Source organism: Prionailurus bengalensis, chromosome A2, assembly GCF_016509475.1.
Source record: "Prionailurus bengalensis isolate Pbe53 chromosome A2, Fcat_Pben_1.1_paternal_pri, whole genome shotgun sequence".
Classification (NCBI taxonomy): domain Eukaryota; kingdom Metazoa; phylum Chordata; class Mammalia; order Carnivora; family Felidae; genus Prionailurus; species Prionailurus bengalensis.
In genome coordinates, this window is record NC_057348.1 from 21,792,665 (window position 1) to 21,845,504 (window position 52,840).

The following is a 52,840-nucleotide window of genomic DNA, read 5'->3' on the forward strand; positions in this document are numbered from 1 at the left end:
GAACAGAAGTTACAGCTGAGAGGACTGGGGGCAGGAGACAAAAGGTGGTGAGAAGGAAGGTCTCATCAATGACAGTGCTGCTCAGCCTGAGGCAGCATCTGGTTCTGAAGACTCCTCTTGGCACCCCCTGCCAGCCCGACTGCCCTGCCCACCATCTGGGGCCCCAGGAGAGGTGAGAATCACCCCAGGAGGAAGCCAGGAGAAGCAGAGAGGGCCAGGAGCTCGCTGGTGCCTCACCTCCGGCCTCATGGTGAGGGGGCTTCACAGCCCCCCTTCCCGAGTTCCCGGGGCCTGTTGTCAGCAACCAGGGGCCCTCAACTCCTCAGGAACCTGACACAGCAACAAAACAGCATGCCAACTGGCCAACTACGGCTCTTGTGCATCTGTGCACCCTTTATGTTCAGTGGGGGGCACAGGGTACTGTACTAGGTCTCACAAGCCGTGGGGAGGGTCTCCAGAGGGTGCTGGGGCCTGCAGAGGCTAGCATGGAGTTCTGGGTGCACGGACTCTGGTGAGGACTTAACTCATGAGGGGAAAGACCCAACTCCCTGCATCACACTTCCAAGCTCCTTCCACCTATGCTGCATTGCCCAGGAGTGATGGAGAAGTTCCTGGGCAAGGAATTGACTGCACTTTGGGACAGGGGCACCCAGCCACTTCTGTTCATTAAGAAGAATTTATAAGACCTTTTTAATTAGGCCCCTGAAGGAGGCTGAATGACACTAAGAGCCCAATTTTCCAATTTTACTATGTTGTACCCAGATGACTCTGGTTAAAAAGCAATGACATTGACTAACAGGACTGATCGTGCCATGGTAAGTGGGGTCAGATGATGATGCAAATCAGTACGCATCTTCCTTTCCCTCCAATTCTTCAAATAAAGCACCTTTTTTCTTCTTTCTTTGAAAGTTAACTAGCAAATGAAATATTTACATTAAGGGCTACTTCACCCAGGTACAGCAAGTAAGAGCAAAATAAAACAAGAGCATCTGATGGGCTCAAAAGTCAAATTTCCAAATTAAATACATACATGGTCAAGCACCTGATGGAGGAAGATGTGAAGGTGAGAGGGTACCCAGGACTCCCCCAAGTCACGGTCTAAAATCACACACTTGCCCTACCTGCCTGACAGGAGTCCTGATCCGTCAAAGGATGGCTGCTTAATTTTTAAAAAATGACCAAGACAAGGACCAGGCCAGACAGAGAAGACAGGAGACAGAAAAGCCCAGCAAATGATGGGAAACGGTGCTTGGGGCAGGAAGGGGAGAAGAGGAGCGTGCTGCTAGGCCTCTCTGTCCCAGACACAGAAGATCCCCCTGCAGAGGCTGGGAAACTGCCCCTCTTTCAGAGTTAGGGCCCACAGGCCAGTCACAGCATCACTGCAGGAGAAAAAGTTCCCAGGAGGAATAAAGGTGGTTCACATACTCCAGCTATCTGCCCACCGTCCTTCTGAATTTTTTTCTTCTGTGGAAGGAAAAGATGTGAATAAAAGAATGGATTTGTTTTAAAATCAGGGGACTGACAGGAAACTAGCAACACAATTGAATTCCACAGGAAACAGGCGGGAGGGTGTGCCCCCTGCTGGATGCAGGCTGGCACGTGGCCACACGGCACTTCCAGAGCCAGGAGTGAGCGTTAAGTAGCGTGGCAGCAGCATCCCCTCACCAAGGGACCCAAATGGCCGAATCTGAAGTCACCGACACATGCACACGGCCAGAGCAGCACAGAAGGAATACTGTTATTCTCACCATCAAAGGCTTCTTCGTTTCATAAAAGGACGTGCTTGTTGCGGCAGCACATATACTAAAAGGATGTGCTTTAGAGACTGGTTTCCATGGAGAAGCAGCCTCACTGTATTTTGAGTGGTACTTAAAGCCAAATGTGTGGTTCCCCCCAGAAACTCTGCTCAGGTACAGTGAGGGAGCTTGGCACACATGTCCACAAACATGTGTGGCGTTAGGGCACTGGCAAGGGAAAGCCCTCGAGCCAGCGCTCGGGCCCAACTACATTTCCAGGAGGTGGCCAGTGGGTGGAGGCAGAGGTCAGCAGAGTCTAGAGGGCCTGCTGCCAACGTGCTGACAGCCCAGGAGGCAGGTGCTCATAGTGAGAACACACCCGCTTGCCCAAAACTCAGCCGTGGGACTACTTTTCCTATAAACAGGGAGGTAGGACATGGGAAGGAGCCCTGGACCGCTGGCCTAGCTGGCCATCTTTCAAGAGGAGCTGGCCCTGGGGCACCAGGATGGATGGCTCAGTAGGGTAAGCGACCGACTCTTGGTTTCAGCTCAGGTCGTGATCTCACGGTTTTGTGAGTTCGAGCACTGCATCAGGTTCTGCGTGGACAGTTTGGAGCCTGCTTGGGATTCTCTGTCTCCCTCTCTCTCTGCTCCTCCCCAGCTTGCGCTTTCTCTGTCTTCCCTCAGAATAAATAAACTAAAAATAAAAAAATAAAGAACAACAACAGAGGAGCTGGCCCTGACCGCAGCGGCCCTGTGCTGACAGCAGTTCCAGGTGGACCGTGCAGGGTGAGGGATGAGAGACCAGAGCACCAGTTGTCAGGCATAGCCTCCACACCGGGGAGCACAGCAGAAACCTGGCTGGGCCCATTCCTGAGAGCTGGGGAGTTGGCAATATTGTTAGGCAATAGCAGCTCCTCCTGGAGCAGAGAATGAACATTGTGAACGTGTGCACAACTGGTCCCAAACCCTGATGCGGGTGAGGACGATGGGGTGTGCTAACCTTAGTTTGCCAAAAAGGCTGCTCCCAGTGCCCTGCCCCCAGACATGATGGTTCCAAAGGTCTGGAGTGGGTCCTGGGAAGCTGTATTTCTAACTTGCAACCAGGCAATTCTGAGGCAGGTAGTTTAAGGGCCACTTTTGGAGTCTGGGGTCAAATGGGCATGCAGTGGGTAACAGGGTTCCAGGGGAGAGGGTGGTGGCCAAGGGCAGCAGAGGAGGAACTTGTGAGCCCTAAAGGTCGATTTCTGTACACTCAAGAGGTAAATAAAAGTACACGGAGGGAGGGAGGGCTGCTTCAGTGCGTGCTGCCCACCCCACCCCATAGGACAATCAGTTCTAAGCTAGCCTGACCATGCCTTACAAGAGCATAATCAAGGCCACGCTTTGGGAGGGTCTCTGACGGGGCAATGATACCTTGCATTTAGCTACTTTTCCAATTAGCACAAAGCATTCTCCCTTTGAACAGATAAAAAGTCCAAGTGGCTTGGCGCTAGTCTCCACGTGCTGTGGGTCTTGGTCCTTGGCCCCTGGGTGTGTATTAAAGGGGTGCATTTTAGCCAAACCACCACCTGACACAAGTTGCCCTGTTTCTGGGTATAAATGGAAAGTGTGGGACATCAGGACCACTATGACCACCACCATTATCACTATTACCATCCAGGATACGGTTTGTGTCAATGATACCCAAAAGGAATTAATATATTAGTGAAAGAAGAAGAATGCTTTGCCACCTGAGAACGATGCCTGATGATGTTGCCTGCTGGCTGCAGGGTGCGGGATGCAGGGCTCAGACCATCATCTGGAGGACCAGATCCCCAGGCCTGCCACTCTTGTCCGGAAGCTGGCATTCAGGGTTACTGAGAAGTGCTGGAAGCAATGGGCCGGAGGGAGGGGCTTGCCACACAGAAAGCACCCCATTTTATTCTGAAGGAAAAAAATACCCCACTTCTGCTTCAGCTGCCATCTGTGCAATCTCCGCGAGAGCAGCGCTCCCTTCAGGGGCCAAGGAAGCTCACACCAGGTCACCGCTCCCTCAGAGCCTTCTTGCAGGTGGCCAAGCCGGGGGTCTTGAGCCAGCCTGCACTGAATCTGGAAAGGCACGTGGTCTGGGGTGCACAGCAGCCAAGATGAGGTGTGTGACTCCTCCTAGCTAACTCCGGGAAATGTGACCCAAAAGACTCTGCGTTTTCATTTCTTGGGTTTCTCATTGAGGAACGTTGTTCCCTCTCTAAAAACCCAGACCACAGTGCTGACATGGGGAAAGCCACAACTCCAGGGCCATCTCTGTTCTAATTTGGTGCATAACATCAGGTCTCCTTCCTTCTCTTACGGAGTAAGTTCCATGTTCCTGTGAAGGGTCAAGTGGCCACATCTGTTTCCAGGCCAGGATGTTAACTATAACGTCCAGGAGATAGTTTGCTGGTGTGTGTGGCACCTTAGGTCAATCACAGCAGAAAGGAATACATTAATCAAAGGGAAAAATACTGATTAGAACAGACTGGTGACAAAAATAACGTATTGATTTTAAAAGAGCTTTTTGGTCTTCCCTTAGAAGCGGAGCTCCTCCTTCCCGTTGGGAGGTTCGAACGGACGGTGTTCAGTCCGGCAGCTCTCCGACGTGTCACCTGCCTGGGTCAGTCCTACTCCACCGCAGACCCCCAGCAGGGCTCTTCTGCACCTGCACAAAACTGCCCTGTGGCTGGTCCAGGTGCCACAGGTGTCCACGCCTCTGCGGTCACAAGGTTTTGTCAGCCAGTCTGGACACACCTAACTGAGTCCTAACAAAGTGGATCAGCCTGGTCTCTGTGAGGAACGCTGTCCCAACAGTCATTCCCAAGCAAAGGGCCCCCACGGCAATGTGCGCCAGCCTGGCTGGCCAGCCCTGCTCACAGCAGAGCAACACCTGTGGGAAGAAAGCATGGTCATCACCCCTCCATCCGTACGGCCTTCCTCTGGGGCAAGCCAGGGAAAGTGGAGGCCCTAATATTCCAGCTTCAGGTCAGAAAGAAGGGGTGACAACCGCACACCGAGGGGCTTCTCTGTTCCCACTGATAACACTGTTTGGCCACGTCTATCGTAAGATGCTGTCCTAGAGGCTTAGGGGAAGGGGTGGCAAATACAGTAGAACCTTGGATTGTGAGTAACTTGTTCTGCAAGTGTTCTGCAAGATGAGTAAACACTTCTAATACATTTTAACTTGATAAACGAGCAATGTCTTGCAAAACGAGTAGTATGTGATGCTGAATGTCACATGATCACAACTGAGTCAATGGTTCCTAAAATTTGCTTTGATATATGAGTGCTTTGGATTACAAGCATGTTTCTGGAATGAATTATGCTCACAAACCAAGGTTTCACGGCACTTGCCCAGCTGATTCAGGAAGAGGAGGAAGGGGGAGCCGAGAGCAAGGGACAGTGGGCAGCTTGCAAAATCATGTAGTGTGAAGGCTGCCGGGAGTCTCACCTCAGAAATACCAGTAATCCCACCACTGAGGGCGAATGCTCCGAGGAGGGCCGGTGATAGGCACAAGCCCACCAGGGGCCTATGAGGGCTCTTTCGGTAGTAGCGGTGGATGAAGCAAAGGCTCTGTGTGATCCGAATGCCCATGTTAAAGCAGTTGGCCAAGATGAAACCCACACTGCCACACCACTGGGTCAGGAGGTAGGATAACACCAGGAATGAAGATGATAGGGCCAGCATTGTGAAATTGTACCTGCAGAGAGGGAGACAAGCAAAGCAGGGCAGTGGGTACGTTCTCCCAAGATAAGATTGCTCCAAAATAAGTGGCTGTGAACATGAGATCACAGAAAGCACCTCTGAGTTGCCATGACCCAGCTAGTTTTCATAACCATGAATGCTATATGGGTAGCACGGAAATGTCATTGTCCTGCCACCCCCCGGCCCCCCACCGAATAGAAGAGTGAGAAAATGAATAATTCAAGGTGTTTATGGTTTTTAAGGATAAGTGATTTGACATTTGTGGTCAAAACACATAAAAATCCTGTTCAGCCCAAGTCTTCAATGTGAGGCACAAAGAATATGACAGGGTAATCATTACATATGAATGCAAACTCTGAGACAGGCACTGTGAGGGGTGCGGGGATACGTTGGTGAGTGACACACGTGGCCCTGCTCTGAGGCTTCGATGCATTTTACAGACAAGGAAACCAGGCACAGAGAGGCTGAATAATCTACTTAAGGAATGACCTGACTCTGGGCCCTAAACTTGGGGAAACGCATACTGCTTCCCTTGGGAAATGCAGAAGCCCTGTAACCTTGGCCAGGAGACTTTACCCGCAACAGGTGACCAGCCTCCAAAGTGACATGCACACAGGGAGCAAGGCCTGAATCACTGCAGTGTCCCCATCCTTCCATCTGCTCTTCATGTCACCAGAGCTCTCTGGATTCCTGACTGGATGGACTATGCTTCCCTTCTACTTCTCTGGCTTCAAGCAGCATGAGCTTAGTTACCTTTAGGTCTCAGCAAGGGCAACTGAGTCTTAGCAAAGAGAAAACAGTTGCTGTAGTCTTCCAAAAGGCTTGTACAGTCATGAACAAAATTCTCCAGCATCTGGTTTCTGCCTAGGGAGCAACAGGCATTCTAGGTACATAGTTTTTGAGGGGACCAAACCATTAGGTCCCCCAGCTATGTCTGCTGGGTTAGGAAACCTCATAGGCCACCCAGGTTCAGCACGCAAGGGATGGTAAGAAAGCCACTATGTCTGCCAAATGCCCAGGTACTAGTCCTCAGGCTGACCAAGCCCAAGGTGCTATGGAGATATACTTTATCAGAGGAGGTGATAAGAATACCACACACACACACACACACACACACACACACACACACACAATCCTCCAACAAGGGAGGTGTACTTTTCACTGACACCTGATCAATGATCAGAATGGCCAACTTCATAACAAGCCACTGAGGGTGGGGACCATCACAGACCAGTTACATGACCTCTTTTACAAAAAGAAGTAGAGCTATATAATCTTTTTTTTTCTCCCCAAGAAAATATCTCAGACAGCTCTACTACACTAATCCTTGGATTTGAGGCAAGAGATTCCAAAACTTTCAAAGTCATTCTCACCCAACTCTAAGTAAAATGTCAATAATGGGTGAAACCAGTAGCTAATTCTTGCTAATTCAAGCAGCAACGAATTCAACAGTGTGGCTTCTTTGGTGTGGCCATTTGGGAAGAGCTGATAATGATAAGGGCCCAGTGTTTTTCACTGTCAGAAGATGGCTCTACAGCTGTTGAAATTTCCAGAACTCACAAATCTATAGCCTTAAAGGCATAACCCACTTCAGGAAAATAAGGGAAATTTAAAGATGCAATTAAAATACCACTTTTTAAATCAATTCAAAATTAGCGACAATAATGACTATTCTATAAGGTTTGGTTACTGTAAACAGTAAATTCTTTATGAATGCTGATTTTTTTCATGGCCCCAAGAAAATACTAGGCTTAAAATCATGCTTATCAAGACATAGATGGTCAAGGATGTGGGCTGTGGCAACAACTGCAGTATCCCCCAGCGGGTGCTGGTTGAGCACATCAAGGCACAGCCATCAATGTGGCCTCCACAGCCATGAAAAGGATGGTGCCAGTCTCTCACGAGCCAACATGAGAAAATGGCACTCGTCCTTCACTCAACAATTATGGAGACCAGCTCCACGCTGGACATTCAAAGGCCAACAAAGCAGTCTTGGGCCTTTGTGTCCCTGTCCCCTGTGCCTGAGAGGCTCTGCCCCATCTTTGTACAGCAGACTCTGCTTGGTCACCCAGCCTCAGCCTGAATGCCACCTCCTCAGAGGGGCCTCCCAATCCAAAAGAGCCTCACTCTTTCTGCATAACCCTGTTGTAGTTATCTGAGCTGCACAGTATTTCCTTATTTATTTACGTGTTTGCTGTCTGCCTCCCCCACCGTCAGCTTCAGGAGAGCAGGGATCTCGTCTGTCTCTTCATTGCTGTATTCCTAGAGCTTAACACGATGCCTATTAGAAAGCAAATGCTCAAAAAGCATTTGTCAAATGAAAAGAAATGGAGAGCTCCTTAACAAAACAGAACAAAAATTCTTCAACAGGGAAGACGAAAAAGCCATCATTCAGAGTCTATATATATTATGAGGTTATTAACAAAAAAACTTGGAATTCAAAGGATTTTCTAATATTCCAGGTCCAACCAAATGCCCTATTTTAATTTAGAAAAACACTGATTAAAGTTTTAAGTAAAAGCCCATGACTTTATTAATACACTATTTTTTTTTTCAATTCAGAATCTAAAATGCCCAATGTAAATCAAACTGCCCAAACCCACTATAAAAATCCTTACTGGAGTTGTATGTCTGGTTAAATTCACAGAGATAAAAAAATGCTGTGGTCTGTGATGAGGCCAGGTGCCATGTGCTCACACGGGGGCTGGGGGCTGGGCCGCAGGCCCAGACAGAACCTGGCTGCTGGGTTTAATACACACAGGGGGAACACATTTCACTCTTTGGGGAAGTGTGTTGCTACAGATGAAAACTGCATTAGAAGGCACTTTGGTTCTGTGTTTTCTCCATGCTGACTACTAATACCGTGGAAATAATTTTCCAGATGTTTATATATCATCAAAATCGCATTACAGCGAACTTAGAAAGTTGTTTCTTCTGGTTCATTGCAATGTAAGAGGAAAGAAAGCAGCCAGCCACTGTCTATATTCCCTCATGATTTGATTGTAAGATACATTTTACCATATTAAGCAGGCTTAGTGCTGACTCTCCCCCTTAACACTAATGCTGAAATTATTACAACTCTAATTTCCAAAGATAGATAGATCTTTGGAGATAGTTGATAGATACAACTCTATCTCCAAAGAGATAGATTCCTTGTCCAGAGCTCTTTGTACTGTGGCCCAGTGCCTCATTTAGTATATTTTACATTATATCTAAAAATTATTTCACGTTTGAAACACCTTTCAAATAAAAACACAGTATTTCAAAATTAAACTTAAATAGACCTTTTCATCCATGGGGAAAAAAAGGGTAGGGAGGATGACTCCGAGTAGTTTTATAGTTACACATTTAACTATCTGAGGTAAAAACCCTATCTGGACCAGTATCTGAGAACTGCAGGTTGTGACTTAAAAGTAGGCTGAGAAATCAGTTTACTGGGTCATGACATGGCAGTTTGAAAAATGCAATCTAACAGAATTAAGAATCATCAGTGTGTCTGCACATAACTGGGGTATTTGCTGCTTCGTGAGGGCTTCACTCAGTCATGTCCACCTAATATGTACAGGGTCACAGTGCTCAATGTAGTTTTTACTGATAAACTGGTCTGGGCCAGTGGTTCCTCAGACCGTAGCTGTCCATCAGACATCTCCTAGAGCTATGTGATGAAAGATTCCTTGGCCGCAGCCCCTTACAGGCTAATTCAGTTGGTCTAGGAGGGGCTGGAACTCCTAGGGGACTCTGGTGGGTCTGGGCTAAGATGCTGCTCTGGGCTCCAGTTCTCGACTGTGCAGTAGCAAAGTCACCAAGCTTCCTTGTGAAATAGCCCCAGGCTGGAAGCATAAAGAGGCTGCTCTGAATGATAGGAAGGTTCTCCAACTCTCAGAGTTACCCTTTCTTGTCCCACCTCCACCACTGGGCCTGAGGGCTATTGATGGCACTCAAGGCCTTAGAAAGGCAGTACAAGACCTCCCACAAGGGATCCAGGCCTCAAGGGACAAGAGGATCACCAGGACCACTTGCCTCATTATCTGCACCCGTCCCTCTACGGTCTTTCCCTTTTCCTCCTCTCCTTTTCCCCTATCAGTTTTACCCCTCTCCTCAACCTCATCCTGTAGTGATGCCTTAAGATACTGCCATGCTACTTCTGGCATTTGGGACGCAAGAGATGAATGATGCTGGGTGAGGGTCAGAAGCTCTAAGCTAGGAGGTGGTGTCAGAATCACTGAGGAGCTTTCAAAAAACACGTATGTCGGGAGGCGGCTGGTTTCGCAAGCGTGCTAGGAGAGTGGTGGAAGAAGGGCCAATAGGAATCTGCACATCGAACAAGCTCCAGGGGGCATTCTGACTGACGGCCAGTGTTAAGAACCAGTCTGAGGCACCAGAGCAGAGGTCCTGATCTGGGGTCAATGGATGGGAAAAAATTGTGGCAAACATATATGCGCACTTGGGCCTTTCTCTGAGGAAAGGTGTCACAGATCCCTGAGTTTCTCCAAGGCCTACAAGTCAGAGTCTCAGGTGGAGGACTCTGCATCTTGCAGAAGCTCCGTGGTAACCCACAGGGGCACTGGGCAAGGCGGTGGAGGAGTGGAGCTGGTCCTGTGCCTGTCTCTGCAAACCTGGACTAACACAGCCCCATGGGGCCTGGATTTCTTCCTCCTCCAAAGGGAGGCGAAGGGGGGTTGCTGCCCCGGCCGTGCGTGGGGAAGACTAACCGGATGGTGCGTGCGCAGCCACCGGAGAGCCCGGGCATGGCGCTAGTGCTGTAGGTGCTGCCTCTGCGAGAGCTTTCCGTGAATCCACGCTCAGGACGAAAAGAGAGAAGACTGGCATCTCGGCGGAAGGCCATGATTAAAGGCGGGTCTTTCAGGTTACCTACCTGTCGACCTCCTCTTTGCTCATGGCAGCAAATGTGAAACACTCGGTCACTCCGTTGATGGCAAGCAGGAGGACGTAGAGACAGTAGGAACGCAGCAAAACAGGACCTATGAGGAAACAACCCACGGAGACTCCAGAGCCCAAACAGAAGGCCCACACGTACCAGAACTGGCTCAGGAGCCCTGCTGGTACCGTCAATGGGCAGACACGTGCTCAAGCCTATGGTCTTAACTATCTGGAAGGCCTCCCAGTATTCCATGGCACCGATTAAAAGAAATGGCTAAAAACAAAAGGGCAATTGAGATTAAGCCTACAAATCTCTCTTAACAACTAAATTCTCATCTGGCCAGGAAGCAAGTCTTCTCACTTTGTAAATCTGCACGAAGAGGTCTGCTGGTTTGAGCACTCAAGGCCACTAGTGGCCCTGCATGTATGAGAACCTCGGCTGAACAGGTCCTGGACAAAAGACACTGGGGAGAAGCCCAGGGCTCAGGAGCGGCAGAAAACTAGAGACAGAACCCCTCCGCAAATCTGCAGGGAGAATCAGAGTAACCATCGTGTTATTTTCTTCTAAAACATAGTGATGTAGTTCTATAGCTAACTAACAAGCTTCACAAAAATCTGCTAACAAAAGACTGGGAGCCTTAAAAATGGAATTGATCCCCTCTTTTAGGAGGGCCATTACCAAGAGGCAGCCAAGCAACTTTTTTTTTTTTTAATAATCCTGTTTATTTTTGAGAGAGCACGCATGAGCAGGGGAGGGGCAGAGAGAAAGAGGGGACACAGAATCGGAAGAGGTTCCAGGCTCTGAGCTGGCAGCACAGAGCAACGTGGGGCTCGAACCCACCAGCCATGAGATTATGACCTGAGCCAAAGTCAGATGCTCAACGGACTGAGCCACCCAGGCGCCCCACAGCCAAGCAATTTCTAGTAAAACCTATGACCCAACAATTCCACCCATAAATACCCATCCAACAAAAATAAATGTATGTGTTCACAAAACCCCTTATACAAAAATGTCCATAGCGGTTTTACTCATAATAGCCCAAACTGATCATCAACAAGAGAAAGAATAAACTGTGGGCCAGCCATATAAAGGAATACTTCTCAGAGAAATGATCAAAGAGAAAAAAAACTACTGATCCGTGTCAAAACATGGATGAATCCCAAAAACTGTATATTGAGGGAAAAAAAACAAACATTAAAGTGTCCATACTTTATGATTTAATTTGCTTTTTAAAAAAACTTATTTATTTTTTAAATGTTTATTTATTTATTTTTGAGGGGGAGAGAGAGTGAGTAGAGGGGGCAGAAAGAGAAGGGGACAGAAGAACCAATGTGGGCTCTGTGCTGACAGCAGAGAGCCCGATGCGGGGCTCAAACTACGAACCAAGAGATCGTGATCTGAGCTGACATTGGACGCTTAACCGACTGAGCCACGCAGGTGCCCCATGTGATTTCATTTATATGAAGTCCCTTTTAAAAGTAACACTGAGGCGCCTGGGTGGCTCAGCTGATTGAGCTTCTGACCGGCTCAGGTCATGATCTCACAGTTCGTAGGTTCAAGCCTCGCACTGGGTTCTGTGCTGACAGCAAGAGCCTGCGTCAGTCAGATTCCATCTCCCTCTCTCTCTGCCCCTCCCCTGCTTTCTCTCTCTCAAAAATAAACATTAAAAAAAAAAAAAAGCAATACTAATCTGTAGTGATAGAAATCAGAACAGTGGTTGCCTCTGAGGTAGAGGGAGGCAGATGACTGGAAAGGGTCCTGAGAGAACTCTCTGGGGTGATGAAAGTGTTGAACCTATCAACTAGGATGTTGGTTACATGGGTGTATATATTTGTCAAAACTCATCAAATTGTACTCTTAAGAGTACAGAATCTTACTTTATGTAAATTAGGCCTCAATAACTTAGTCACTAAAAGAAATCCAGTGTTCATATTTTCTGGCAAAGGAAAGGCATTCAGATCCACAGCACGAGTCCAAAGAGTCAGGAGCAGAGCAAGGAGATGAGGGAAGGAAAACCAGCAGGGGCCAAGGTTGGGGATATACTACCAGAAGCCACCATTGGTGTTAGAGAGAGAGCTGAAAGTTCGGTCAATGTGAGAGGCAGCTACCACGAGGAGAAAAATGCTAGAAGACCCTGCTAGGACAGTGGCACTGATGGAACCCTGGGCCAGGCAAGAAATAACAACAGTCCTGATTCACCAAACAGCACATTTTTTTCAGAGACTGAGAATCCAGACTATTCTTAAGACTCTTCTATTTCTGAAGAGGATACCAAAGGAGTATCTTTTTGAATCTAAAATTGTTATTTTTTTTAATGGTGTTGTATTAGTTTCAGGTGTACAATATAGTGATTCAACAATTCTACACATTATTCAGTGCTCATCATGTTGAATCTAAAATTATTAATGACGGACATAAAACATTAGAAACAGAATTTATTACCTTAGAAATCAACTAACACTGACCCTTGTAACTGATAAATCTATTATCAATGCTGAAAACTGGGACCAGCCTCTTACTTGAGCAAAAGGGCTACACAATCACAGCAGTCTGTTTCTGTACCTTCTATGACTAATTACTCCACCAGGTGAACACTGTATTGATGGGACAGCCTTCTCCTCATGAAAATGTCCTGTGATTTCATTACAATACAAGCTGTTTCTTGGTGATTACCTTTTTTAAGGAGGCCCTGCTACTGTGAAATAGTCAAGTCCCCAATCTCTGCACACTGACTCATACTAATGGCTTCCTAATGAGGCCTCCCTGCCTGTCTGATGGAACCCCAGGGTCTCACAGCACAAGCTGCAGGGAGCTGCAAACCACCTCATTGGGTTCACAGCAGGTGTTTCTCCAAACTTAATGACCTTGGCTCTTGTGTAGAAACTTGGCCCCTCCTCCGTAATACCCTAAGTTTGGGACCATTATAGTGGAGACCAAAACATGCCAGGGAACTTGTAAAATGGATCTGACAAAGCCCTTTACATGGAGATGGGGCAGCAGAAAGAAGACTTCAGGGTTCTTGTCTAGTGCCCTGAGGAACTGAAAACATCTTTACGCAACCCAAGATGAAACACTGCAAGTGGATGGCCAGCCTGTGGCCCAGCACATTTTGAAATTGGTGAAGTCCCCAGGGCCTAGCAAGTGCTGTGAGGTGCTCAGTGGCCTGGGCACCGATGTTTCAAAGTTAGACACGTTCGATAATTTTGTCCTTCAAAGACCAAGAGTCACTGGATTAAATATACCATTTTACTTGCCGAGATCAATTTTATTCTCTGCAAATGGCTCCGAGTTATCCTTCAGAGGCTCTCATGCATCAGGCCGTGAGATTTATGTGGCATTTACTACCTTCAGATGTGTTTAGTATCAAGCGGAGACTCATTAGAGCCTGCTCTCTGCCTTCCTCCCTCATCCAAGAGGGTGCACAGGGAAGTGCCCCGCAAGACACATCTTAAGCTTGGGAGGAGAGCCAAAGATTCATAATGACTTCTCCAAGTGAATTTGGGGGACTGGCTGATGTGGTGCCAAACCCCCCTAATGGTACCCAGATGTTTCTGACCTTGTATGAGGGGAACGGCCTCAGAATCCCAGCCACTGATAATGTCCCCTATACTGACAAGTATCAACCCGTATGCATGCAAGTTTTTGAATTTCATAAGACTTTTCTATTTCTGATTAGAAATTAGAATCAATCTAACAAAACTCTTGCGCGTACCTGATCCAGAGCTAAGCATGACTCCTCCATAGATATCCAAAGCCAGCTGAGAATAGGCAAAGCCAAAAATGGTGATGGTCAGGCCGGCCAGCAGGGCCAGCTTGAGCAGGGACTCCAACACGGTGGCGGCCACAGCCATGTCCTCCTGGGACAGGGGGAGAGGGAAGGAAGTTGGATGAATCATGAGCTAAAGAAAAACTTCACATCTGGCCTTATCTCTCTTTGCTGTCTTACAGATCACTCGTTCACCTGCTGAGAGGTGTCACTGCTTTTCTGCAGCCTATGCTGTTTCCATGTCAATTAGCACGAAGGAAATGAAGGAAAAAAAGACAATCTGTCCTTTTTTTTTTAAATTTTTTTTTTCAACGTTTATTTATTTTTGGGACAGAGAGAGACAGAGCATGAACGGGGGAGGGTCAGAGAGAGAGAGGGAGACACAGAATCGGAAACAGGCTCCAGGCTCTGAGCCATCAGCCCAGAGCCTGACGCGGGGCTCGAACTCCCGGACCGCGAGATCATGACCTGGCTGAAGTCGGACGCTTAACCGACTGCGCCACCCAGGCGCCCCGACAATCTGTGCCTTCTTAGGTAGTTCAGGGGAGGTCTGGTTTTTAACTCATTCAGGATAAGTTATTTCAAAGGTTGCTTAGGAAACATTAGCTTTCTTCTCTGATATTTATTCTTTTTTTTTTTTTAACGTTTATTTATTTTTGAGAGAAAGAGAGGGAGAGACAGAGTGTGAGCTGAGAAGGGGCAGAGAGAGAGGGAGACACAGCATCCAAAGCAGGCTCCAGGCTGTCTGCGCAGAGCCCGATGCGGGGCTCGAACCCACGAACTGTGAGATCATGACCTGAGCCGAAGTCTGGCACTTAACCAACTGAGCCACCCAGGCGCCCCTGGTATTTATTCTTAAATGGACAGCAAGTTTTTACATTGCTAGCCGGCTAGCTTTGTCAGTGTGCTTCTCCTGACAAACGTCTCCAAATTCTGACGTTCCTGTCAAAGTATGCTTAGGAAAATATTCCTAAATCGACTGAGAACCAGTCGACTGTGCATAAACTGTATTTTTCTTTTTTTTTTTTTTTAATTTTTTTTTTTCAATGTTTATTTATTTTTGGGACAGAGAGAGACAGAGCATGAACGGGGGAAGGGCAGAGAGAGAGGGAGACACAGAATCGGAAACAGGCTCCAGGCTCTGAGCCATCAGCCCAGAGCCTGACGCGGGGCTCGAACTCCCGGACCGCGAGATCGTGACCTGGCTGAAGTCGGACGCTTAACCGACTGCGCCACCCAGGCGCCCCTAAACTGTATTTTTCAAAATGTCTTCTAAGACATGTAAGAGGGTGACTTAGCTTCCTTTTAATTCTAAGAGAAGTCAGACATTTTCGATGGTTTTAGAAAAAGGGAAGTTTCGACAACCAAATATGCCTGGATTAAAATCTCTTCTGTTATTTACCAATAGGAGTATATAGAAGAGTGTAGCTCTGGGCACTTCACGGTCTTTAAGAAGCTTATTTTTTTTTTTCAACGTTTTTAATTTATTTTTTTTTTGGGACAGAGCGAGACAGAGCATGAACGGGGGAGGGGCAGAGAGAGAGGGAGACACAGAATCGGAAACAGGCTCCAGGCTCCGAGCCATCAGCCCAGAGCCTGACGCGGGGCTCGAACTCACGGACCGCGAGATCGTGACCTGGCTGAAGTCGGACGCTTAACCGACTGCGCCACCCAGGCACCCCTTTAAGAAGCTTATTAAGCAACTGGTGTGGTGAGTGACACCAAATGACCACATCCTTTTCTCCCCACGCCCTACACGAGACTTGTCCCAGACTCTGCATCCTTCGGCTCGCCTGTGGTTCTTGAGAATGTGAGGATGGAGGAGGCAACCTCGATTCTTCCAGCTACGCCTAGACCAGGGGAGGGGTATGTGCCGCACTGGGGATGGCTGCAGAGAGTTCTGAGAAGGCTGGATCAAGAGTGAGCTTACAAAGAAGGACTAAGAATGAGAAGGGAGGGGCCAGCCAGGGCAAAGGGAGAAGGCTTCAAAAGAAGTGAGCTCAGAGTCCTACCATCATTTGGAAGGCGATGGAAGAATGAAATCTAGAAGGAAATTTCAGATCAAACAGAAGGGAAACTGGCTGCTGCACATTTCAGTCTGTTTACCCTGAAATTGGAGAATTCACCAGAGAGACAGCGACCTAAGAACCAAGACTACCTGCTTTTGAAGTGTGGCATCCTTTCCTCTCTCTAGCACCTTGGCGAAAAATATGTAAAAACTCTCCTCTATTGGCTGGAAAATTAATCTGGCCACAAGGGAGCCAAGATTATTCACTATATCGTATACACCTACAAGAAAAAAAGGAAGAAACAATAATCCTACTAGTTTTCTGATTTGAGTTTTCATGGCACCATTAACATTCTTTCTAATTTAATTAAAAAAATTTTTTTAAATGTTTTATTTATTCTTGAGAGAGAGAGAGACAAAGCATGAGTGAAGGAGGGGCAGAGCCAGAGAGGGACACAGAATCCGAAGCAGACTCCAGGCTCTGATCTGTCAGCACAGAGCCCAACGTGGGGCTTGAACTCACGAGCCCTGAGATCATGACCTGAGCCAAAGTCAGACGCTCAACCGACTGAGCCACCCAGGTGCCCCACGAATTTAATTTTTTTAATGGAACTTTTTTGAGGTAATTATAGATTCACAGGTAGTTTTAAGAAATCACAGATCCATTACCCAGTTTCATGAATAGTAACATTTTGTGAGAGCAGGGCACAGTATTGCAGCTGGGATACTGACACTGACACAGTCAAGACAGAACATTTCCAGCACCAGCACTTTTTTTTTTATAGAAATCATTAATGCCAAGTTGATTTAAAATTTTTTTTCTTTCCACTACTTCAGGATTATAGTCAAAAATAAATACAAAGAAAGTATTGAGACTTATCTAGCCGCACGATCACAGGGCAACTCTGTGACTGTGATGGCAAGCTCCCTTTTCTGTCAGTGCCCCCAAACCCCAGATGGACACCAGAGCTCTGCAGGAACCAGGGGATCTCAACAGAGAACCTGCCACCCGAGTCACAAGAGAGGGGGCGGTCAGTACACTCTATATATTTACAGAGACCAACAATTTTCAATCTTTAGGAATCATTTTTTTCCAATATTCATCTTTTATAATCATCGGGTATATTTTTCATTAAATGTATCAAACCGCAGAGAAAACTATTACTAATCATCTACTAACGGTGTTCACTACAGAATTTCATCTTACCCTGATCGCCAAAATTTAACACGTTCAAAAAGGTCATTATGTATCGCTCGCCTACAAATAGAAAACCAAAATAATTAGCATTTCAAGGGCACATTATTTTCTTGTTTCCTTTTCTCTTATCGACTATCAACTTTCCAGCTGGCAAATACTCTCAAAGGAGAAAAATTATATAGTCAGTTAAAGACATGTTCTTAATATTGATTTCAAACAAGATTCTATCCATAATCTCAAAATAGTAATAACGGCAAATGATGGGGGATTTATTGACAGCAAATCTCCAAACCAGTTAAATTGAAAACAAAAACAAAATCAATAAGACCAGTCTAATAACTTAAAAAAAGGGAGGAAGGTAAGATTACTATATGTTAATCATAAAAATGACTGTTCCAAATTTTAAGTGTAGGTTCTGTGAAATGAGAGGTCCATGATTATGTGCACAGGCTCATCAGGTTTCCTCCTTGTGTGGCCCACTGTGGGTGGATGGAGCTCTGAGCAGTGCCCACAGCCGTAAAGGGCAAATTCTCACTTGCTAGCAACTTGCTCAAAAAGGAAAGCGATATTCAGAGACTAGAAGCAGTGAGGATCTTCTCTCAAGTCTCCCTTTGGTCCTCCCTGCACCCTCTCGGACTCAGCCCACATGACCACAGGACATCACTAGCTCCTATCTGTGTCTCTGCACTGCCTTGATCCATCCTCATTGCTAACAGTCCCAGCTTCTGCAAATACAGATCTTACGGTGACCCCTGCTTTCACACCTTTAAATGGCTCTTGATGTTTACAAAAAGTCCAGGCTCTGTAATTCTGCACCTGAGGCCTTTTGTAAATCGACCCCAGGCTATCTTTTCAGCTTTCCTTCACCAACCTCATCCCCACCTACCATCACATGGCCATCCTCTGCTTTGCCCCATCAGGCTTTAGCCCCTCCAGCTGCTCTGCTTCAGGCTGGGCCCCTCCTGCTCCCAGCCTCGACTCTAAGCATGCTGGCCACCTAGACTGGCTTTTCCACAGGAACTTCTATGTGTTCTGGTACAAGCGGCTTCTCCTTCCCAACTCTGTAAGCTCCCTGGGGGAAGGAACCACATCTCCCTCACACTGCTGTCCCTCGTTTCCTAGCAGAGCTCCAGGAAATGCGAGGGCACTCGAAAGAGCTAATGTTTCCAAGTATAGCTCTCGCAGCCCTGGTTCAAAGCTAACCACACAACTGTTTGTGTCTCTGGTGAGAGAATGAGCTCCTCGAGGCTGTGGCCTGTAACTCATTCATCTGTGTATTCTCAGCACCTGGCACACAGTGTTCAGGAAATGTGGGGGCAGAAGTTAACAGCACCTATATTTTTGCTATTACAATGAATGATTTCAACTGTTTTTTAGAGTTGTAGTTTGTAGATAAAAAGAACCTTGTGGGGGTGGTCCTTGTCCGGCCACTTCCTCATTTCACAGCCATGGAGATGAAAGCCCTGAGAGGTTCCTAACAGCCCTGTGCAGTCAGGCCAGGGTGGCCCCACCGTGGAAGCCATCGGTACCACATTCAGGCCTGGCTAACTCACACCTGCTGCCACAAACCTAGCCACTCCAATCTAGACAATCAGGCCATTGCTTGACTGGATCCACTTCTTAACTCATTTCAACTGCTCTTAAAACTCCGGGAGGAAAACAAAGTGCATAAAAGCAAATGCCCTTTCCAAACTCCCTCCACTGATTTTCCCATTCTAACAACGTGAACTATCACAATATACAATTTCACTACAGATACCTTTATCAATAAATATTTGTTGAACACTGATCACAAGCAGTCCCAGCAGGGTTCTGGGGAGATGGTGGTAAACAGCACATCCTGCTCCCAAGCAACATAGAGGTAATGCACCTTCACTCAGCTCTCCAAAGGCTTCTGACCTTACTTTCCCCAGAAGTCCTATGAGCGAGTTTCACTTTTGTAATGGCATTGTTACAGACTCAGGCTAGAAATAAGCACTGTCAAAGCTCAAGAGCCCTCAGAGCCCTCCTGGTTCTATGCCTTAACTCACAGACGGGGAAAGTGGCTCAGGGGAGTTACTTCCCTTTGGAACCATAATTAACGAAAAATAAAGACAGGGGAAAAAAAGGAAAATAACGAGATAATAATAATGATGGTTATATTAGAATGCTAGAATTATAGGGAACTTTCTATTTTCTAAAATTTTTGTAATGAATTATATTATTTTTATAATTAAAATATAATTTTTTGAAAAGATTTAAAAACATGTCCAGTAACAAATACGTAGGTGTATGACATACGACATTTATGTGGAGAGAAGCCACTGCCTTTACTGGCTTCCAGCTGCCTCCAGCCTCACTCTCTGAACTACAGCTGGGCATAAATAAACCAATACACACATGGAGAAAGACTAGCTGTATGTGCAGCTCTGTGCCAACCCTCTGCCTGCATTGCTCTGTCACTGTTAAACTGGAAAGCTTTAAGAAACTGGAAGCCTGGCCACACTATCACATAAGGGTGACTCTGACTGCTTAAAAAAATAAAATGATGAAAACTCAGTTCTTTTTTTTCAACGTTTTTGGTTTTTTTTTTTATTTTTTTTTTTTTTATTTTGGGACAGAGAGAGACAGAGCATGAACGGGGGAGGGCCAGAGAGAGAGGGAGACACAGAATCGGAAACAGGCTCCAGGCTCCGAGCCATCAGCCCAGAGCCTGACGCGGGGCTCGAACTCACGGACCGCGAGATCGTGACCTGGCTGAAGTCGGACGCTTAACCGACTGCGCCACCCAGGCGCCCCTAGAACTTTTTTTTTTTAAGAACTGAGTTTTCAGGGGCGCCTGGGTGGCGCAGTCGGTTAAGCGTCCGACTTCAGCCAGGTCACGATCTCGCGGTCCGTGAGTTCGAGCCCCGCGTCAGGCTCTGGGCTGATGGCTCGGAGCCTGGAGCCTGTTTCCGATTCTGTGTCTCCCTCTCTCTCTGGCCCTCCCCCGTTCATGCTCTGTCTCTCTCTGTCTCAAAAATAAATAAAACATTGAAAAAAAAAAAAAAGTTCTAAAAAAGAAATGCCTAAAAAGTTAGGACAGGATAATGAGATTATGGATAATTTTATTTTCCAAGTTTTCTGTAATTCATAAAGAACTTGCATAATACATTGCTTTAAATGATAAAACAAGGGGTTTAGGAATTAGATGTGGATTCAAATTAAATCGTTCCTCATTACTGTAGGACCCTGTAGAAATTAGACAATGGCACTGACCCTCGGTGTGTAAATGTCAGTGTCCTCCTTATTTAAAAAGCTCCGATTTCTGAGGTTCCTCAGATCAGGGAGCTCTATAAAGCAAATGGTCCAGGTCTAGGTAATCAGCAGTTCTGTGAAATTCCCTCACTTATATACACTATGGTATCCAGACTGCTCAGGGTGACCTTTCACTTACCTTCTGTCAAAATCTGCTTCAAGAAAGACTGTTTGAAAAAACTCCAAGTCAGTTTAGCCTCTTTCCAATTTACAAAAGCCTAGAAGAGAAAACAAAACAAAAACAAAATCTCCCAGGCATTGCAAGTCGAAGGGTACAATAATGCTACACGAGAGGGAAACTCATTTTGGTGCCTAAATCCCAATTTGGAGAGTGTCCGTTAATTTTTCATTTAATGCTAAGCACACAGAAGGCAACCAACAAATCCTGGCAAATCCTAGCAAAGAGTTTCCACTGCTAAACATGAAGACAAAGTCCTAGGTGGGAAGAGCCTCTCTGTGAAGGGCCTACAAAGATTCATTCACTGAGACCCCTAAGGAACTGTGCAATGCCCTTGTTGCACAGATGGTAAGCTGACCGTATCTAACACACAGCTCAGTCGTTTATCTCCTTGAGATAGGTCTGAAGGATTCCAAGCTGCAGAACAAATTCTGCTCCACACACCCCACATCTTAATGCTGTATTTTGCCATCCAGGGTCCCTTTATACAAAGTATATGAGCTTTGCTTGTGTATTTCAAAAGGGAGCCGGGCTTCCCAAGTCAGTCAAACCACTCAAAACGGTTATGATACACGGGAGGAAAAAACCAACCCAAAACTTTTGATATGGCTCTTCCAAAACTCCCAGGGAGACACCAAACTGCCCATTTCCTAAGGATAGGAAGGTAAGGAGAAAGTAAATGCTTAGGAAGGGCAGAGTTCAACCTGTAAGAGACAGGCGGTCTCAAGGCCAGACTGCTGACCACAAACTGGAAGAGTGGAGCAGCTAGCTGGATGTGACTTTTGTCTTTCTATCTCCCCCAGTTCCCTCTGGAGGCCCCTCCTCTCTAATGTAGGCATCCTGAGATCCCATAATGTTCAGTCTAGGTGTTAGGTTCTTAATCTCAGGGTACCTGCATTTTGAAACATTCTTACTAACTCAAAGTGATGACTTTGAAAGGGAGGATTTCAGGGGGGCTCTTTGGGAGGAAAGGGGTGAATCACAAAGGCCAAGTCCACTCCACCTCTCCAAAAGATCAGTTACAGCTATGGAAGTTGGCCCAAGCGCAGATGTGGAACCTGTCCCAATCACATGAGCCCCTGATCTTGGCCCCAAAACCATCTGTGTAGAGCACGGCTGTCCAGTGGAAATATAATGCAGGCTATATATATCATTTTAAATTTTACAGCAGCCGCAGTGAACAGTAAAAGGGAAATAAAATTATTTTAATATATTTTACTTAGCCCAAAATATTATCATTTCAACATGTAAAAAAATATTAGAGGCATTTCATATTATCTTTTTCATACTAAGTCTTTGAAATCCAGTGCTTATGGTGTGCTTACGACCCGTCTCGATGTCCAGGGTAGCTGGTGGCTACCATTCAGGACAGAGGAAGTCTAGAACATCCCTTAAAAATGAAGGTCATTTTCAGGCTTCAAATATCTTCACTCCTTGTTTTCAGAGCGTTTCTTCTAGACACTGTGAGGACAAGCCTGAATCTCCCAAGCCACGCTGTCCTCAGAGCATCACTGGACCTGGAGCAGATGCCATGGGGAGCACTAACCCAGGAGTAAATCTTCCCCAGTGTCAAGGAAATTGGGCATCTCCTTTCCCGAGAGCAAAGAGCGCCAGAGTACCTACCACCACTAGGGGGCACTGTGAGCCACATCATCGCCAGCACCGATCCCTCCCTTAGCTCCAGGGGAGCCGTGGGCAGCTCGCCTGCACCCCAATGCCAAGTGGTCCTTTTTGGCTGGGTGGGGGGTGGGGGGTGCTGCACAGCAGTGCCTGAGCTCTTTTCAAAGGAAATGAACAGTTACAGCTGCCCATGGGGCTTTTGTGAAGCCTACTTGCCAGGAGGTTGTAAATGGGGTTGGGAAAATGACTGAACTCTAAAAGATTGTTTACCAGGGGCACCTGGGTGGCTCAGTTGGTTAAGTGTCCAACTTCTGCTCAGGTCATGATCTCACAGTTCCTGGGTTCAAACCCCACATCGGGCTTGCTGCTGACAGCTCAGAGACTGGAGCATGCTTCTGATTCTGTGTGTGTCTCTCTCTCTGCTCCTCTCCTACTCATGCTCTGTCTCTCTCTCTCTCTCAAAAATAAACATTAAAAAAAAAAAAAAAGATTGTTTACCAGAGTGAAATCTTGACAGTGTATTTGACCTGAAAGCTCACACGTGAGCATTCCATTCTCCTAATGCCTTCAATTTAAATGGACCCACAGTTTAGAAGGAATGGTCACGCTGCTTACTATCTCCAAAATGCTCATTCAGGACATAGAGGCAGGAAGTCTGATCAAAGACTGGATTTCTTCTCAGTGGTCTCTGCTGAGAAGAAGAAGTGGGAGAAAAGAAGCAGCACATTCTTTGGGCTTTTACTATTTTGTTTAGGATGGATATGTCACTTGGCAGGAGGTCAAAGAGGCCTATTTCACAAGAGCTAGGTTGGTACTGCTTAGCTGGTCTACGTGGCTGTGCATTTCTCTGGAATCCCCTGACCAACAAGCCATTCCATTGCCTCCTGTACTGATGGAGAAATAGAGGCGTGGATGGCAAAAGGTAATGGGCAGAACCACAGGGGAATGTCTGCAATCTGAACTTGGGGGCTCACAATGCTTTAATATGAGTCACTCTTCCCCTTTCCAAACTCTCCTGCTTTAGCACGGTCCAGAAGCCATGTGCCTCCCACACTGACAACAGTCACCAGGGAGTCTGCGGCCACGGTCTAGTCTCCATATCACCTCCACATCCCACACAGTACCCCTTCCTCTCCCTCTTGCTCTGGGCCTATGGCCTCTGCCCCAGCTGTGTTCACGCTCACATGTCCTCTGACTGTCCTCATCACTTCTCATCTGGACTGCCTCCTCATGAGCTTCTTCACTTCCAGCCTCTTCTCTAGCTCATCCTGCTGGGAGGGTTTAGGCTTTGGAGTCAAGCTCACAGACTGAGGCTCAAACTGGAGCTCCCAACTTCTTAGTGCTAAGCCTCAGTTTTCTCATATGCAAAATGGGATAAGGAGTCTATCTCCTGGTATGAGGACTGAATGAGAGAAAACAAGACACTTGATAAATCTGAAACAGATGGTAAGTGCCTCGACACAGGCACCTGTATCACAGCTCTGTTCACAAACCTTTCATTAGGCTCCGCTGCCCCTGAATCAGGCCCACGCTCCACAGCACCAAGGCCACCTCTACCTGGCCTTAGCCCAGCAGGCCATAAACTCCTTCCACCTTGTTTCCTCTCCCCTCCCCCACTGTTCAGCCAACCTAAGTACCCCAGTCATCTCTGCAATCCCAGTGCCAACACAGTGATGGGCAGATAATGGGGCCCAAGCAAACGTCTTCTTCCCGCAGCCACAAGTGAGCATTTCTACCACACATGCCCATTCACCTCTGTCCACCCATGTGTCAAGGCCCAGTTCAAAAGTAGCTTCCTCCAAGAAGCCTTCCTCAATGCTGCTGCATGAATTCATCAGTCCCTTCCTTGTGCTTCTATTTTGTCAACACTACACACACACACTGTCTTGCAATGGTTAGTTGAATACACATCTTACCTCCCCATCACAATGCAAGTTCTGAGGGCAGGGACCCCACTCAGGGCATCTGGTACAGTGCTTAACACAGAATACTGCTTATGACATGCTTGCTGTGTTAAATGCCTCAGCTTTACTTAAATATTAGCAGATCTCTCATATGAAATCACTCAGAAGTGTCAAAAAATAGAAAAGATCTAAAAGCAGCCATTATTTGAAGTATCACTTATTTATTTTAAGGCTAAGTAAGTCTCTTTTGCAGAAGATGGAATTCTACAAGTACAGGAAATAAATCTCCCATTTTGGCCAAATTGATTTTGAATAGAATTGACCAGCTCTCTATGTGGGAACCCCCAGTGCAGAAAACTGCTCCCAAGGGTCAAGGTAGGTACATGCTGCTGGTGGTAAAGCCATCCACTGCATTCAGATGCAGCTCATTTCTTTTCTCTTAAAAAAAAAAAAAAAACAACACAACTTGAATAATGAATTGTTCCACCTAGAACTTCCCAATTGTTAAGTCAACAAATAACTACTTTGGGCAATAAGCCAATTTCTTCTGGAAGACTACACAGCAGGGAGATTAAAAACACAGACGAAGATTAGTTCACAGATACAAGTTAGAGAGAAGTGGGTCCAAATTCAGATGTGGGATTTTGGTTTGGTCAGTTAACTACTCTGAACCTCAGTTTTCTCATCTGTGAAATGGAGACAATATCTCATAAGGTTATTACTATGAGGTTTAAACACATGAGTCCATGTAAAGTGCTTAGCAGAGTGCCACTCACAGAGTAAGCATGCAGTCAGTGGCAGTTATTATAAACGGTTCTTTGTTGAAGTTCAAATACTTTCACAATTCCTTAAGTCTTCAAAGGGGCCTCACAGGTTGTGCAGACTAATTATCTCACCTTAAAAATAAGGCCCCTTTGGGGAGCCTGGGTGGCTCAGACAGCTGAGTGTCAGACTTTGGCTCAGGTCATGATCTCATGATTCATGGGTTTGAGCCCTACATCGGGCTCTGTGCTGATAGCTCAGAGCCTGGAGCCTGCTTAGGATTCTGTGTCTCCCTCTCTCTCTGCCCCTCCCCCACTCATGCTCACTCATGCGCTCTCTCTCCCTCTCTCTCTCTCAAAAATAAATAAATCATTAAAAAAAGAAAATAAGGACCCTGAGGTCTGGAGAGAGTGATGCAGGCTTCATATCAGCATTTACTGCCTCCCAAAAGCACAGGAAGCTCCCTGAGGCCCAGCAATCACCTTACGTATCTGTATCCCAGACAGCACCTGGCAGAGGGCTGTGCTCTGACTGTCAGCAGGAATGGCCCACTGTGTGTAACAGGTACACATACCTTCTCATGGTCAAGACTTCTGTCCCAGAAATATGAGCCTGGGTGCCTTCAGGACGGAGTGCCAGATCAAACCACTGGGTTCCTGCCCCGATGCCACCAGTGGCTGCTTTGCTAGGATGTGCCGGTGGAGCTATCCCTACTGAGAGCAGCAGCGGCATGGGGGGCGGGGGCATGGTATCAGCTGTCACTTATGGACACCCACCTGTGCCAGCCATGGTGTTAAGTATTCAGATGCCCCATCTCATCCCGTTCCTACAAGCACCTTAGGAGAAAGCTACTTTTAGTATCCCCATTTGACAGACAAATAAACTGCAGCTCAGAGTTGTATGCCCACCACAGAATTAAATACACACTGAGGCTCTTTTCATTACCCTCTCCTTGCCTGTGTTAATAGTTCAAATGCTCTTTTCCAAAATACTGCCAGGCCCAGGGGCTGGCCCGGTATGAAAAGCTGCTCTGTGGGCAGGTGGCAGAAGCTCTACGCAGGAGAAGCGATCCCAAGTCCTTATCCTCCAAGTCTGCAGATGAGGCAGCATGGTATCTCAAAACTGCCATGCTGATTTAGGCTAAAGGTGAGATCTGTGTGATCGGAATGGAGAACGCTTATCTAACAAATGAGAACATATCTGGCTTCGTTACATAACATCTGGTCTTTCTTGAAAAGCTGTCTAACAGGATTCCATAAGTTCTGAGACTTATATCTCAAATACTTTCCTACTTTCTCAAGTAATCACAAGAAAGGAATAAGGAGAAGTCCAGCTGAAGCCTCACCTCCACTACGTGCACCACATGTGGGCGGCAAACAAGTATGGGAAAAGGGAAAGTGAGTCGGCCCAGTTCACAAAGCATCTGAGCAGAGGCAACGTGGCATAACATCACGTGTACCACGCCGGGCCACAGGCAGCAGTGACCCCACCAGAATCAGGAAATAAAAGTCAAATGGACGGAGAGCTGGAGAGTTCAGAAGAAAAAGGTTATTCCTCGCTCCCACACATCAGCAGCTAGAATCCTTAGTGGTCTACGTGGGAAAGTGGGTCACTGGAGAGACTGGCCTGACACTAGGTAATGGAGCTCTGGAGGGGTCACCCTGCTTTGTCAGCAGGCTGGACCATCTGCGCTGGAAGGCAGTCCTGAGAAAAACCAAGACACAGCAAAACAGAGAGTGGCCCGCGGTGGTTACAGCCTGTGCTCTGTGGCGATTCAAGCCACTCCAGGCCCCTGCCCTCACTCTGACCCTCACCTCGGGCAGATATTTAGTCTCTAAGCCTCAGTTCCTTAACCCTAAAATTGCAATAGTAATGTCAGGCTCACAGAGCTGGTATAAGCATTAAATAAGGCACGAAAGCACCCAGCATAGGAGCTAGCAAAGCGGTCCTCGAGGGGGGCAGTTTTATCCCCCAGGGGACATTTGTGTCTGGAGACATTTTTGGTTACTACAGCTGAGAGGTGGTAGCTACTGGCAACTACTGGGTTAAGATCAAGAATGCTGCTAAACATCCTACAATCTACAAGACAGCCCCTACAACAAAGAATTATCTAGCCCAAAATGTCAACAATGTCAAGGCTGAGAAACCTTGGCCTAGCACTTAGTGAGCACTCAATAAATATAAGCTATGGAACTATCCTTGCTATTATAGCAATAAACAAGAAAGTAATAGTTTCTTCCTTTCAAGGATAATCAGGATCTGTGATTAAAATGACAAGAGACAGAATGTATTACTTACTCTACTTCTTGTAATACTGGGTAACATATCTGTCATTCTGGAGACAGGAAGAGTCTGTTGCTTGGTTGATTCTGAGGAGCCCAATAACTTCGTGAAATAAATGACATAGCAGAGCACCAGAACTGCAGTATAGAAAAGCTGAAAAAAGAAAATAATGGATTTAAATTGCACAGTTTTAATATAGGCAGAATTAAGATATAACTATGAATTTGACCTCAAAGGCCAATCAAGAAATGGCTTGTGGTGCCTGGGTGGCTCAGTTGGTTAAGCATCCGACTCTTGATTTTGGCTCAGGTCATGATCTCACGGTTCGTGAGTTTGAGCCTTGAGTCAGGCTCTGTGCTGATGGCGCAGAGCCAGTTGGGATTCTCTCTCTCTCCCTCTCTCTGCCCTTCCCGCTCTCTCTCTCTCTCTCTCTCTCATCAATCAATCAATCAATCAATCAGTCAATCTTAAAAAAAAGAGAAATAGAACCATCTTTATTAACTGTACCTTCTAGCGAGCAATGCCCCACCCTCTGGAAAAGAGCACTACTCACTAAAAGCCAGCTCTGCTGGGGCATCTCTGGGAAAAGTGCTCCAAACCCTTGACCTGACTAGGAGAACAGTGCTTCCAGGCAGGAAGAACATAATTTCCATGACAGACAGCCCATAGTGTCACCACCACAGTAATGTCACATATGTTCTCAAAATGATTGTAGTTGGCCAAAGGAACGAGTCTCCCGCCTAGACAGCACACCGTGAGGACCCATATGTACTGTGCTAATATCTGGGGACTTGCCATCATCTAGGATGGGGGCTTTTCCATAAACCCAGGAAGCCTGTCACACTGTGATTACAAAGCAGAAATAAGCTGTTGGCTCCCTCCTCTCAGCCCACTGTGTGGGCAAGGCAAGAGCTACTACAGGACAGGGGAGGGAGTCAGGGGGGTGATAGGAGGGCCCACCCTTCCCTCCACTCACCCAGGACAAAAGGGTGGCTTTTGGCCAGGAGCGGCAGCCTGGGGTTTTGTTTGCAGGTTGGGAGGAGTATCCAAACAGCCCCTTTCACAAGCTCTCTTCTTCCTTCTCTCCCCCCTGGGAACAGCAATGTGCACTAGCTCAGGAAGGAACAGGACCTCCAGGCCCCGCTTTCAATCTGGTAACGTCAGGCCTGCTCCTGTGGCAAAGGCACAGAGCAAGGAGAAAGGGGAGTCTTGTCTAGTGGGTTCAGGCTCCTCAGCTCTCCACCCTTATCCGTGCCTGAGGACAGAGCCCGCCATCCACCATCCTTCTTTCATGCCTCAACCCCTCTGAGACACAGCAGCTCTGCTGTGAGCCATAGCACCAGATGCAACATCTTCTGTGACAAGAGGACCGGTTCCCTACCTCCCTTCATCTTCCCACAGAGCAGCGCCTGGGGGCAGTAACAACCTGTGAGTAGTCTTCATGCACTGAATCCCAACTACATGATCCTTCCCTCTTTTTATTGGGAAAAATTCACATAACATGACGTTGACTATTTTAACCATTTTAAAACATACAATTCAGTGGCTTTTCGTACATTCACAGTGCTGTACAACCATCACCACTATTTCATTCCAGAACATTTCCATCACTCCAAAAGGCAATTCTGTGCCCATTAAACAGTCACTTTCTACTCCTCTGTCCCTGGCAATCAAATTCTGCTTTGTCTCTATGGACTTGCCTATTCTGGACATTTTATATTAATGGAATCACACAATAGGTGGCCTTTTGTGTCTGGCTTTGTTCACTTGGTATCATGCTTTCAAAGTTCATGGTGTCATGGCACATTATCATTTTTATGGCTGAGTAATATTCCATGGCATAGATATGCCACATTTTGTTTATCCTTTCATCAGTTGATGGACATCTGGTTCTTTCCTCCTTTTGGCTATGGTGAATAGTGTTGCTGTGTACAAGTTGTTTGAACTCATGCTTTCATTCTTTTGGGTATATACCTAGGAGTGGAATTGCTGGGCATACATCAGTTCTACATTTAACTTTTTTTTTTTTAATGTTTATTTTTGACAGAGAGAGAGAGAGAGAGAGAGAGAGAGAGAGCGCGCACAAGCAGGGGAGGGGCAGAGAGACAGGGGGACAGAGGATCTGAAGTGGGCTCTGTGCTGACAGCAGAGGGCTCGATGCGGGAGATCATGACCTGAGCCAAAGTCCAACACTTAACCAACTGAACCACCCAGGCACCCCTACGTTTGAACCTTCTGAGGAACTGCCAAACTGTTTTCCACAGTGGCTGCACCATTTTATAGTCCCACCAGCAATGTATGAGGGTTCCAATTTCTCCATATCCTCAGCAACACTTGCTATTTTCTGGGTTTTACTTTTATTTTTTGATAACAGCCATCCTAATTGGTATAAAGTTATCTCGTTTTTAATTCACATTTGCCTAATGACTGATGATATTAAGCATCTTTTCATGTGCTTATTGGCTATTTATTTGCATATCTTCTTTGGAAAAATGTTTATTCAGGTCCTTTACCCCTTTTTATTATTTATTCATTTTATTATTTTTTTAATATGGAATTGTCAAACTGGTTCCCATAAAACACCCAGTGCTGATCCCAACAGGTGCCCTCCTCAATGCCCATCACCCACATCCCCCTCCCTCCCACCTCCTATCAACCCTCAGTTTAGTCTCAGTTTTTAAGAGTCTCTTACGGTTTGCCTCCTTCCCTCTCTGTACCTTTTTTCCCCTTCCCCTCCCCCATGGTCTTCTGTTAAGTTTCTCAGGATCCACATAAGAGTGAAAACATATGGTATCTGTCTTTCTCTGTATGACTTATGTCACTTAGCATAACACTCTCCAGTTCCCTCCACGTTGCTACAAAAGGCCATGTTTCATTCTTTCTCATTGACAAGTAGTATTCCATTCCTTTACCCACTTTTAGGGTAGTCTGTCTTTTTGTTGTTGAGTTGTAAGAATTCTTTATATATTCTAAAGATGGGGTATATCAAATATATCATATTTGATATGTCAAATATATCATATTTGATATGTCAAATATATCATATTTGATATGTCAAATATCTCATATTTGATATGTCAAATATCTCATATTTGATATATCAAATATATCAAATATGATGGGGTAAGGAGCTGTTTAAGGAGGAACCTGGAAGTGCGTTGGACAAAGGAGAATCCCAGAGCCCTGGGCAGGGATTGCCTGCTGATATGAGGTGCTGATGGCCCTCAGGCCTCTCACACAGACACTGACAGAGAATGTACCAGAGAAGAGCTCTCTGAAGTCTTATAATAAGAAAGCAAATACACTTAGAATGGGCCTTGCTGACCTATGATGTATCCTGAGTGGGAGCTAGGACCATCAGAAAGTCATAATGCAAGCGCCTTTCCCAAGAAGGGCCAACCAATAACTGGGCATCTCCATGGCCTCCTGTTCTATTAGGAAGAATATATCAAAAACATGATGAATGCAGAGTACTGTAATCCCAGATCTAATAAAACATGGCAAAAATAATCACAAATAACTTCTCTAAAATATGCAACTGTTTGCAAACTACTTTTGGGAGGTAATTGTCATTCTTATAATATTATTTTTAAATCTACTTTTACTGTGTTCACAAATACATTTGCGGTTTTTGCTTAGGACACAGGAAAGACATTCACTAAAACTGTGACTAAGAATTTTAATTTACCTTCCTATACATTAAGAAATATTACAAACTGCTTTGCCCTATAAGATGTTCTGATATCTATCTGATCTTAGGTTTTGTTTTTAAAATGAGCACTATACCCTAGTCGTACTTTTATTCAAGCTACAGATATGAACTAGAACTAGAAACTGGGATGGCAACGAGGCCGGAGCTGCTGAAAGTGAGAGTGCACCTGCTAAGACTCAATTCGTGTGCTCTGCATTGTGTGAGATTTCAATGCAAGTTTCAAACAGGCTTGGCAGAGTTTCTTCCTATCCTGAGAACAACTGATTAAAATCCAGGGAAAAAAAACACACATGCAATTTGGTTCTCACCCCACTCCCTCACTGCTTTTCTCCCTCCTCCATGAGACAGTAAGACAATCAAAGGTGAGTTTGGTATGGGCTCGCCCACAGAACATCTAAAGGAGTTGTTATGTTGGACAATGAGGCCGAGTGCTGGGCCTTCACCGGGCCCCTGGGGATATCAGTAGCATCAGCACGTGGTGTAGAGTGGACAGCCAAAGGAAAAGAACTGTCATGACCATCTTACTAGAGCTTCCAGCCTGCCTCACATGCATGAATACTGCAAATGTAAACCACACAGTAACGGGAACAAGAAGAAAAAAATCAGGGGCACCTGGGTAGCTCAATCAGTTAAACTTTCAACTTTGGCTCAGGTCATGATCTCGCAGTCAGCGTTTGAGCCCCGCCTCAGGCTCTGTGCTGACAGCTCAGAGCCTGGAGCCTGCTTTGGATTCTGTCTCTCCCTCTCTCTCTCTCTGCCCACCTCCCACTTGTGCTCACTCACCCTTCCTCCCTCCCTCTCTCTCTTTCTTTCTTTCTCTCTCTCTCAGAAATAATAAATGAATAAACTTAAAAAAAAAAAGAAAATCAAATGGAGAAACATAGATTATACAAAAGTGAAAAGCCATAACCCTTACCTGGGCCAAAGAGAAAATGTATAGCCCCCAGTGAGGCGACCATAGCACAAGAAAAGCTGTCAGGACACTCTTGAGGATGACCGACAGGCTCTCAGCAATCACCTGCAAATACGTAGTAAAGGGTGCACTTTACGTTATTAAAAACTAAAGATGCACAGGAATGACAAATAGAAACCTGGAATAGTGGTTACCCCGGCAATGGGGGTGGGGCATGTGGTTAGACATAGCATGACAATGTTCTAGTTGGGCTGGGTGGTAAGTTCATAGATTTTCAGTATTATCATGCTTTAAGATTTACACATACAGCAGGGTGCCTGGGTGGCTCAGTTGGTTAAGTGTCTGACTCTTGATTTCAGCTCAGGTCATGATCTCACGGTTTGTGAGTTCAAGCCCCACATAGGGCTCTTTGCTTGGGATTCTCTCTCTCTCCCTCTCTCTGTCCCTCCCCAACTCACACTGTCCCTATTCTCTCAAAAATAAATAAATAAACTTAAAAAAAAGATTTACACATACAGCATATATTCTTTTGTACATATTAAACAACAGATTTTAAAACACGAAAAATTAATATTAGCACACAATTAAATATAGAATCACTAGGAAAATGTGAAAAACCTTCACAGTCCTCTTAAATTCTTATCTAAGCTAATAACTTCCCTATTAGCAAACCTGTTTTTGCATTAATAGTATAGCAGATGTAAACTTAAGCCCAGCCCATCTGCCAAATTTCAAGGGAATGAATTAAACTGATCATGTTACCTTTTTCCAAATTTCTTTTTAAATGCAAATCTGAAAACAAATCATCACTCCTAGAAAATCTTTTTTTTTTTTTAATTTTTTTTTTTTAACGTTTATTTATTTTTGAGACAGAGAGAGAAAGAGCATGAACGGGGGAGGGGCAGAGAGAGAGGGAGACACAGAACTGGAAGCAGGCTCCAGGCTCTGAGCCATCAGCCCAGAGCCCGACATGGGGCTCGAACTCACAGACCGCGAGATCGTGACCTGAGCTGAAGTCGGACGCTTAACCGACTGAGCCACCCAGGCGCCCCTAGAAAATCTTTTTAAGAAACCACTCTTTCCCTTCTTCGAATTTCCCATCAGAGCAGAAGGCATGCTGACCTTGAGCTTGACAAACATCTGTGCTTGTGCCAAGACCCAGAAGGGCTCTCCCAGAAGCTCCACCACAGCCGAAAGACCGAACAACACCACTCCACTTCCATAGTGGGGGACGGCATTAGGATCAGGCACTTCCAGCAACTGTAACCACACCCAGCCCAGGAGCAAGGACCAAAACATACCCAGGGGGACCCTAGAAAAAGAAAAAAAATGTTTTTTTAATATGCTAAAAATAAAAAATATATATATTAAAATAGTAACATTAAACAGAAAAGAAATAGAATTTTAAAAATAGCTACCACTTATTAAGGCACTTACTACATGCCAGGCACTCAGATCTACCCCTTTTACACAGACCCCTCACAATTATCCTGCTATTACCCCATTGAAATGATGGGGAAACTAAGGCTGACAAGCACTGGGGAATTTGGCCAAGGTCATGGACAATTAGCCAAGGGCAGAAGCAGGACCCAATCCCCATCTAACTCGTAAGTCTACGCTCCTATCCACAGTGTGACACTGACGAGATAAACAAAACTCCTGGCAAGTATGTGCCTGCTGTTTGCACACAAATGACTAAAATATAGTATACAGTCAGTTCTTGCACCCAAATAAGCAACAGTCCAGTGCACGGTGTCCCCTAGCATGTGCACCACAGAGCACTTAAATATGACTGGGTAGCCAACAGTCATCCTCTAATAAAATGAACACCTACCAGCCTCGTGACAGTCATTTCCATGAGGCAAGAAGGAGTTATGGAAGGCAGCACTGAGAAAAAACCTCAAGTGCCAGCCCTCCCTGCAGGAATCTAACTGCAGAAAGGCCATTACAAGTTTTAGCTGATGTACTTGATCTTCAAGAATATTCTCAAGGGCTGAGAATTGAAATCAACATTACAAAATTGAAGAAGGATATAATGAAAGCCCTAAAAGGCTTTCAAAGAATGCTAAGTGGTTGTTAAAAGCTCAGAAAAGACCACAGGGAGGGGGAAAGATTAGGACTAAAGAAGACGGCACAGGCCCACTGGGGCCCAGAGTGGGCATCAGGAATGGCAGAAACAACCTCCCAAGCGGGTAGAAACCTGGCCCTAAAGCCCCCACCCACAGCCTCCTCCTGGCTCCTGGCCATCCAGAGAGGAAACAGCCAAGATGTTGGATGCCTTCTCCTTCCTGTCCCATGCCCAGGCCCCAGAAACCCAGGCTGGAGACAATTCAGCTTTGGGCAAGTGTTGCTGTTTAACTTACAACACTTACGACGCTTGCTTTTGCACGGTCTCCTGCCAAAGCACAACTCACGTTAGCCACAAGAGGTTGAAGGTCTGGTTCCAGTCTCGCTGGGCACCCCCACTCAGACATGCTCTACGGAAGGCCTCTCTGGCCAGGAAGACGGTGGTCGAGTAAAGCAGTGTTAGCCTTTAAAGGAAAAGCAGAAATCAATAATGGGGGTGCCTGGGTGGCTCAGTAGGTTAACCTTCCGACTTCAGCTTGGGTTATGATTTCGTGGGTTGTGTGTTTGAGCCCTGAATTGGGCTCTGTGCTGACAGCTCAGAGCCTGGAGCCTGCTTAGGTTTCTCAGTCCCCCCGCCCCCTACTCACTCTGCCCCTCCCCCGCTCGCTCTTGCGTGCTCTCTCTCTCAAAAATAAACAAACAATAACAAAAAATAATCAATAGTGACTCTAATCTTTTTTCATAGAGAGAATTTCTGAGATTTTGCCAGCGACAGAAAGAAAGTCTTGGTCATAAATCACTGGTGGTGATGTGAAGGGCAGTGAGTTTTTACAGGGTCCCCGTACTAGTCTGATCCATTTGAACAACAGAGTTAGGAACCAAACAAAGGACACCTGAGTGTGTGCCTATAGAGCGTTATATCCAGGATAGAAAGTGCCACAGTGGCCCCCAAAGCCTAAGGCCTCATGGCTATAGGCAGAGGTATGGCTCTGACAATAGGAGAAAAGGACAAGATATGACCACACAGAGCAAGGGGACCTCTTGGTCACGCTGAGACTGGTGACCAATGAGAGCTCTTATGAGAGAAGCTGAGGCTCTGAGTGGCAGCTCTGGCCAAAAGCATCTCAGGACAGGCAATAGGCAATAGGCAATAGGCAATAGGCTGGTGGCCGTTACAGAGGCCGCTGCAGCCCAGGTCAGCAAGGCTTGTCTGCCATCTTTCCCGGGTGGGCAATATTTAGGTGGACCCTCTTGCACCTGCATGAGTAAGAGCTGAGATTTTCCCTCATCAACAGGCCATGTGTGATGAAGTCAGAATGGAGACAGCCGTGGAGACAGACCTTAGCTGGGCTAAGGTCTCTCTGAGGATGTCCAAGGATCATGCTGCTATCCAGTGCTTCTGTCCAACATTGGGAAGGAGGAGACTGAACTGTATGTTAAGCAGAGGGCCGGCCAGATAAAGGTTGTCAAAGCAGAGACCTGAGAATCTGGGGAAGACCAGATGGCAAGAGGCCCAAACTGCTTTCAAATCTGAACACCTAAGAGATTTGGTCCTCTTCCTTCCTGCTTGCTTGCTTTATTTATTTATTTTTTTAAGATTTTTTTTAAGTTTATTTATTTTGAAAGAGAGAGAGACAGAACCAGTGGGTGAGGGGCCGAGAAAGGGTGGGGGGGACAGAGAAAGCAGGCTCCGTGCTGACAGCAGTGAGTGAGCCTGATGTGGGGCTCGAACCCACGAACCATGAGGTCATGACCCAAGCTGAAGTCAGATGCTCAACCAACTAAGCCACCCAGGTGCCCCTAGGATTTTATTTTTAAGTAATCTCTACACCCAATATGGGACTTAAATTTACAACCCTGAGATCACAGAGTCACACACTTGACCCACTGAGTCAGTCAGATGCCCCCCTTCCCACTTTTAAAACAGTATTTCTCAAAATACGATCCCTGCTTCAAAATCAATAAGGAACTTGTCAAAATCCTGATTTCTGGACCTCTTCTCAGACCCACCTAGTGCAAAACTCCCCCAGATGATTCCTTTGCCCTTCAAAGTTTGAGAACCTTCTCTAATCTCTGAAAACGGAGCCCAGAGCATACATTTGGTGGGTATTCGATGTAAAATGCTATCTGGAACATATGGTCTTGTTTATGAGGACATGAAGATACACCTGAGAAGCTGAGCTAACCTGAGCATTCACATCTCTTCATAGACTTTTGTGTCATTTGTGAATACAGAATATGCGTGGGTACCCTTGAACAGAAAAGAGAGTAGAAGGAACAAGTGGAGTCTAAAAGACAAAGCAAGCAGCTTTCTAAGAGCTGCCAAGGGACTCATGACAAGGATGCACACTGTCACCCTAACCACCATTTTCCAATTATAAAAGTCACCGAGGAGGGAAGGCAGGCTGCTCCAGCCTTGCAATTACGAAGCACATCCTCACCAGCCGAGGGATTCCTGCTTCCTGTGCTGTCAGCAGGACAAGAACACAGGATTATACCTGAGACAGGGTTTGCAGTGAATTACTCCCACTCCTTTCCTGGGTTCTAAGAGCAGACAAACCGGAACAGCTGGCAGAGAAATGTGCATTTGGAGGCTGCTAATGGAAAACACTCCATGGGTCCATTAAAAGTAGCATTGCCTGCTCATTCCCCCATCCCAGTGTGCTCTTCCTCAGCCCACTGCTAGAACACTCCACTTCCAGTAAAGGCCCCTGTTTCCAAAATCTGAGGGTGACACACAGGTGCCCTGACTAGGGACGTGAGCTGTGGGCAAGGCCAGGGTACTCCCTTCTTACCTCACGTTCACTATGCCAACGATTTCCTTTGACAGGAAGCGAAGAATAAATGCATTCAAGACAAAGGTGATCAATCGAAACAACACCTACAGAGAAAGAAGAAAAATACATGAGAATAAATTATGTTGGGAATATTTATTTTGTTGAAATGAAAACAATGTGGCTGCTCTTTCTAATAACACACTGATGTACGGCAGCTCTGCCATAGAGACCCTCCTGAAGACCTACCACCTGTCTGTTTCTGCTGAAATTTCATTCCTGGAGGGGTCCCCTGGCACTCCTGTGCAATGGTAGAACAGTGCACAAAGGCACTTGGAAATCTAATTTACTGATAAGAGGGAGGGCCTGACAAGTCAGTGAATTCCTTTGGGCTCAAAGTCAGGCACTTCAGGAGACAGAGAATTCTAGTCAATGCTTCACGTTGGCCCTCCCTCCAGCTTGTTGAGAAATAGCACACACTTAGCAAGTGGGAGCCTGCAGGGAATGGCAGAATCTCTAGGAATCACAGGGTCTAATCTCTCTTCTCTGCCTAGCAATATCTGGGGATTCTGATAATGACATTCAATCTCTTTCCAGCTATTACCATTTGAAAGGGATATATCCCAAGACTTCAAACCTGTCAATTCAAACCTGAGCAAAGAATTCTTCCATGAGACAGAGAACAACAGGGTGCTAAGTGGGGATGCTAAAGGGGGATGTTGAGCGGGGTGCAAACCTCAGCCCCCGTCTGCATCCAGGAAGCATGACAGGTGTACTCCACAGTGTGCTCCAGAGCAAATGACAAATCACTCTCATAGTTATCTGTGAACAGGTGCAATTTGAACGACTCAATCAAAATATGCCAGTGGACCACAACAGTCTAAAAATCTCCAGGGAAAGGTATGACCAAAAAGGGAGAGTACAGTTTAACACTGTCCCTGAAGTGTCACAGAGCAGCAAGGTCTCCAAAGCCAAGATATCACAATATGGAGTCAAAGGTGGCCTTTTGAAAGTCTGATGAAACCTCTGTAGTTCTTGGAAATATGCAGATACATACCTACTTACCAAATTTTTTACTCAAATTTAGACATTTGAAGCCAATTCATGGAGCCCTGAATGGAAAAACCACTCAGCTGAGAGTCTCAAATCACCGTTTAGCTGTTAAGCCCTTCGTCTCCTAACTCTTATAAGCTTTAATTTCCTCCTGTCAAATGAGGTTACCTATCTTACAGGGTTGATAACAACCATCAAATAAGACCTTAGAGGTGAAAGCATTTTTGACAATGAAAGTGAAAGGCATGGGGGCTGCTGGGTGGCTCAGTCAGTTAAGCCTCTCTTGATTTTGGCTCAGGTCATGATCTCACAGTTCATGGGGTTGAGCACTGCCTGGGGCTCCCCGCTGACAGTGTGGAGCCTGCTTGGGATTCTCTCTGTCCTTCTCTTCTCACCCTTTGCCCGCTCATGAGCTCTCTCCCTTACAAAATAAATAAATTTTTTAAAAAATGAAAGGAGGGGCGCCTGGGTGGCGCAGTCGGTTAAGCGTCCGACTTCAGCCAGGTCACGATCTCGCGGTCCGTGAGTTCGAGCCCCGCGTCGGGCTCTGGACTGATGGCTCAGAGCCTGGAGCCTGTTTCCAATTCTGTGTCTCCCTCTCTCTCTGCCCCTCCCCCGTTCAAGCTCTGTCTCTCTCTGTCCCAAAAATAAATAAACGTTGAAAAAATAAAAAAATAAAAATAAAAAAAAAAAAAAATGAAAGGAATTAACACTTTCACTATGGCCAGCTCAAATTCTTTCAGGATACAATGTAATTGCAAAGCTACCTCAAGTGTCTGCATTGTAATTTGAGAATACATCCAAGACCAGATTAAAACACTCAGGAAGCCTAGATTATGGCTGTTTTTAAAAAAATGACGTACATACAGTTAGTGTCATATTTAATGTCAAAGTTACCATGGTCTAAACCTAACTGGTTTGAAGAAAGGGCCGAGTTAATGAAGCTCTAATGTTGTTCATGTGACCCAGTATTTGCTCCATGTAAGTGGCCCTTAGTAGCAACACAGTCTTCATTTAACTTTGTAACAGACTTTACAGTTTTAAAAAAGCTCTTTCACATCTGTTAATTATTTGACCCTTAAAAGCAATTGGATAAATGCACAGGAAGCAAGTTAAGACTCAGAGCAAAGTGATTTGCCCAATGTCACATAATAATCATATGACCCAGCTTGACTTTATGGTAGGCCACCTGACTCCCAGTCCATTGTGTTTTCTGCTAAGACTGGTTTTCCTTCCTTTCCTTCTTTCTTTTTTAATGTTTATTGATTTTGAGAGAAAGTGTGTATGCGCATGAGCAGGGAAGGGGCAGAGAGCGAGAATCCCAAGCAGGCTTCATGCTGTCAGCATAAAGCCCGACACGGGGCTCGCCCTCACAACCTCGAGGTCACAACCTGAGTCACTATCAAGAGTTGGACACTTAACTGACTGAGCAACCAAGGCGCCCCAAGACTTGTTTTCTTTTTATGAAGCCAATCTGGGCCGTAAGGTATCATCAAAGCCTGAACAATCAGCACTGCAGATAAAGCAATGAACTCAGTTTTTTATGTCGTGGATAGAAGAAAAAACTTGGTACATTCAAGGTTTAGTTAATTTAGGGTTAGGTGAATGTTTATTAAGCACATGACTTGTGCAAGGAACTCTTCTACATGCTTTATGTAAATTGTTTCATTCCATTCCTATAATGACCATTTAAGAAAATCCTTATTACTATAATAAAAATACCTAACATTCACTAAGTACTTATAATGCGCCAGGCACTTAACAGGCATGTCATCTAATCTTGCTAATGACCCCATGGGGTTGCACTAATGTTCTCATTTAAGATGAGGAAACTGATATTCAAAGTAAAGCGATTTTCACAAGGGCAGGGAACTACCAAGTGACAAGGACCAAACCTGAGCTCACATGTGCCTGGTTCTCTCTCTTAATATCCAAGTGAAATGCTGCCTCTAAAATATAGGGGAAGGGTGGATTCAGGACTCTTCTGAATAAGGGCTGAACTGAGCCACTTAGAATGACTAACTCCTAGTGTTAAAAGAATCTTTAGACACCATTTGGACCAACTGGTATGTACCTTAAATGACAGATGATGAAAATTAGGGCCAGGAAGGGGAAGTGACTTATCTAAGGTCACATAGCCAGAAGGAAAATGCAGCTAACATTTACTAAGTGCCCACCAAGAGCCAGGTACAGCATTAAATACAATTATCTGAATGACTTCAGTCAAGCCTCATAGAAACTTTATGAGCTAGGTACTATTATTACCCCAATTTTCCCGCTGAGGAGCTGAGGCTTAGCAAAAGAAATCCTTTGTCTTGGTTCATGCAGAAAGCACGTAGTAGAACCAGGTTTCCAATGTAGGGCTGTCTAAGCCCAGGTATCTTTTTCTTAGCTATGCCATACTGTCTCTATGAACTCAGTCAGAGTCAGAGAGCTTGAAGATGTTTGAGGGTCATTGGTGGGGGAAGCAGAGAGTCAACTCCTTGCCTTAAAAATATCCAATTCTAGTGCACCAAAGGCGCCCCTGCCACCTGACCTAACCCTGTCCTACTACCATATGGGAAATATAACGCTCAGAAGGAAAACGACTTGTTTGTAGTCTCCCAGCCAGGCCTCTGAACTCCTGCCCAGGTGCCGGTTCTCCGCCGCCACCGTCTCCTGTTGAACCCTCAGTAGTGAGGGTCCACGCCGGGACTGGGTGTGCCCCGAAGCGCGCTCTCAAGGGCCCCAGGACCGCCTCCCCGCGCCTCCGGACTGCTGGTTGGTCTGCGGCCGGCGGGGCAGAATACCTGCAGGAGCAGACCGGAGGAGGCCAGCCGGGCCGCCTGGCCCAGCACCTCTCGGCTGCCCATCTCCTCTGCGCCCCGCCTCGGTCACCAGGAAACGCCGCCGCCGCCGCCAGCCGGCCTCGTCGCGGGGAGATAGCGTCATGGGGCGGCTCGCTCTCTGATTGGTGATTTGGGGGCGGCGGGGACGAAGCAAGAAACGTCTGGCCCTTTAAGTGAGCGGCGTGAGTGACGTCAGTGTTCCTGCGCCGCATCTCTTTTCCCTTTTGTGTGAGCTCAGGCGTTTTCTGTCCCTATCCCTCCCCGTCCCAAATAAGTTAGGAGAAGCTGTTAAAGTAGCCCAAAGCCTCTTCCCTGAGGCTCTCAGCCTGCTAACCAAGAAACACTGATTTCTCCGGCCTTGTTAATAAGATTCTTCCCTTTTGGCCTTGATTACAAAGTTGCGCCACAGCCCCCTAAATGAGGCAGGACAGGAATTGTCCCTGTTTTACAAAGAAAGGACTGAGGACCGGAAGTTAAGTGCAGCATTTTTTCACGTGTGTGCTCTTGTGTAATCCTTCCTAAACTTCTGAGAATTTGGTCCTGTTGTCAGAGGAGTAAGGGGAGACAGTGGAGATGTAAGACGACTTGTTCAAGACTGCACAACTTTTGCCTCAGTGGAGCGGGCCCTGGGCTCCTGATCCTAAACTTGCAGCGTTTGCTCGCATGTTCCAGCTGTGAGGACAGAGCAGAGGAATGGCTGGGAATTGCTTTGTAAAACGTAAAGCACCCAACACACAGCATCAGCTGCTCTGTCCTTGTTCTTATTATCTACTGTGCATCCCTAGGGAGGGCACTTTCCCAGTCTCTTTTAGGCTTTCCGTGATTTGACCCCAGCCTACCTTCTGAACCACCTTTCAGACCATCACCGCCATTCCCCAGCACTCTCCAGGCCTAGCCATCGGAGCCCTTACCATTCCTCAAACAGGCCCTCTCTCATTGGCCTTTATTCCTGTTGCCCTCTGCCCAAGGCACCTTCTCTGATGGCATTCCCCCTGCAACCACTCTCCAAGACCCCATTGTCCAGGATTTCCCGAGTAATACAGTCAGCACCTGCTGTGGACTGGATGTTGTTGCCCTCCCCAAATTCATCTGTTTAAGCCCTAATTCCCAACGTGATGGTATTTGGAGGTGGGGCGTTTGGGAGGTAATTAGGTCATGGGTGGGGTACCCTCATGAATAGGGTTAGTGCCCTTTTAAGAAGAGACAAGAGAGAGAGGAATAGGAATGCTGTCTCTCTGCCATGTGAGGATACAGCAAGAAGGCAGCCATCTACAAACCAACCAGCACTTTATCCTGGACTTTCCAGCCTCCAGAACTGCAATAAATAAATTCCTGTTGTTTAAGCCACCTAGTCCATGTTATTTTGTGATAGCAGTCTAAGCAGACTATGACAGCACCTGGAAAGCACTTTGTGAACTTTATAGCTTCTAGCGCAGTCTGCTTTGCAGTGAAGAGGCTAGAACATGTGTCTCTGTCTAAACAGCCCATGAGCTGAATTCAAGAAGGCAAGAGTGAAGCCCACCTGACTTTGCCTCCTGCAGCAGTGCTGGAGAAGGCTCCTAGGAGTTCCATAAATGCCTCCTGCCCTGTTATAGCTGCTATTGCTGCTGGAAGCAGACTATGGGACTCAAGGCCTATGCCTTCTCCTCCCCCACTCCATCTTGCCAGGTTCATCAAGCTCTGTCTTATGGTAGAGGTTCAGAATGTATTTGACTATGAGACAGACCTGGCCCTGAATCTTCATTCTGCTACTCACTAACCTGGTGACTTCAGTATGCTCACCAATTTTTTTTAATTTCTAATGTTTATTTACTTTTGAGAGAGAGACAGACACACAGAGAGACAGACAGAGAATGAGCAGGGGAGGGGCAGAGAGAGGGAGACACGGAATCCAAAGCAGGCTCCAGGCTCTGAGCTGTCAGCACAGAGACTGACATGGGGCTTGAACTCATGAACTGTGAGGTCATGACCTGAGCTAAAGTCAGACCCTTAACCAACTGAGCCACCCAGGTGCCCCAGTATGCTCACCTGTTAAATAAGAGAGATTATCTATCCATCTGTTCTGCGAAGGTAATCACAAAACAGACAAAAGTCTAGCCCTTAAGGAACTTAAATTCTAGTGGAAGGGATACCGAAAAAATCCTAATAATAAAATTTCAGGGTGCCTGAGTGGCTTAGTTGATTAAGCGTCTGACTCTTGACTTCGGCTCAGGTCATGATCTCAAGGTTTGTGAGTTTGGGCCCTACATGGGGCTCAGTGCAGAGCCTGCTTGGGATTCTCTCCTCTCTCTATGTTGCTCCCCTGCTTGCAGTCTCTTTCTCTCAAAATAAATAGACATTTAAAAACATAAATAAAAATAAAATTTCACATAGTGATAAGTGCTATGAAAAAAATGAAATAAATAAGGTAATAGAGGTTTTTGGAGGGGGAGAAAGGATGCTGTTCTGGAAGGCAGAGTAAATCAACATGTGGGAGAGGAGTGTACCTAGAGAGGAGGGAAAAAAATGCTAGGAGGCTGGGGTATCTGGCCCAATGGCTGAGATGCCCAAGGGCTTGACCTGGGCAGGCTGTCCACCGCCATGGAGCTTGGGCTGGCAGGCAAGGTAGGCTCCCACTCCTTTTATTCCCAGCCAAGCAGCCACCTCCTCCATAGCTCATCCCTGAAGCAGAACCAACCAAGAGCTCTTCATGTCCACATACTCCTAACCCGGGGCAACCTGCTGGGCTGGTCTAGGAGGGACAAGGAGATCATTTCGCTGGGGGCAAAGAAGCCAAAAGGGAAATGCTCCAAGTGAAGTCCGGAGGGCAAAGCCTCATGGGAGTCCAGGATACAGACCCCGAGGGGATCCTGGGCATGGAGTTGGGGGCCTTTTCTCTCATTCTGGAAGTTAGGACTTAGTGAGGAGAGAATGAACACACACTTTGTGCCCAGAGCCATACTGGGTGCTGGGGTGGGTGGGGGAAAGGACTGTGCTCAGTGTCAATGAGCACTGACCACTGGCTCCATGTCAGGCACTCGCGTGTGCACTGTACATGCATGTTTCAACTCCTTTATCCCCTCAACAACTCATGGGGTGGGTATTACAATGGAGGACAATGGAGCACAGAGACGTACTCACCCGAGGTCATTCAGCTAGGGAGCAGTCAAGCTGCTATTTGAACCCAGATGCTTTCTGTCTGAATGCTTGAAGATGTTCCTGCCCTCAAAAACTTCTGGTCTCAGGGGCACCTGGGTGGCTCACTCGGTTGAGCATCTGACTTCAGCTCAGGTCATGATCTCATGGTTTGTGAGTTCGGGCCCTGCGTTGGGCTCTGTGCTGACAGCTCAGAGCCTGGAGCCTGCTTCAGAGACTCTGCTTCAGGTTCTGTGTCTTCCTCTTTCTCTCTGCCCCTCCCCCACTTGTGCTTTCTGTCTCTCAAAAATAAATGAATAAACTTGAAAAAAAAAAAAAAGCTGCAAGTCCCAAAGGAGACCTAAGAGTCTGCATATCTAAACCACAAGGAACTTATGTGGCATTGAAGGGATGGACTCTGGGAGGGCTGCAGTGGTTGAGCGGCAGTGGGCTTGGAGGCTTCCCTCACCTCCGTGCTGAGCCTCTCCAAAGGCCTTTCCTCTCCTAACAGCATTGGCACCAACAGGGCATGGCATACCCCACGGTTTTTGTGTGGAGGGCTAAGCTCACGATGGTGAACGGCTATCTGCTGGCTGTTGCCTGTTTTATCCAGCCTGTGAACTAAAAATCGTTTTTACACGTTCAAACTGTTGGGGGAAAAAATAAAAAGAAGAATATTTTATGACACATGAAAATGATATGAAATTCAAATTCCAGTGTCCGCAAATTAAGTGTTACTGGAACATAGCCACATCTACCCATTTGTCTGCATACTATCTACAGCTACTGTCTTGCTACAAGAGCAGACGAGTGTGACCCGAAAAGCTGAAAATATTTGCTATCTGGCCTTTTACAGAAAAGGTTTGCCAATCCTGGTGATCACCGTCAAGCCTCAGTGCCTGACACGCATTAGACATTTTGCTGTTGAATGAGTGAATGCATGGATAAATGAATGATGAAACTCTAGGAAAAGCAGGAAGACAAGAAGTGTTCTTTCTCAGGGGTCACCTGGTTTGAGGAACCAGTGAGAACACCAGACTATAATCGGTGGTCACTGAAGGATCTGTTTCCCCAGGCTTTCCCGCCTCTGTCCTGCCCTCTGTGCCAGGTGGCCTCCCTGCCAAGGAAAGCTGACCCAAACAGGCTATTTTATTACAAAGCTAGAGGGAATGCCAGGGCTGACACCAAGCCAGCTAGGCTCCCCAGGCAGCAGGCAAGGAGGGGGGCTGCCAGGCGGTGGCGAGGCAGGGGGGAAGCTAGGGCAAGTGGTGCCCCTGGCCTCTGCAGAGTGGAGACAGAGCTGGGCACGGTCCCATACACCAGCCGCTAGGTGGCAGGTATCTTGGGTGAGGGCCCTATTCTACCAAGGTTTCTTGCTTGCCCGGAGGTCCTCCCCCAGGGCTCCTCCCCACAGGAAAACCTCAAGGCTCTGCCCCTCATTCAGAACTCCCGGACATGAGAACGTGGCTGTGCGACTAATAGTCCATATTTGTTGACCCCATGCCGGCACTGTGCCGGGCACTTCGCTTTCATGATCTCATTTTACTCCCACAGCAGCCCCACGAGGTAGGCACCATTATTATCCCCATTTTACAGACCAGGAAACTGAGGCTCAGTGAAATTAAGGGACTTGCTGAAGGGCTAGTAAATGGTGGTGCTGGAATTTGACCCTGGCAGTATGGCTCTCAGACTCCAAACCAGGACTAAACTAGAGTGTTTATTGATAATGCTGATTCCTCAGCAGTTCTGATTCAAGAAGGCTGGGGTGGGCCTGGGAATATATGCATGAACCAGCACCCTAGATGGTTCTGATACAGTGCACCAGGCTCCGAGAAGCACTGCTCAAGGGCAGTTCTTCAGGCACCCTGGAAAATCTCCTTTGATGAGCTGAGAGAGTCTGTCTGCTTAAAGCAGGCAAAGTAAGTCCTGAGATCTGCCCCCAGGCTTGTCCAGGCTGCAGGGGTTTGCTGTCAGGATTCAGCTCTGGGTCAGTGGGCAGGGCAGCAGGGGCTGGAGGCAGTGCCTAGGTGACGGTCTTGGAGAAATTCCAGGCCCGAAAGGGTGTACAGTGCAGCACTGGGGGCCCAGGGTTTACCCATGGGTTGAGGGTGAGCAGCCCCAGGCCCCTGGTTTTGCTGGCTCCTCTGGTCATTGACTTGTGCAGAGATAAGAGGGTAACCTGACATGCTCAGTGTGGTTCACTTCAAAACAGCCTCTATTTAAGAGTCACCGCCTCCCCTGTGCTGTTCGTTGGGAGGGGGCATGAGGGCGAATGAGCCATAACCACTGTCCTCTCAGAACCCCAGTGTCCCTCTCCAGGAAAACACAAGAGTGATACGAGGCCCACTGAGGTGGAAAAAACGGGCGGGAGAATTCAGGGGGAGGGGTCAGATCTTTCTGGCTGGGACATCAGGGAAGCTTTCTGGCCGGGGCTGTTTTTGAGCTGTGCTTGAAAGGGCAAGAGGGCTTGGTCAAACAGAGGGACGTGCTGAGCCCAGAGAGCAGTAGCAGTGAGGGCTCATAGGAGGCAACTGGCAGAGCCCTTTGGGGGATTTAGGAATAGACTCTGACCGCCCTGGAGTGCAGACTTCTATGACTGGTCTGGGGCCTAGTGCTGGACTGAGGGCTCCGTGAAGAACAAGTTCAAGGGTGTGGACACATATGTGTGAAAGAATACAAGTTCAGGTACATGTGTCCACATGCATGTGGGGAAGGCGAGTGTGCACGTGCATGTGTGAGCAGGTGATTTGCCAGGGTCTGCCTTCAGATACGAGTCTGTGTAAGGACGCATGTGGACATGCATGTGATGGCTACATGCTTGCGAGTTCACATGTGCATATGAATATGGTCACGTGCAGTGCAGGCACCGTGTGAGGATCTGAAGGTGTGGATGCATGCAGGTAGACAAATACGCGTGCTGCTCTGGGAGTCAGCCTTCAGGCTGATTCTGGGTCCTTAGACCCTGTGAGTGTAGTAATGGTTAATGTTGTAGAGTCAGGCCCCCACTTGCCATGCATCACTTTAATTCATCCTCTCATCAATCTTATGAGGTGGGCTTACAATAGTTATATAATAATCTCAGTTGTTATTATCCCCATTTTACAGAGGAAGAAGCGGAGGCTCAGGAGAGTAAAGTGATTTGCTTAGGGTTACTCAGCCACCAGGTAGCAGAGCCAAGGCTAAGCCCAGGCTGTGGGACCCCAGAGGCCCACCCCTTACCATTTCCTCCAAGCAGCTGCTAAGCAATTCGTGAAGTTCCTGGGGAGGAGATGCCCTGGCGTTTAGCTGGCCTGGATGTGGCGCAGACACCCAGAGCTACTCATGGGCTAAATAGGAAGGCGCTGTCCCTGGGGCCTGGCTCTTGGGACCCATGGCTACACACGTACAAAGGTCACACAGAGGTGAAATGGAGCAGCCCTTGTTTATCCAAAACCCCAAAGAATTTGGGCTGGAGCCAGCGAGAGGCCCCTAGCCTGAGCAATGCTGTGTGTCCTGCTCTTTAGAACAGCAGCCCAGCATAGAGAGTTGTCCCAGACTCCACTGTGCTAGTTTCTTGAAGGCCTGAAGGCCTGCTGTGAAGCACCTGCCCCTGAACAAGGCCAGGATCCCGGACTGAGGACCAGTGGTGGAGCTGGGAAGCAGGGCAGGCCCTCCCTGGGCCCCACCAGCCCATTAGCTGCTGCAGCACCAAGCACCAACTTGCATTCCTGTCTTTCTTCCTGCAGTCGGCTGGCTGGCCATGTTACAAAACAAAACAAACAGCAACACACAAAAGGGTCTCTCCAAATCATTGTCCCTACCTTTTGGAGGTGGGCTGATCTGAGGTCAAATGCCTTTGGGGCAACTCATCTCACTTCTCTGAGCCTCCCTTCCTCATCTGTATAATGCGGGTAATAATAGCCCCTGCCCCATGGGTTACAGTGAGAACTGAATGAGGTCATGCATGGAGAGACCGCCACACCACCAGGCACATGGAATGAGCATGCCTCATCAACAGGAGCCATCAGTGACATTTTCACCGGATTTGCTACGACGGGGCTGACATCATTTCTCCCTGTGACCTTGACAAAGCATTGAATCTTTCTGGACCTCCATCCCCCACCCCCATAGAGATTTTTTTTTACTTTTTTTTTTTTTTTGGTTAGCCTTATTTAAACATTTTTAAATATTTATTTTCATAATTCTGTGACAGAAAATTCACCCTTTCTAAAATGTGCAATCTAGGGGGTGTTAGTGTATTCACACAGTTGTACAACTGTTGCCTCTGATCTCATCCAGAGCATTTCCATCACTCCAAAAAGGAACCCCAGACTCACTAGCAGACATTCCCCTTCCCCACTTCTTCGCAGCTCCTGCATGCCAAGAATCTACTTTGTATCACTTTGGATTTGCCTACTCTGGATAATTCATATAAATGGAATCATACAGAATGCGGTCTTTTATATCTGGATTCTTTCACTTAACATAATGTTTGTGAGAATCATCCGTGTTGTGCAGTGTGTCAGGACATCCTTCCTTTTTATTGGTTGAATAATAAATACTCCATTGTATGGGTAGACCACATTTTGTTTATCTGCTCAACTGCTGATGGGCTTTTGCGTTGTTTTCACTTTCTGGCTATCATGGATACTGCTGCTTTGAACATTTGTATAAAGATTTTTGTGTGGATACCTGTTTTCAATTCTCAGGTGGGTACATAGGTGTGGGGTTGTGCCAACCCTATGTTAACCTGTTTGGCACAGTGGCTTGCACTATTTTACATCCCCACCAGTAGCATGGGAGGGCTCCGATTTCTCCACACCCTCACCATTGCTTACTGTTGTCCATGTTCTGATCATAGGCATGCTAGTGGGTGTCAAGCGGTAACTTGTTGTTTTGATTTGCATTTCCCTAATGACTAATGATGTTGAGCATCTTTTCATGTGCTTATTGACCATTTGTGTGTCTTTTTTTTTTTTTTTTGAGACGTGTCTGTTCAAATCCTTTGCCAATTTTAGAGTTCTTTTTATTTTAGCCAGTGGTTACTGAGCACCTGCTCTGTGCTGACATAACTTAGGGACTCCGCTTGGGGCATGAAAGCTTGCCCTGCTCTGCCTCCCAGGAGTATTGCATTGGAGCATGTGTGTGAAGGAAGGGACACTGCTCCAAAAAGGGGAGGAGGCACAGACTTGACAAGGGCCTCGGGTTTCAGAGGCTCTGTTTGTGCAGTGCACCCTTCCAGGGCCTCCCCTGCCCATTGGCTGCCCTGCCACACCTGACACCGGTGTGATCAGTACCATGCAGCCAGAAGCTGACCGGAGTGGCAGGTACCCCCTGAGTATGCTCCCTTAGGGATTCTTGATTTAAACCTACTACTACCCAGCCATGGCCAGCCACATAACTCCTGGTCATCTCCAGGCAGCTCTGCAGGGTAGGTGCTGGCGACAGCGGGGCTGCTGAGGCCTGAGCCATAAGAAGACAGAAGGACCCTGCTCTGTCCCCAATGCTGTGTGCGTTATGTATGTTTCTTGGCCTCCCTGAGCCTCAGTTTTCTTATCTGTGAAACAGGAGAATACTAGCACAATCTCTCAAGGTGGTTATAAGGCTGAAATGAAATGATGCATGTAAAGGCCTTTACACAGGTTGGGGCAGAGGAAATGTTCACTAAATATAACTCATGTTCTTTATTTTGTCATCTGAAAACTGTGAGGGACAAGACGATCTCTAAAGGCTTGACTCCCTTAGAGAAAAGAGAGGTTGGTAAGGAGTTAGGGACACCTCCAGGTCAGATGGAAAAAGCAAAGAGGGGTGCCAAGTTCCCCCTGGCACAGTTGCCTCTCTGGGAAGCAGGTGCCCTGAGTTCAGAGTTACTCAAAAGAGATTTCAGAGTTGGGGGCCCAGCTTGGGCAGAAAGACCACCCCAGGAAGCCCTCCGGCCTCTGTGGCTCTCTGGTCTCCATCCTGGCTTTGCCGCAGCCCTCCTGGCCCACATCATGGCAGCTGAGCCTTCTCACTAATCTGCCGAGCTCATGGCCAAGGGGAAATATGTTTCCAGATAGGGTGAAAATAGATCCTTCTCCAAATATGCTCATCATGACTAAGAAAAATAAATGGAACCAAGAGGGAAAAGAGAGGAGGGAGAAGCCACCAGACGAGGCCAGGCCCATGCAATTCTAGAAGGACAAGCTGCCAGACAGGTGGGGGTTGGGCTTGTGCAACAGAAGGGTGTATGTGATTGTGTATGAGTGTGTGCATGTGTATGTGGCTGAATGAGTTTGTACTTGACTGTGTGAGTAAGCATGTGTGACAGTAAATGTGAGTGTGTGTGTGTGTGTGTGTGTGTGTGCAGATGTAAATGTGTGAGGAAGCATCTATACGTGTGTGTGTGAGTGTGAACGTGTCTGAGTAAGCATGCACAGAGTACGTATGTGGGTGAGTGTTCACCTGTGTTGTGTCGTGTACATGTGTGAACAGGTATACGTGAGTATGCATATGCAAGTGTAAGAGTTGTGCATACAGATTGTGTGAGTGCGTGAGCTTGTGCGTGTGTCTGAATAATGCGTGCGTGCATGTGCTCCTGTGTGTGGGTGCCTCAGGTCACGTGCTGTGGAAAGCAGCCCCGAGGAAAGGGAGAATTCTTTGGGCTTAGTCACCCAGAGCTCAGACATAGCCAATCCAAGAATGTATTTCAATATAGACCTGGTTGCATTTGTCATAGGGACTTCCTGTTACCCAGTGGCAGAGGAGGCTTCCTTGAGTTGCAGCTTGGCAGACACCCCTTGGAGGCATAAAATGTTGGAACCCGAAAAGATCTCTGAGCTCCTTTTACCAAAGACTTCATGGTACACGTGGGGTGGCTGTGGCCCAAGGGCACACAGCTGGGGCAGAGCTAGGCTGGGAACTCAGGCCTTCTCGTCTCTGTCCAGTGTTCTTCTTGTACCTCCTACAAGATTCACCTTTTGCCTCCCTGTCATCGCTCATCTGTGTGTTCAGCAAATGTTTACCAAGTACCTATTAAGTGCTACACACCAAACTGGGAGCTAAGATACAGACAAGGACCCTGCCTCAAGGAGCATTCCTCCCAGTGTGGAGATGTAGACCACAAACCAGTAGGCAAGTTGATAAGATAATTCCAGATCTCTGTAAGTGCCTTGAAGTCAGGAAGGCAGGGTGGTACGATCCGAGGCCTACTTCAGTGGGGTGGTCAGGGAGGGCCTCTGCAGAGTGACATCAGTGCTGAGACCAGGGCAGGGAGCCAGCTACTCACAGCGGAGTATCCAGACCCATTTCTTAAGTGACCTCGGCCTCACAGAAGTGGGTAAAACTGTCAGAAGTGCCTCGGCCACTCCCCTAGCCCAAGTCTGATGGGAAGTGATGGGGACCGGAGGAATGCTCCCTCAGACAAGGCCAAAGCTGAGAAGCCAGTGGGCCTTGGGACCCAGGAAATACCACCGGAGCCATAGAGGACAGTCACCGTCTATTCATGCCCCAAAGCTCTTGTCCAGTCATCGTGAAAATAATAGTAACCACGGATGTTAAATAACAGCTACTATCAATGTTAGTTAAAAGCACTTAGCATGTGCCAGGCACATACTGGGCATTTCAGGTGCATTATTGCATTTCACTTCCTCAACATACCTTAGGAAATAGACATTGGTGACACCCTCGTTTTACAGAAGAAAGTGAGGCCCCATCAAAGTAACTTGCACAAGGTCATACCACCAGGAAGGGGCAGAGCCACCATTTGCACCCAGGAGTTTTGTGATCCCCGAGGCCAGAGCCGTTGAGCACACACCTCAGCCCCTCCTGCCTGCCTGACCTTCACCTTGCATGGACCCTCCTCACTTCCCTGACCCCCTAGAATCACCCTGGCTGCCTCGGAGCTCCTTCTGACTCAGGCCTCATGGCCTGCCATGTAGCCATGAGTTATGCCAACATCAGCTTCACTTCTACTCTATGCCTGGAGCATTGGGACCTTTACATATGTGATTGCAGTCTTCACAAGAACTCTTCAAGGTCAGGATTATGTATCTCATCTTACAGCTGAGGAGATAAAGGGATGGCTCACAGGCAACTGTAGTCGGGGTGGGGGTGGGAGGGTAACCTGACCCCAGAGCCTGATAGCCCCCATGCCTTCCCACGGGGTGCTGGCGAGGAGTTCAGCCTGCTTTGCTTCGCTTAAGCCTCAAAATCAGCCTCCCATCGCCTGCCTTGACCTATACAAGGTTCAAATCCATGCCTCAGCCATGCATTGAATGACAGAAAGTCCCTGACCTTTGCGGTTACTCTTAAACACTCGAAGCCCCTCATGCTGAAATGGCAAATGCCAAGTGCTCTCCACGTCTGTACTTCAGGGCTGTGCGGGAATAAATGTAAAGTAGCACAGCCTCATCTTAGTGTCGGGACCTTGGGCAAGTGACCCTTTGAAGGTTCTATTTCCCCATCTGCAAATGGGCTTATATCAGAATACCTACCTCACAGGTTTGGAGTCAGGTAAAACCAAGGTGACATAAAGATGCCTGGCTCACAGTAGGTGTTCAGTAAAGATTTGTGGGTCCACTGGCTGATGGAGCATTGGCCTCAAGACCCTGAGGGGCTGTTGCTATTTGGAGTTTAGATGGTGGGATGGAGATTTCAACTTTCTGGGTTTCCAGGGCCTTGCTCATCAGAAGGCCTCACTCTTCAGCTCTCTCCCCAGGTCCCTAGTGTAAAGGCCCAGCAGGCCCCCTCTGGACACTGTAGGAGTGATGCACAGGCTGCAGCCTCTCTAGTCCCAGACAAGCTGGGCAGATGAAGCAGCAGTTTTCCAGAAGACTGTGTGCCCTAGAGCTGCAGCCAAGGGACGGAAGTATGTGCAAAATGGGGAAGTTGCTGCTGCAAACACCCCAGTTGAGAAACACGATGGGGAAAATCCAACAGGCTGCTGAGCTCTGGGGAGGGGATCTCCAGGGCTAGCACATGCACACCACCACCTCATCCTTTGTCCCTTTACCCTGGGGTTAGTGGTGGCTGCCTGCTGATGCTTCTCTCTGGGCTGTCTTTCCAGTCCCTGTATAACGTCTCCAC

At 47.0% G+C, this 52,840-nt stretch overlaps 1 protein-coding gene across 1 annotated transcript; it reads right to left on the bottom strand.

Moving 5' to 3' along the window:
• Positions 1 to 730: 730 nt before the first annotated feature.
• On the bottom strand, positions 731 to 40,779 carry RFT1 (RFT1 homolog). The gene is made up of 13 exons (XM_043587633.1): positions 40,643 to 40,779; positions 36,822 to 36,907; positions 34,374 to 34,490; positions 33,082 to 33,271; positions 31,963 to 32,064; positions 27,350 to 27,487; positions 20,727 to 20,805; positions 17,321 to 17,371; positions 16,264 to 16,394; positions 14,052 to 14,196; positions 10,334 to 10,439; positions 5,203 to 5,452; positions 731 to 4,641 (listed from the first exon to the last, which is right to left on the bottom strand). The coding sequence occupies exons 1-13, from the start codon at positions 40,703 to 40,705 to the stop codon at positions 4,474 to 4,476; spliced, it is 1,626 nt and encodes a 541-aa protein (XP_043443568.1). The 5' UTR covers positions 40,706 to 40,779; the 3' UTR covers positions 731 to 4,473.
• Between the last annotated feature and the right edge of the window lie 12,061 nt (positions 40,780 to 52,840).

What these genes read in the sequence shown, in the direction of transcription:
- RFT1 (XM_043587633.1), bottom strand. Translation starts at nt 40,705, where the DNA reads ATGGGCAGCCGAGAGGTGCTGGGCCAGGCGGCCCGGCTGGCCTCCTCC. An exon ending in ACATTTTCTCTTTGGCCCAG is followed by an intron (nt 27,488 to 31,962) that starts GTAAGGGTTATG and finishes TTCTTTTTTCAG; the next exon opens with CTTTTCTATACTGCAGTTCT. An exon ending in AGCAAAGAGGAGGTCGACAG is followed by an intron (nt 5,453 to 10,333) that starts GTAGGTAACCTG and finishes CCCTCTCTGCAG; the next exon opens with GTACAATTTCACAATGCTGG.